Here is a 65,807-nt window from a genome sequence, read left to right as displayed (position 1 = left end):
ACAACATTTAATTAATTGGCACTGATAGAACTGTGTGATCTCTTTGGAGTTTTCCTTTGATGAATATGTAAGACATGGAATTCAGGAGATGAGTGAAGGCAGACTCGGCAGTTGTAACAGATACAGGTCCTTGATGTACCGTCTCTCAAGTAGCAGGTTGCTGTCTTCTGATTCCCCCTCCCCGTTTTACTTCCATCCAGTTAAATCCTTTTATCCAAGGCAGGAGTGTTTTGAGATCCACAGTAACAGCCTCAGCTTTAGCGCAGTGGGACAATTCAATCCTCCTAAGCTGTCAGCGATTCTTGAGCCAGATGTTTTTCAATGCGTAATATGAAGATGTAAAAAAGAGTCAATTGCTCTAACTGGAAGTGAACTTGAAGAACACGGTTTAGCTTTCAAATCGTAGCATTCCTGAAGATGTTGAATAAGTGCTTATTATTATTCTTAAAAGAAGAGGAAACATCTCACAAAAAATATGATGGATACATACATGTAAGATCATGTAGATTCAAAAGGCTAACTTTCTCTGCTGCGATGCAGACAGTTCTCAAAAAGAGTAAGTTTCTTCAAAGTAGAAATTGTTAGAGCCATTTCCATGCATTTGTTCTGCACATTCACATGAAGTGCTTGAGACCAGCAAAGTTGGCCATCTTGCCTTGTCTTGTGAAGCATCTGAGCCTTATTGAATTGCTACAATTACAGCATTTATTACATATTGAATTTATATCCTGACCTTCCTCCTGATGCAGCCCAGGGAGGCAAATTTTAAAAAAACAAAGCAAAAATGTTATAAAACAGTCAAATGTTAGAAAAAACTACAGGGATCTTGTGGATGTCATCAGCCACCCCAATGCCTGAGTAAACAGGAATGTTTTCATATCCCTCCTGAAAGTTAGTAAGGATGGAGGCAGGCACACCTCAACAGGGAGGGCATTCCCAGGGCCTTTTCAGTAGTGGTTCCACAGCCAAGAGATATGCCAAACTCATCAAATTTCAAGAAAACAAAGAGCGAGAAAAGAGAGCTATTCTTAACAAACCTCAGGCATTTCACGACAGTTCAGGAAAAGAAAACAAAATCTGCTAATAATGAATGGTATAAGGTGGATAGGGGGGAAAACTAGACGTGGGTCAGAGGGAGGAGAGAGACTGAGGTAATGGGAAATATGAACTTTTCCTACCTCAGGTTTCTGACATCTTCAAATGTTTCTTCAGATGAAGTGAGTGCAGCAGAATTCTATGTAATTACTGCTGTAGACGCCTCTTTAATTAGTTGGCCCAGCGGACAGCCTTTCATCCTTATTAAGAGGAATTTACAATTAAAAGGCATTGTGTTAACTGCAAAGCTGTACTCCGGGGAGCCATCGAGCCCTCTGTTTCACTGAAGAGGCCCATCTCATTTGGAAGAAGCGTTAAACAGGACCAAAGCATATTTTTATGCCAAGGCGAGAGCAGAAGCAGAAGGACTGTGCGCATGAGAGCAAAATCAGAGAATCAGAGAATCGTAGAATTGGAAGGGACCATGAGGGTCATTTAGTCCAACCCCCTGCAATGCAGGAAATTTCCACTACCCTGAGATTAAAAGTCTCATGCACTATTAACTGAGCTGTACTATGGCAGCACTGGAGCAAGAGGCAGAGTTATTGAGCACCTTAATGGCACACTCCTAAGGATATTTACAAATTAAGTCCCACTGGTTTTAAACATGGCATACTTTTGTATAGATATCTGGGCATAAATAAAAAGCATTCTCAAAATGTCCAGATATACCAGTTTTGCCCAAAAGCAAGAAAAATAAAGAAAAGGAAAAACGGAGTGAGCGAGCATTTAAGGGAGGACCTATCCAGCCACTCTGAATGTTACTGAACATGCGTGCACATGCAAGGGACAGATTATTATTTCTCTAGGCACACAGTTCAAAGGTCTAGTTTAATTGTCTTCGGCCTGGTCTTATTCAACATCTTTATCAACGACTTGGATGATGGACTCAAGGGCATCCTGATCAAATTTGCAGATGACACCAAACTGGGAGGGGTGGCTAACACCCCAGAGGACAGGATCACACTTCAAAACGACCTTGACAGATTAGAGAACTGGGCCAAAACAAACAAGATGAATTTTAACAGGGAGAAATGTAAAGTATTGCACTTGGGCAAAAAAAAATGAGAGGCACAAATACAAGATGGGTGACACCTGGCTTGAGAGCAGTACATGTGAAAAGAATCTAGGAGTCTTGGCTGACCACAAACTTGAGCCAACAGTGTGATGCAGCAGCTAAAAAAGCCAATGCAATTCTGGGCTGCATCAATAGGCGCATAGCATCTAGATCAAGGGAAGTAATAGTGCCACTGTATTCTGCTCTGGTCAGACCTCACCTGGAGTACTGTGTCCAGTTCTGGGCACCACAGTTCAAGAAGGACACTGACAAACTGGAACGTGTCCAGAGGAAGGCAACCAAGATGGTCAAGGGCCTGGAAACGATGCCTTATGAGGAACGGCTAAGGGAGCTGGGCATGTTTAGCCTGGAGAAGAGGAGGTTAAGGGGTGATATGATAGCCATGTTCAAATATATAAAAGGATGTCACATAGAGGAGGGAGAAAGGTTGTTTTCTGCTGCTCCAGAGAAGCGGACACGGAGCAATGGATCCAAACTACAAGAAAGAAGATTCCACCTAAACATTAGGAAGAACTTCCTGACATTAAGAGCTGTTCGACAGTGGAATTTGCTGCCAAGGAGTGTGGTGGAGTCTCCTTCTTTGGAGGTCTTTAAGCAGAGGCTTGACAACCATATGTCAGGAGTGCTCTGATGGTGTTTCCTGCTTGGCAGGGGGTTGGACTCGATGGCCCTTGTGGTCTCTTCCAACTCTATGATTCTATGATTCTATAATTACCCCACCCAAATCTGGCATGGCTCCTCCTCGTGCACCAAGGGCATCTGATGCAGGTGAGGGGCTGCAAGATGGATTGTGTTTTGGTTTTTTTCAATCTTGCCTTTCAACATTGAAAAAACCACCACCACCACCCTGCAAAAATGGTAGAGAGAGAAAAAGCAGAAATCACTGCACAAGCCTGCCAACAAAGTAAAATCAGCAAGCCCAGTTTGCCTATGCCTGCCCTAAACTATATAGGGTTTTATAGGTCATACGCAGTAATATTGAGCTGTGCTCAGAAACCTTGCTAGCCAGTTAATTATTTTAAAAAGAAAAACTGTTTGAATAATCTTCAAGGACAGCTCCAGATCCACGAGGGCATGGCTGTCACCAGGCACTTGCAGCAGATGCACCAGCTTAAACTGGTGAAAGGTGCTCCACATCGAAAAAGCCACTTACACCAACCAAATAAGAGCTAGATCAAGGGGCACCCCAAAGCTTCAAACTTGAATTGTCCAAGGGGAATGAAACCCAAAAACAAAGAGGAACGTCACCATCCAGATCCAGTGACACCACCCCTCCCTAACTGTACTTCCATTTTGTTGGGATGAACTCCGAGTTTATAGTTTGTCCACCTTCATCCAGTCCATTAACTACACCATGAGGTTGGCAGAATACACAGCCCCCGCGATGAGACAAACCTCTCTGGATGTCTTCCTGATGTTGCACAGCTCCGGGACGTCCACAAATTATCAGTCCCTGGGCACTCCAGCGACGCATAGCAGATGCCTATGTGTACGCACACTCAGCAGAGATTAGCAGAAACGAAGTCGAGATTGGTGTGCTCATTCTAAGCTTTTATTAAGCAGTATATACGGGACAAAGTGATCATGGCGTCCTCTCACTTCAGCTCCGAGAGAGAACAGAAAGTAAAAAGTACAAGAACACAACAGAGCGGAAGAGATAAGGCTAGCTTCCATTCTCAGGCTTTCCAAGCTTAGAAAGTAAACACAGACATGTGATGTAACAGTCACACATCAGCAACGGAGGAGGGAAATGCTAACAGAAGTCCCTGTTCCACACTTCCACTATATCAATGGAAATATAATTTATGACTGTTACAACACCTCACTCCAAACGACCTCATTTGGTGCTGTTGTTGTAGTACGTTTCATGGCACGGGGGACAAAAACAGCACTGCAGTATTTCACAGCACAAGTGTCAGAAAACAAAGAGTGAGAATTCCCCAACACTACTTTCAGGAGTTAATCCGGCAGGTAGGAAAAGAATTACAGTCGTACCTCAGAAGCTGAACAGAATCTATTCTGGAAGGCCATATGACTCCCGAAACATTCGGCTTCCAAAGCACAGCTTCTTATTGGCTGCAGGAAGCTCCTGCAGCCAATTGGAAGCTGCGGAAGCCCCGTTGGACACTCGGCTTCCAAAAGAACGTTCAAAAACCAGAACAATCACTTCCGGGTTTTGATTGTTTGGGAGCCGGAACATTTGACTCCCAAGGCATTTGGGAGCCAAGGTATCCTAAGGATACCGGGATGAGTCCAGAAGGATACCGTGGCTGATGGGTGTCAGATACCAATGAGAAATCCTGGGAAATTGCCAACACGACACTCCTTTGCCTTTTCCCCAGTATGCATTATTCATCAGGGCAGCCAAGACTGTTTTGGTGCCAATCAGGCTAAAAGTCACTCTGAGTTGGACTCATATACAATCAGTGCCATCTAAGAGTGGCTGGCATGGAGGAGCTAGTGTTATGAAAGGGAGAAAAACTTATTATTTTTTTTCACACTTTGCATAATTTTATAGACTTCTATCACGCCAACCTTTTCTCTAAACTAAGATGTGCCAAACTTTACCCCATTCATCGTTTTGGTTGCCTCTTTCTAAACCCTTTCCCAATTCTACAATATCCTCTTTGAGGCAAGATGACCAGAACTGTACACAGTGTTCCAAACACGGCGACAACATAGATTTGTATGACAACATAATGAGATTGGCAGTTTTATTTTCAATTCCATGGCTAATGATCCCTAGCATGGAATTTGCCTTTTTCACAGCTGCTGCACCCTGGTGGGTCAACATCATCATTGAGCTACCCACTATGACTCCAAGGTCTTGTTCCTGGTTGTTCATTGTCAGCTCCTGAGTCACCTCTGTTGCTGGCAACAGGCCAAAAGGAAAGACGTCCCACCAACGCAGGTATGGTTGCTAAATGGTATGGTTTTATTGTACATGGTGCATGCCTATGTCTAAGAAGGACTTTACTATGTTGCTATGGAAGCCAAATAAAATAAAGTTAGAGAATGACAGTGACATATTCTAGAACAGGGGTCAGCAAACTTTTTCAAGAGGGCCGGTCCACTGTTCCTCAGACCTTCTGGGGGACCGGACTATATTGGGGGGGGGGGAGTGAATGAATTCCTATGCCCCACAAATAACCCAGAGATGCATTTTAAATAAAAGGACACATTCTACTCATGTAAAAATACGCTGATTTAGAAGGCAATTGGGCTGGGGCAGGCCCCTGGGCCTTAGTTTGCCTACCCATGTTTTAGACTAGAGCATCTTGTGATGTTCAGTGCTGAGCTGCCTCTCCAATGTTTCCTCAATGAGACGAAAGCGATTTATGAGCCCTTTTTGGAATTTTAGTAATGGCTTCTTCAGTCCTGATTCTGTAAATACTGTGGACATGCTGTACTGTTAGGTCTTTGAAAAATATAGACAAATGTTTACTCTTATGTATAAAAATAGCATATCAGGGTGGTGGCCTTGAAGAACACTTATATTTCTTTTTAAATAAAGAGAGAGAGAGAGAACCCAATAATAAATGCAGTTCTGAATAGATGTGTACGAGTTTATAAAACTTTTAATAATGCTAGTTAAAATGCACAAATCTTAATTCATAAATACAAATGAACTAGTACAAAAATTAAAAAGGGGAAATTGATTCATTTAGAAACACATTGAATTCCAATGGCTGCCTCTTGTAGGATTAAATGGGTTGTTATCAGTGCAGTCAGAACGATTTCCAAAATACTAAATGCTAATCCAGTAATGCTGCCTAGAAGAGAATGCACATTCCTCTAGCTCATTGTGAGGAACTAAATAAATCTTTGGTACTGTAATAAAAAGCAGAAGAAAAACTCCAATAATTAGTGCGGGGAGGAAAATACACACAAACTAATGTTGAGAATTTTCACATTCATGCTTCAAAGTGTAATCAACTTTTCTTCTCTATCGAAAAATGTATTTAAGGCGCCATCATAGCCTGCAACTAGATACAGTTGAAGTAGTTAAGTTTACAATAAAAATTACTATGCATTTGATACTGACCTTCATGGGTGAAGAACACATGTGATATGATTGCAGGGGGGTAAGAAGGGAAGATCTGTTTTATAAAAAGTTTGCTAAAGGAGATTTGTTAAGGTTCCCATTTTAAGTGAGAGCACAGCAGAGGGGTTTAAGTTTTGGTGGGTTTTTTTAAAAGAAATATTATACTTATTATTATTTTTAATTCAAACTATATTAGGCACCTCTGGAACAAAGAGTAGCGATTTCATTCACACACCCCCAATAGATATTTGAAATAGCTAAAAACAAATGCCAATCAACAACTGACTGCTCCACACCTGATGGCAGCTTCCATACCATAATCAGCATAACTGCATCTGTTCCAGTGTGACTATGATCACAGAAATCAACAGTGATACATCATCACAAACAATGCTTCAACCCGAGCAATGTCCAGCTTCAAGCCTACCCGCGCTCTCAGGACAGATATGGGCCATCACCCAGTGAGAACCACCCCTTATTTTAAGCGGCTTGTATCTAAAGAGTTTAAAATTAGTCACATCAGAAGTGTATTTTCAGTCTATGGGCTCTGTTCAGTGATCATTAAAATATATTTACAGTATGCGCATTATCAGTGCATAAGGAGAGGACATTGGAAGCAACCCAGGTACTGTGCAAGCTCCATTCATTTCCATGGAGCTTGAGCAGGATTCCCCTTGGATTTCTCCCACTGCCTATTAGGACAGTGCAAATTACAACCTCTCTGGGGGACAAATCTGTGTGTATCTCTTAACATGATAGGAATGTCTCAAAGCAAAGTATTACAGAAAAACATGGTTCACAAAGCTATTAATTTCTCTAGGTACAGCAAGTCTAGAAAGAGCAGCATATCATGCTTGTGCATATTTGCATTTGAACTAGGTATAGTAAACTACTTAACCGTAAAGTCTTCTACCTTAAAAAGAAAGGAATACTAAGTAAAAGTGACTTTTTTTTTGTTAAGCAGTCATGAAAGGAAACATCACAATCAGCAACTGAGGCAGCAATACTCCTTGCTTTTGAATAGCACCAGCTCAAGAGGAATATAACAATCTAAAATAACCAGGCTTTGTGGTGCTTTTGCAAGTGTTTTTGTCCATCTTTTCACTGTGATGATCTCAAAAAAACCCCAAAAACCTAAAAATTACAACTTGAGTTCAGGACTGTCTCCTGTGTTAATGTCTCCTGCGTCCACCTTCAAAAGCATGATGCTCTTTGTGAGCTGAAAGGCAAGATGACACAATTATTAAATATGCAAGTATTAAATACATTTTGTTGATTAAAGTCATTTGGACAGCAGACTCTGCTTCATGCTACATGCACAATTTTTACTTACGTTTATAAAAAACTGCTTTAAAAGATGTTTGGGGCAAAAGTTCATAGATCTTTTCTAGAACTGTAGCTTCACTTGCTAACGATGCGTTTACATTCCAAACTTGAACAACATCTTCCCGATCACGGACACTGACGCTAACTCCTATTACTTCATCACCTGCCAAGAGAAAGCATCATCATCATCATCATCATCATCATCTAAAAACTATCTTTGTTACTGGAGCCAGTATGGACTCTTAACCCCAAATCAAAAACACACCATGAATAAAAAACAACAAATTAGTCCTAAAGGACATGTTGTGAGGTGGTGGAATTTTACTGTAAACATGCTTTTTGTTCAACTTTCCCATGTAACTGGTATAAATTCTACCTCAATAATTAAGACCTATAAATAGGTAACTTTAGTATTAAGCTTATCATAGAGATTTTTGAAATGTGCTGCTCTGTTTGTGCTTTTGGCTTGGTTTTGTTGGGTTTGACTGAACCACAGGGGTTTGGGAGATGGCAGATAATCCAACCCTGCATGGCTTTCCAAACCAATCAAATAATAACATTATTTTATTTTACTACCCATTGACACATATTACCGTAGATTCCGGCGTATAAGACGACTTTTTAACCCCAGAAAAGAGGTTTAAAAGTCGGGGGTCGTCTTATATGGGCAGCACGGAGCGGAGCCCGCCTGCTGCTACGGCGGCAGCTCCAAAGCAACAGCAGCCGGCGGCGGGCTCCGCTCCGGGCGGCTTTCTCCCGGTGCGGAGCTGCCCAGTGTATTAGGCGACTGGGCTTATAAGACGAACCCCCAAATTGCAGCTGCCAAATACGCCGGAATCTACGGTACTTATTCTATCACTGTAAAACAGGCATCACCAACCTGCGGCCCTCCAGATGTTTTGGAGATGCCTGCTGTAAAATAAGTGCACCTATAAAAGGCCATTTATTTATTTATGGCTGGAACTATATTGGGTATACAAAGCCGGGGAGGGAGACCAATGAGGCAAATTCAGATTTTAACTCAGAAAAGCACCTATCCTATTTCTAATGCTATTTGCTAGCATTATCCCAAGAAGTGCTACATAAGAAAATATGACACTACAGATAAAAGTGCAGACCAGTAAAAAGGTCACAAACCACATTATGGGGATAATGTAAACAGCTGAGCCCTGTATCTGATTTTTATATATTACATGCACACACAAAAAGACCAAACATGGTCAGGCAGTAGCTGAATGCCTGGCTCAATGCATGTTTTCTCAGAAGACAATCCTGTTAATTTCAATGGACTTTCACCCAGGTAAGTGTATACAGGATTACTGCCCTAACCACCAGTATAATTCTGTCTGCTCTAATTATTCAGGGAGGGGGGGGGACTATTTAGACATCCCAATCACTATATATAGTGGACATAACGTAAAATGGTACAACAATTGCATTGTTTTGTGTTTTTAGACAATTAGAGAGGTCCCAAAATCACTAAGACTAAATCTAAGCATGATTGGCAACACTGATATTCTATTATATGAAACTTAATAGAATTTGTATTTTGTTGTTGAAGGTAAGCCTGCTTTCCGAATAAAAGCATGGAAATCTAGAGATGCAAAGAACATCAGCATGATTCATGAATCTTGTGTGTAAAGCTGGAGCACCTAACATCTCTAGGACCCTGATTGCAGTGTGTGGTGCAGGCTTTCTGTTGGTGCATAATCAGGCACTAAGGGAGGCAGAATCTTTTGCCAAAGCACCAGTGCCTTCTTATGCTTTATTTGTCTTGACTTGGTCAAGAACTACTCCTTTCAAATCATTAACCAACACAGCAGGAGGATGCCTTTCCACTGTTAATGACCAAAAGTGATGGCAGCCAATGAAAGAGCAACCTCTTTCTTCTAGGTTCTCTCTTCTTCCTTTGAGTCACTTTGTGCAGGATCTGTGGCAGTCCTGTTCCCACTCTCTGTCCACAAATACTACAAAAAGCGAGCAATGCTGATATGTCAAAAGTAGGATGGCAAGTGAAGACATTTACATTCTTTTCCTGGCAAGGATCAAACAGTTGGATAATTCTCTTGGATTATGGAGGTTGCCTGAACGAAGTTGGAGAAAATCAATCCCTCTCCCTAGGCTTAATCAGGCAAAGGGACAATGCACTTTGATAGGATGAAAAGTGTCAGCAGGGGATTTTTATTTGTAAGTTGTGCTAGCAAAAATCAAGACAAAAGCAAATAACAGGAAGTACTTTCTCACCTCCTGCACAGCGGTCTGTAAACTGTTCCCCAATTGTAGCAAGCAACAGCTCTTTCCAAACTGCAGACTAGCAAAAAAACAAGAAAATGAAGAACCTGGTTACGTTGCAGCAAGTATTCCATTTGCAGTTTGAACAGCTATATTGTCCACAACAGCCACAACATTATTCTGGTGCATTTTATTACAATTTCACATAAATTATATCTATACGTTTAACTTGAACATATTCAACGGGTGATATCCAGCTAATTCATGCTCAAAGCAGAACCATAAAACCAGTGGACTTGCCCATTAATTTCATAGGGTCTACTTAAGAGTATGATTTAGTTGGATATCACACCAACTTCAATCAAGACTTCAATGATCATGCATCCAAATCTGTTCTGGAGCAAACCAGATACTATAGGCAGAAAAGAGGGCAAAAGTAAAAGTGAACTTGATATGCCACCTTTCACTTCCCTTAAGGAGTCTCAATGCGGCCAACAATCTCCTTTCCCTTCCTCCCCTACAAAAAACACTCTGTGAGGTGAGTGGGGCTGAGAGACTTCAAAGAAGTGTGACTAGCCCAAGGTCACCCAGCAGCTGCATGTGGAGGAGCGGGGAATCAAACCCGGTTCACCAGATTACGAGTCCACTGTTCTTAACCACTACACCACACTGGCAGACATAAAATGCCTTGAGCTGTCCATGATAAAAAATAAAAAATAAATAAAAGGCCATCTGATTATACAACTGAAGTTTAGTGTGAGTGATCCTTTACTGTTAAATAAGTAGACCACACGCACCTGCATCACCATAACCAACGGGGTACGACTATATACAATGTTAAGCACGTACCGTATTGTCTTTGGGGACCTTCATTTTCCACACACCTCCCTTGGCATTGCTTTCTTCTTCCCTGAGTTGTGAGGAAAAAACAAAGCTTGGCTGCACAGACTGGCAATTTTTTTACACCTAGGTACAGTGCAAAGGCACAGATTCCAACAGCCCAGAATCTTACCTATTTAAACATAAAACATAAAAATAAATGCAGGTTTTTAAGCTCTGAAGCAGGGGGAAATTTGTAGGGAATTCTCAGAATGTAGGAAAGGACCAAATAGGATGCCTAATGGTCAACAGGTCAGGCTTTAGTTCAAGCATAGGCAAACTCGGCCCTCCAGATGTTTTGAGACTACACTTCCCATCATCCCTGACCACTGGTCCTGTTAGCTAGGGATGATGGGAGTTGTAGTCCCCAAACATCTGGAGGGCTGAGTTTGCCTATGCCTGCTTTAGTTCTTCACCCCTTCCCAAGCCAACACAATAAATCAGTCAAAATAATAATAATGGAAAGCTTATTCATACTTTATTTAAGTTGCAGGACTTGAAGTACTTTGAGAAAAAAAGGAAACCTATTGTGCTACTGTTCTCCAGCACCTGCTGCCTGAAACAACTGCTTCACACTGCCTAACGGTAGGCAGACTCTGAGTAATCTGCTGGTGCATGAAAAGATTTTTCTCAACATAGCCTGATCATACCTAAACATGTATTTATCACTGATCATATCCAACAAGTTTGTCCCAATAGTGCAAAGACCATTTTCCTGTGTGATGAGACTTTTCTCCCCTCCCTGCCCAATCTGCTTCAAAGGGCTGGAGGAACCTCTAGAACAGATTGAAGGATGCATAGGGAGAGGACATCCTGGTGCACAGGTGAAAATCTTTGCACTAATAGAATAGCTTTGTTGAATACAATACTGCAATTTAGGTAACCGTACTTCAGAACCTAACAGTTATGATACAAGTATACATTCTAGTGCCGTTTAAAGCAAAATCTGGGTTGTGGATAGGCAGTTCTGCTGGTGAAAGTTTCAGAATAAGTGAAAACGGCAACGAAGGCACGCAAGTCTATGGTTTATTATATATAATAAATACACTCCTCAAACATTATTAATTATAATCTTGATTATTATACCACATTTCATGAATTAGAAGACAAAAACAAGGCCACTATCAAAATAATTAAAAGGAAATGACTTAGCTGTGACATTAGTGCTACCCATTTTCCCCTAAAAAAAAAGGGACTGTGAAACTTTTGATCAAGGGGACTTCAGAAGAAACAAGCACATTTTTTCAATTATGGACTTCAACCTATGGCCCCTCTTAGATGCAGCTTTCAAATACAAGTGCAGGTATGAAAGGAAACAGAACAGCTTTCATTTCCCTTTGGCATCCTTCTAGCATAGAAAAAAAGGGAACAAATCCCTATAAGCAAGTCTAAAATAATTTCGGAAGAGATAAAAACACTTGCCCAAACATACAGCTCACCTTGATCTTGGGTATAATGACTTTTTGCATCAGGTGCGGGCAGGACTTGTCAGCAAACTAGGTGAGACTCACCAAAGCAGCAATTTTATCAAGTGTTGCTCACTTTTGCAATCTGCCCATGTTTAAACCTATACTGTAGACTGGTGCAGCCCCTCGTAGCATTAACTTCCTGAGTCTGCAAGATTGGCATAATGGTTTGTTGCCTTTCCCCATTGATGGCCAGTACTTTTTTCAGAACTGCAGCTTAAGCAGCAAGTGTCTTTAAAAAAACACACATCTGTGTTTTTTTAAAAATGTGTTCATTTGTACAGACTGTTTTATGATTTACAGTATTTGTCTTGCTTTCCTCAGTAGACTCTTCTCATGGTTTTAAGGGAAATACATTGTGCATGTAACAAGAACACGTACCGCATTTTGGTCTTAGGCTTTAAAAAGAGCAGGTTGTCAGCATCAACATCCAAGTAAGCAGAAGTTTGATTCAAGTCAGCAAGATCCATAGGAGTGTTTTGTTTTTGTTATTTCTATAAATACATTCATTGGGACATGAGTGGCGCTGTGGGTTAAACCACAGAGCCTAAGGCTTGCCGATCGGAAGGTTGGCGGTTCAAATCCCCACGATGGGGTGAGCGCCCATTGTTCAGTCCCAGCTCCTGCCAACCTAGCAGTTCGAAAGCACCTCAAAGTGCTTCCCGCTCCAGCGGTAAACGGCATTTCTGTGCGCTGCTCTGGTTCGCCAGAAGTGGCTTAGTCATGCTGGCCACATGACCCGGAAGCTGTACACCAGCTCCCTCAGCCAATGAAGCGAGATGAGCGCCGCAACCCAGAGTCGGCCGCGACTGGACCTAATGGTCAGGGGTCCCTTTACCCTTTAACTTTATAAATACATTGGACATGGCTACTTCAGGCATGTCCAAGACCTTGAGCACACCCAGCAGGATATTGCACTTTGTGAGCATAAGATGTGCCCCACCACTGCCACCCACAAAACCCCACTTGTATCTCTGCATTTGTATCCATTTCAAAGGTGGTCTGCCACATGAAAAAGTGATCTACTGTTCAAGAAACATAAATCCAAAGCTTCATGCTGAGAGAGGGCAATTGATTGCATAGTTCCCTGAAGCCCAGCCTTGTCTATGCAGCACTTGCCACAAATAACCAAAATTTCAACATATTTTAAATTGATTTTGCAAAGCCTACTTTTAGGCAATTATATGCGAAAATCGTATTGCATAATATTAATGTTTTAAAAACACCATGGGCAAACAAAAACCATTTCAGTGTAATTTATCATGTTTACTAAACATAGTTGTTGTCGTTTTTTTTAAAAAAAATAACCTTCTGATCATCCCCCTCCCCCCGCCTCTCCACTTTTTTTCTATCCCTCCCCCCCATTTCTTCTAACTTACACGTAAATAAGCAAATAATGAATGCAGTTTGTGCCCAGAGCGCCATAATAATGTGAATATAAACATACCACAGCGGCCGTCTTTCTCCACGCATTAAATGATAACTACATCTCAGAGGCAGGTTTGTCACAGGAGGAATATTGTTATAAACACTCCAGAAGATCTAAAGAGAATTATTACACTTCGTAAATTCACACGTAACAGCATGGCATTTCCTTGCTTTGTTTAGCTCTGTGGTACAGCACATGCTCTGTCTGAAAGAGGTGCCAGGTTCAATCGCTGGCATCTCCAGATAAGGAAGACCACCCCCCGCAAGAGAGTCACTGCTAGTCCAAGGAACTGACTTGGTATAAGAGAGCTCTCCATGTTTGGAAATAGGAAACAGGGTTTGCTCTTGTTTTTTCCACATGCTCCCCTAACCTGAAGGATAGCTGCACCAAGACTTTTTGATTTCCTATATGCCCTTCACCAGAATATGCCAGGGTGGGTTACTATAAAATACAGTCCAAGACCATTACAGTGATTTAAAAAGCAATAACCAAGTGAAACAGTTTCAAGCAAAATGCAAGGTATTGGAACTAGACCCAGTTGTGTTTCCTAAGGAAGCTGGTTTTCTTCCACCGTGGTAGAAACTGAGCCACTAGCCTACAACTGATCTTCAATAATGCAACAGTTCTGTATTCAATGCCCTCTCAAATGAGCTTGTAAATCACCACTTAAACTTGCAGCTCATAACTTTCGGCAAAACAACTAACACATTTTAAAGTAAATTGTAGCTATAATGTTATCTTCATAAAGAAAACAAGGAACCCCCAACTTCTTAAACAACAAGGGAATTGAGTCAACAATAAGCATCTTAAACAATGATTTTAAACATGACGTTTTAAGCATGCTTTTTTAATTATTATTTTTGAAAGGACAATTATCCAATATACCTATAGCTAACTACAGTAGTTCTGCATTGAACATTCAAAGGGTTGTATCCAATGAAGCCATTGCACAAGCAGAATGAATTCTGTTTCAGCATTGAACCTTCACCTTCCCTTTCATGTGCCTCCACCCCCCCATCTGCTCTGTGGTCTTTTTGTTTTTCTGAGTGTACAAATTTTTGAGTGTGCATGGGGGGAGTGCATGGAGAAGAGAAATTCTGTTATGCCACTAGCTGCTACTAAGAAACTGGGTAAGGGGAATCCTGGGGTGCAAAATCTTCAAGACAACCATGTGCAGATATTCCTACCTGGCCTTAACTCCCCCAAACTAAAGACTATGGGTGGTATTCAACTAAGTTCTGCTCACGGTGGACTCAATGAAATTAAAGAATGTGAATAAGTGATGTCCAGTGATTTCAACAGATCTGTTCTGTTCTGTTAGGAGACTACTCTGGGAAGAATTTCATGCAAGACAATGTACAGCTGGTTGCATCTAACCAAATCACTGTGTGGGGGAGCAGCTTCCACTTGCGCAATGGAACTTCTCCCCCCACAAATATCTGCTCTAAGGGACCCCCCAATTCTCCAGAGCAAGTTGGGGGTGCACACTGGGGGGGGGGGAGCTACGATCCAAGGCATGAACAGACGTTGTTCCACTCATGCAATGACCTTGTTGGACACAACCTTGAATCAGATCATTACAATCCCTGTACACTGAGAACAAGAAGTACAGCACAACTTTCAAATGCAAGAGCAGGTTGCATTTCTGCTTCCAAGGCAGCACTGGAATTTCCCACAAGATAAGGGAGAATTATTCAGTGCCTTTTTTTGCTTGTGGGCTTTCTCATGTTGATGTTTGGTCTATACAGATTGGTGGCTCCATTTCTGTCTTCCTGAGTAGGCCTCAAAAGATGGGGAGCGGACATGGCAGCAGGAATGCAGCCTGGGATTCTGTGCATCTGGACTGCAACATAGTGACAAGGCCTTTACATCACACGGCCTCCAATTCCTTTTGTTTCATGCACTAAAATTAGTATTCACAGAACCCCCGCTTCCTGAAAATGAGCACTTTCTGTGTCTGCTTGACACTGTGATGAGACCAAGTTAGACTACACAATAATTTTCTTTGTTTTACTATAGCACTGAGGAATTCTTCTGTTCTCAGCTTCAAATTTTTGCCCGTTTATCATAAACTAGCAGAAACTGATGCTGGATTCCCTACAGTTCAGCAACTTATAGATCCATTCATGACAAAAAATATTTTTTAAAAGTAAATTAGTAAATGTGTGTTCTTGTTTTTTTTAAATAAACTATACTTTTAAATTTAACATACAAAGAATGATCATTTTATTAGGGGCAAACTCAGTAATACATAATAAGTTTTCTGTTCCTGCAATAACAATGACTTTAGACCTGTAAAGGGTGTTTGCAAAAGCATTTCCCCCCTAATTTCTACTGATCGTAATACAATGCCTTATCATAAACCAAACTGACTGATTTTTCAAATGTTTTGTTAGATTAGAAGTTACATCTCAGCTCTGGGGGAAAAAAACCTGTTTGGTCTATTGATAATATATGGGATTTTATATTGCAACATGAAATTCTCATATGCAGCATCTTTGTTACCTGTACAGTTTGTACTGTGTAGATTTTCTTTAAATTTGATGCACATTCAGCAGCTGTTGTCCCTGGAAGTGACCTTGAAAAAAAGAGAGAGAGGAAGAAACCATATAAATATTCGGTATAGTAAGTGAACTCATCAGATTTATGAAAAGAAACACATTGATATACAGTGCTACCTCTGGTTATGAACTTAATTTGTTCCGGAGGGCCGTTCTTAACCTGAAACCGTTCTTAACCTGAGGTACCACTTTAGCTAATGGTGCCTCCCGCTGCCGCCGTGCAATTTCTGCTCTCATCCTGAGGTAAAGTTCTTAACCCGAGGTACTACTTCCAGGTTAGTGAAGTCTGTAACCTAAAGTGTTTGTAACCCAAGATGTTTGTAACTGAGCTACCACTGTAATAATAATTATAATAACACAAAAGCATGCTTTTAAAATACATTTATATACAATGAGAACAGGTACCATAACTTACATCATGGAAGTTGACATGGTAAATGGTGAATCTGATCAATATATTTTGGTGGGGTTTTTTTAAAAATCAATATATTTGTGTGATCATCCAACTCTGCTTCACAACAAAGCTGTGTCTTTGAGAATTACCAATACCACGGGATTTGTGGGTGGAAGGGAAATGGAAGTCATTTTTTTAAAAAACCCTATTCTGTTTTGAAGTCAGGTTTGGGGAGGGTGGTTACATCTACTGTCAGAAGGTGATGATATAGTTTATTGTTTCCCTCTCTCCCTCCCCCCTTCCTTCCAATCCTCTTTTTCAATTTGGTTAATTCATTTTGAAATAGAATGCAGTTTTTATTTAATTTTATAGACATTTTGTCGTTGTAATTCTGCATAAGTTCTATTTGAATCCAGAAATTTCCCTCTTTTTTCTAAACTATAATCACAAGCATTGTTGTTGTTAAAAGAAAATAATAATAATAATAATAATAATAAAACAGGTTACAAACGCTTCAGATTACAAACTCTGCTAACTTGGAAGAGTTACCTCAAGTTGAGAACTTTGCCCCAGGATGAGAACGGAAATCCTGTGCTGGTGGCGCAGCAGCAGCAAGAGGCCCCACTAGCGAAAGCACGCCTCTAGTTAAGAACAGTTTCAGGTTAAGAACGGACCTCCGGAACAAATTAAGTTCATAACTAGAGGTACCACAGTATTTTGAACATATTCTGCATCTCACAAGGCTTAAAGAAGCATTATTCTCACAACACAGGGGTTTTAATAAATTATTCTATTCATTTCACATCTGTGCCACTAGATGGCCACATTCTATAAATCTAGCAAGACCCTCTCTATAGTGAGTAAAATCCAAGAATAAAAGCTCTTTTATTCTTTTATCTATTTTATTCTTTTATCATGGGACCCCGTTCTCATAATGAAACGGGCCATGCAGAGGTCTTAAATATACCTGCATACATTTCGTACAAATACAGTACAATATACTTCTGGTTAAGTTATCCATATAGACAGTGCTTTTCTTCTAAAAATGTTTGGGGGATACTCTCATTTTCCTACTCATATTGAAATACTGCCCCTCAATGAGGCCAAACTTAGATTCACAAAATGTTTACCCCTGCGTACTCCCCCCCCCCCAGAAAAAAGCACTGGATACAGATACCCTGGAATACTTTTTATAAGAGACTACAGTGGTGCCTCGCAAGACGAAATTAATTCGTTCCGCAAGTTTTTTCTTCTTGCGAGTTTTTCGTCTTGCGAAGCATGGTTCCCCATAGGAATGCATTGAAAATCAATCAATGCGTTCCTATGGAGACTGTCCGGGGACAGAGGGGAAGCGCCGCGCGCCTTCCCCTCTGTCCCCGGACCTGTTTAAAGCAAGGGGCGGAGGGGAGAAGATTGCTTCTCCCCGTTGCCTGCCCCGCAATCTCCGGGGACAGAAGGGAAGGCGTGTGCGCCTTCCCCTCTGTCCCCTCTTTTGAAGCAAGGGGAGGAGGGGAGAAGATCGCTTCTCCCCGTTGCCACCCCTTGGTTCAAAAGGGGTCCGGGGATCGCTTCTCCCCGTTGCCGCCCCTTGGTTCAAAAGGGGTCTGGGCGCGCGTGCCTTCCCCTCTGTCCCCTCTTTTGAAGCAAGGGGCGGAGGGGAGAAGATCGCTTCTCCCCGTTGCCGCCCCTTGGTTCAAAAGGCGTCCTTGGTTCAAAAGGGGTGTTTTTAGTTCCAAATACTATTTCTGTTGATTGGAGAAACACTCGGTACATTTGCAGATGGCAGAAATCTTAGCTATCTTAACTATTTTTAAAGTATGGGTAGAACAGAGATTATTCCAGTAATTTGCCTCACATAGCAATGAACCACATGTCATTTTACAACAGCTTGAGAAAACTGATTTCTCCTTTGGTATGCTGAAGAGAGATGCTGAATCATCTTATTACAAACTTAACTAGAAAATGCACATGCACTCAAGTTAGATTTCCCCCAAACTGATAGCTTCTAGTTAGCTACCTTAGACTATTAACTTCCATCTGCTGCACCTAATACAAAACAGATTCCAGAGAACCTACTAGTGATCTACTAATTATTACTATCACAGGCTTTTTTGGTAAACTTTCATAAGTTGTATTTTAAAGGGGGGAAATACCCAAATAGGCAAGAATTGTAAAAGACATATGATTCACTGCAGATTGCCTCAGACAATGCTACGAAACAGCATAGTTTCAGGATGCTTTTCAGGGGCAGTCCCACCAAACGCACATTACGGGGATCCACTTTAGAGGTTACTAAAGCCGGGTCAGTCATCTCCAGGAAAGAACACAGGTGGTGTAATAGTCAAACCTGTTGAATGGTTTAAATTTTAGGTTTCATTGTTGTTTCACAAGATTTGTATGTCTTTAAGGGCCAGAGAAAATAACATGACTGTCAGGGAACTGCCATTGGAGCTAGAGGCGGAGGCAAGGCTCCAAAGCGATGCTGGAGAAGGGCCCAGTAGGGAGAGAGGCAGCTCATCGGCTGGGGAAGGAAATCAGCATAACACCAGGGATAAAGGGGGGCAGATGGGGGAATCGGCGAGGGGGGTCCAGGACTCCTCGCCGGAGACCAGCGGGGAGAGCACGGGTCCTCCGCTGTCCACACCCACCCTGCGCAGAAGACTTCCACGCAGGGAGAGTAGGCGGAGACTTGGCGTCAAAGAACTTCTTTGCTGGAAGAGGTTCAAGAAACGCCCACTGACGGATTCTGCTAGCGACTGAAACAGCCACGAAGTGAAGGGCTGTCCAGACAGAAAAGGTTTAACCAGGCAACCCAGCCAGGAGTGGCGGCAACTTAAGCACGAGCAACCCCCATAACCATTACAATGACCTAGTTTTACAGCTGTGAAGCAGTATAGCAGGTGCTGTTATGTTAATTAAGCTGTTCGGTATAGTAGGTCACACTTACTGATATAATGTAATTTAGTGTAAAAGGATTTTTTGTTTTTGTTATTTGTTGTTAAACTAAGCAAAAGTTACTTTTGCGTTTCTTGAATGTGTGGTCTCTCCAGAACGCCTTCTGCAGCCCAACTAATCTGTGTCAACAAAACAAAACCTAGACAAAGGACTCCTGGATGATCACGTAGCAGCAGTGATTAGAAGCAGAGACAGATTGACTACAACTCTGCATCCTAAAAGTGGCTGGGCCATGCCCCAGTAGTAAAGCATACTCTTTGCATGCAGAAGGATCCCACATTTAATCCCTGGCACCTCTAGAAAATGCTGGAGAGACCCTTGTCTGAAATCATGGAGAGCTGCCAGTCAGTGTAAACAATAGAGAGCAAGATAGGTATAAAAGGTAAAGGACCCCTGGGCGGATAAGTCCAGTCAAACTTGACTATGGGGTGCGGCGCTCATTTCACTTTCAGGCCGAAGGAGCCAGTGTTTGTCCGCAGACAGCTTTCCAGGTCATGTGGCCAGCATGACTAGACTGCTTCTGGTGCAACGGAAGCCAGAGCACACAGAAATGCCGTTTATCTTTCCGCCACAGCGGTACCTATTTATCAGCTTGCACTGGTGTGCTTTCGAACTGTTTGGTTGGCAGGAGCTGGGACAGCGCAACGGGAGCTCACTCCATCACGGGGATTTGAACCGCCAACCTTCTGATCGGCAAGCTCAGTGGTTTAGACCACACCCGCATCCCTAGCAGTGCTAGATAAACTAATGACATGGCTTGGTGTAAGGCAACTTCCTATGAGGAGTGCAGCCCTGTCCAACACAGGCTGCATACTAAATCCTGGATTACCCACCCTCACTAAATAGAAACAAGCAGATGGGTGCAAAAGAGGGTCTGCCTGGCAGCCTTGGTGTATGAATTTGCTTCTGTAAGTGAAGCTCCTCTTCTGTTTATAGAACTAGTACCTTAATACATACACATATGTTGGTGTGAAACAGACCCAAGTGCTGAATCCATGAAGCAAAATGATCCTCATTTTGAATCTGCAACATAGTGTAGACAAAATGTAGCTCTCCTGCTATATCAGATGGTGAAATATATTTCCAAAGGCTGCCATTGTCTACATCTGGTTATGTCAATGAAAGATTTATCATTAACTTTATAGAGGATTGGCATACAGGCCAGCACTGGGCCCAGGTTGACATTCCCACCTAAATGTTAAACTATTTTCTCTAGCAAACTAAAATACGGTTTGGAAGAAGGGAGGGAGAGACTTGGCACAACAACGTAAGTTTGGCAATATCAAAATGCCCATGAAAGAGTTCCAAGGGGACAATTTAATACTGATGTGAAAACATTCTGTAAGCACTCCAAGGGTAACCTTGGCCTGCCAGGCTGAGAATGGTATTTCAGTGCAAATTAAGTGACTGTAATCAGACAACAGTGCATGCCTGAAACAAATTTTGTTGAGCGGTTCCTACACAGTCTCTTTCAGAAGACACTCAACGCAGTTATGGTGATGACAACAAGTTGTTTTTGGCCAGTAATTTACTCCACAAGGCTTTCATTACTTTCAATTCCTTGAAATTAAGAGGGCAAATGTCAGATGGCCACTGACAGTCACCCTATTCCATAATGAAATAAGAACTAACCTATTCCAGTGAAACTGGAACTAACAACAGCAGAGGATAATATACAACTGATGCCTAAACAACATGTCTATTAAGGGTGTGTCCCTTAACAGCTGCAATTTATACACTTCTGAAATAGTTAGTTGATCTCTGGTTTTAAAATATTCTTATTTTTATTGTATAGTTTTAAGTATGACTGTTGTAAACCACTCCGATATCATTTATGAATAAGCAGTATATAAATATTTGTACAAATTAAATTTCCTGTCACTGAATGAACATGAGAAACCTTTACTTAACATGTTAAAATAAACCTTTTTTGGTTAAATAACATTTGGCTACAGTGCTTTTAACTCACTCATAGTGGGCTGTAGTCAACTTTTATGCAGAGTGCACACACTGAAATTAGTGACCACAACTAACTTAGGTCAATTAATTTCAATAAATCTACTCCAAGTAAAAGATAGTTAACTACAACCCTGTCTTTTTAACCATGCATAACACATACAGCACCATAACCCCCCCACACACACACCCCAGAGAAATGTAAGAGAAGTATGCTAGGTGAAACAAATATTTTCTAAGTTTTTAGTCTACATCATGAATATTTGTCAGGCTCTTTAAAAACGTACATGTACTTTACATTTAATACAAAATTATAATCATAAAATGTGCAAAAAGTGTACGGTTGTATTAAACAAATACAAAGTAAAATCTAACGTTTCACAATTAGCAGAATGTGGTGCAATAGCACGGAGAGATAAAAATCAGATTGCGAAATTCTGGTTCAAGTTACTACTAACATTTCTAGCAGTAACAAAGGTGCCGGGACTCCTGGAAACCACAACCTCTAAATCTGGTGATCCAATATGTGCTAATCCCAGATGTGCATCAGGTTTTGCATGCCTTATGACCTCCCTCTCCCCCCCCCCTTCTGCAGAGGGGAGTGACAGAACAAACTTCAAATGACTGTGCTGCAAATGTCAGGTGTGCCTGTAGGTGGTGATGTGTACAAACGAAGCTTTCTGAGTTACCTCTTCCCTTTTCTTTCTCTCTTTCTGGAACAGAGGCTCCTTGATCACTATAACAATACCATACAGAACGGTACTATGTAGAGCGATGCAGATTCTCATTAGGTTTATTTCTATGATTATGGATGAAATTCAGTGTAGCACTAAGTGGGGAATGTGTGCATGGAAGGAAGTCCACTCACACAATGAGACTTATCCCTTCTTTCCTCCACCCCACAACCCCTAAACTGTTCTGGGTCTTACTCCTTCACTGCTAGCAGCTGGTGGTCAGGGTGTGGTTTAAAAGGCTAGTTAGTATAAGGCCTCCATCTCGAGCTTTCCACTCGCTGGGAATAACACAGGTCTCTAGCTCCTAGTTTTTTCTGCCTTACCTGAACTATCTGCCCTTGGACTGTTGCCTGACTTTCTCCCTAGGTCACATTTGAACCTAGACTGATTCTTGATGCTTGATCCTGGTTTGTTTGGACCAGGGGTTGGCAAACTAAGTACCGGAGGCCAGATCAGGCCCAATTGCCTTCAGGATCCAGCCCGCAGACTGTCCATGGATCGGCATGGGGATTCTGTTCGTTCGGGCTGCACCATTTCCCTCTCCCTGCACCATTCCATTCCCCCCACCCTTCCTCACACACACCTTGTCGGCGCCTCCTCCCTCCCTCCTCCTGGCTTCTCCCCACCCTGCCTAGAGGAGGAAGTGGGCTGGGCTGAGCTGGCTGAGTGCCATTTTAAACAGCCCCTCTCTGGAGCCAGCCCTTTCACACCGCTCATCTTCACTCTGCCGCCGCCACCCTGGTGCTCCTGTGGGCCAGAGAGCGGTGCGGATGAGCTCGCTCTGCCTACCCACAAGCAGCAGCAACAGCAACAGCCCCTGGGAAGGTAAGTGGAGCTGGAGAGGAGGACTACTTGCCCTCCCCTCCCCTCTTCTTCCAGCTCCCCCCCCCCCAGCGCCGCTTCTCCAGCCCACCACAAGGTCTGAGGGACAGTGGACCGGCCCACGGCTAATTTTTTTTGCCAACCCCTGGTTTGGACTGTGCTGTATCTGCAATGCTGCCCTTGCTTATGAATACTTTAGTGAGAGGCTTAGAACTCCTGTAAGTGAGGCCCTAGCATCTGAGGGCACACCTGGACTGTGAACACCTCCTGAATCTATGAGGTGGGTGATCACAAGAGTGGGGGCTTTTTCTGTGGCGGCTCCACACTATTAACACCCCCCCCCCCAGTAGAGTGGCAGCATATGATTACAAAGGCTTTTCAGAAGGCCTTAAATAATCATTTGTTTTGTTTGGCCTACCCTAGCACTGACTGCAATCTACAGTACGGTTAAGGAGCAGGAGTTCCGAGTCTGTTTCAATTTTGTCAGTTACTCTTAGCGTATACAATAATTTCTTATACTTAGTAATTTTATTGTTGTAAGTTGCTTTGGATGGGTTTTGTCTGGAAAAGTGGCATACAAATATTTGTCCACAGGTTTTAGCTGAGATTCCTGCATTGCAGGGGGTTGGACTAGATGACCCTTGGTGTCCCTTCCGACTCTTAAGGAGTCTATGATTCAAGCTGCCAAACATAGCAGCTTGCAAGATTCACCACTTGGCAATCAGGTGGGGTAACTTTGTTGGAAGAACAGGTTCTTCTCTTCCACACAATCTAAATGCCATGAATAGCTAACATGTGACTGGGTAAATAAACTGGTAACTTTTGTAGAATAGCCCGTAAGGTTGAAGGTTGTCACTTTGGCTACCAAGCTAACAACCTTCAATCCACAGAGCTGTTGTGTCAATTGCAGGCTGTGCAGTCGTAATCTGCCAAGTAGGAAGATGCCAAATGTGCTTTGACCCAATGGGGATTCTTCCTACCTCCTGGACCATAGGTCACAGTAATCTAGCCAAACTACCTACCAGGTGAAGCTGGAACATGGGCAGAAGAGAGCGACCAAGATACGAATCAATGACGTCTGCTCTTTCATACTTAGCCTACCAATTACGGTACTCTAATTTCCAATCAGGGGACACAGGTGGCGCTGTGGGTTAAAGCCTCAGCGCCTAGGACTTGCTGATCGAAAGGTCGGCGGTTCGAATCCCTGCTGTGGGGTGCGCTCCCGCTGCTCGGTCCCAGCGCCTGCCAACCTAGCAGTTCGAAAGCACCCCCGGGTGCAAGTAGATAAATAGGGACCGCTTACCAGCGGGAAGGTAAACGGCATTTCCGTGTGCGGCTCTGGCTCGCCAGAGCAGCGATGTCACGCTGGCCACGTGACCCGGAAGTGTCTCCGGACAGCGCTGGCCCCTGGCCTCTTAAGTGAGATGGGCGCACAACCCCAGAGTCTGTCAAGACTGGCCGTACGGGCAGGGGTACCTTTACCTTTAATTTCCAATCATCTAAATAATAATAAACCTCAGCAAGTGCCCAGCTGCCTTGTTCTGTCCTCAAGACTATGGCTTCTAATAATAGGTTGGGGTCGGGTAGGGTCACTGATGTAACCGCAGAAGAAAAGTCTTTTACAAATGTTTCCTTACTGAAAACAAGGCTGTGATGGGAAACGTGCAGTGGGCTGACTTCCTGCTAAAGTAGCCCTCAAATTAGGAGGCACATCTTGAGTGGGGGATTATTTCCTTGTGTGGCACATTACATAATTTGTAGTATGTACAGAAATTTCAGAGTATTCCATTTATGTGAGTCTCACTCACTATGGTGGCATTTCTGCAAGCTGATCTTGGGTTTGTTACCTTTCAGTAATGTCTTACTGTTGGCATCCAAGTAATTAAACAACCTTGGAAGGATTTGTATCATCAAAGACCCGATATTTTATTTTTTCAAAAAACATGAGATACAGACAACTGAAATGAAAGGTGGTAAATATCTAAATGGCTCCCTGAGTGTAATTATGCATGAAACCAACACATAATATAATAGCAATCATAGAAACTCAAGAGTATGAAGGGTTGTTTTTTTAATGAACAAAACAGCTTTTGCTAACGGCTTTGGGCAGTAATTGCCAACATAGTGCCATTCAGAATGATCAACTGTCAGGGGTGCGAGCTGTAGTACAATAAACATCTGGCAGTCACTATGTTGGCCAGGCATAGTTAAACTCCAGCCCTCCAGAAGTTTGGGACTACAATTCCCATCATCCCTGACCACTGGTCCTGTTAGCTAGGGATGATGGGAATTGTAGTCCCAAACATCTGGAGGGCCAGAGTTTGCCTATGCCTGATGTTGGCTATACCCCTGACTTAGGAAGTAAATTACAATCTGGACAGAGATTTGATTGTCTATTCCTGTCCTCTACTTCTGCACGCTTATCTCTCCTTCACAATTCCTGCCCTTAAGAAACTAGAACAAAACTCATTGATACCCCCACCATGGTATATAACCAAATATATATCACCTAAATAATATGTATCTAATCACTGATTTAACTTTTTGGGTACTTCATGTAACTGGTGAAAACTGGATGCTATGGATTAGTCCCGGGAGGAGGGGGGACATTTTTTAAAAAAAATGCAACAATAGGAAAGCACCTAACATCATATTTGGGCCACATCTGGTGAATCCCAACTTGGGAGAAAGGTGGGATATAAATGCATTAAATAATAAAAATGTTGGCTTATAGTGACCCTAGAGATTTCTCGTCACCTTTTGTTGCTTTGTTTGCTTACCCAAGGCCTTTTGAATGGTTTTGCTGAACTAGTCCGGGCCTGCAGACACACTGTGTTTTGGGCACCTTGCTTGCTTCTACAATCAATATATGGATTATACCAGAGGGGTTTGTAAGGTGAGGTAGCTTAGATCGTTCTTTATCCTTCAGCAAGATGCCCTGCCATGTGTTGAAATACCTAATGCAAGATGGCTATAATTTAAAGGCAGCAGGAGCAATCTTGACCTACAAGCTATGAGAAAATTTAAAAAGTATAATTTCCTGATGAGTTTAAGCGGACAATGAGATGGCAGAGATGTGATTTTAGCAGCAAAAATGCGGACCCAGATGAGGAGTGCAGAATGCTACTTCCTTACCTCCTTGCATTTTCTTTCCCAAGTACTTTTGCTGAGCTCCAAAACATCAAGTGACTTTGGTTGTGAGAGGTAAAGGGGCGGCACATCTCACCAATGTGTTCCTTTTGCTGTTAAAATCAGATGCACTTCCCACTATCTTCACGATATCAGAGTTCTATTTTTAAGTACACAAAACTACCATGGTCACATTGTAGCTTGTCCCTTAGTATTTCATTTCAGCAAACCCTTCATTGGTTGTAAAAAGTGCTAACCAAATGCAATTGGTCATAAGAACATTTCAGGATTTATGTAGCTTGCCAGAGAAAGCTGTTTATACCTCAAGGACATGTTTCTTTCTCAAGTTACAAAAGCAGATTGGTACAGGAAAACAAGCCAACCACCTATGACAAGCTCCGAATGGACAGCGTGCGTGTGTGCCATTTGACAAGTACTGGGATATCATGGAGTTATAAAAAGCATAGCTAAAGAAGCAACCAATTGTAGTCTGATGCAGTATAAGAAAGCAAGCATGTCAGTCTGATTTTGTAATGACTGGAGGAGTGGATCTGGAATGAGAGACACTGGGAACAAGTCTTATATGGCTTTGAATCTTGTGGAAAATAAACACCGGATAGAGATTTTAAGAAAGGATTATGCTTTCTTAGCAAAACAGAGAGGGGAACCAAGGTTTGTTTGTTTTTTATAATGAGTGGAGGGAAGGATGGATTCTCAGACAGATCTATTTTAAAGCAGGGAATGAAAAACAAGGTAGGAAGAGATCATGTTGCAAATTATGGACAGTTAAGAGCAGATCAAAGTTTCAACCATAGAAGGATATTTCAAGAATATGGGTTGATATAAAATGAAATAGCAAAGGGAAGATACAGTAGTTAATCCTTTGTAAAAATTGCCAATGCTCACCCAGAAGTTTCACCTGTTGATTGTCTGCCCATTGTAGGACTTTAAAGGAAAGGTGGAAAGGGGCAACCAAGCACGGATTGTAAGGTTTGTGCTGAAATAATGTTTGCCATTGATACATGTTCACTAAGTGTCTTTGTGTGTGTGAAACCTAAGAGTAAATAATCTGCCTTTAATCCAGAATAACTACCACTCACTAGTTCCTTAACTTTCATTATAATCCACTTCACCAACACCATAGTTTCTTACAGGCATGCACAGAAAGATAATGCCAAATAGGATGGTTAATGGTTATTAAAGAGTCATCGGTTTGTACTGTGGCCTGGAATACACACCTTTAAAGGGCGAAAAAATAGTCATTTCAAAATTGTGAATATTACCTATATTACCACTATGCTTTCCCCCCAAGATGACTTCTAAAGTGACTCTGTGATGTGGCACAGAAGAACCTTGCAGCACAATCCTACTTGTTTGTTCAGTGGGAATTACTCCCAGGTAAAAGTGTATAGGATAGCAGCCCCACTGTTCTTTAATGCGTGTGGATGTGCCCCCCTGTGGGGTTGGGTCTGAGGGGAAGACTAGAAAGAATGAGTGGGAAAAACAGCAGTAAGCAGTCTCAAAAGTAAGTAGGGAAAGACAGAAACTGTTTAGCTGGTAAAAGAGGCCTTGGGGTGGCACGGCCCCTCTCTGATATTGGGTAAAGGATTATGGCTAAGTCTTGGCCTCAATTTACGCCTTGTAGTTTTTTTAAAATAAAGCATGTGGACTGCATTGTCCACTGATGCAAAAGAAGTAGCAGTACCCCTTTTAACTTCTTGTCACTGGTGGGGAAAACGGGGTGCACACGACAATAGGTTTCTCATCAAGGCCTGTTTTATGGTACGTGCAATTAAAAAACCTTATTGTTAAATTTATATCTCACCCTTCCTCCCAAAGGAGGCCAGGGCAAAACAAATACTTTGTTTTGTTTTGCTTTAGCTTAGGGAATCCATACCCCTAGGGGATGTATTTCCAGACAGCAGCTGGTCTGAAAACTATCCAGAGAAGGTTGGTTAAATCAATAAACAAACCACCTTAAGCGCTGGGTGCATTAAAAAGAAGTTCCGAAACTGGCAACAAAGGGCAGCGGAGCAGAAATGCCACCCAATGGGATAAAAACACAAGAGCTAGGATGCCCCAAGTTGTTCTAGGTACCTAAGAGGCGAGCCTTTCCCAAGGCAACCCACCGAGTAATGTTGCCCCTTTCCCACCCGACCTTGTGCGTCTCAAACCTTGGGGGGGGGGGGGAAGCTGCACTTGTTGGCTTTTCTGCCCGCAAGCTTGATGCGCGCATGCATTGTGTGTGGATACCAGCGAGTCAGGAAAAGTGAGCCTCTATCACTTCCCTCTAAGAGCCCCTATCACTTCAACACGCTTAACAGGGATGATCCCCCGCTATGGAAAAAGAGGTCTCAAGAGTTCAAAACCTCGCGTTGAGAGCCCTGGAAATAGCGAGGAGGAGAAAGCGAGCCTGAGGGCGCCCAGGGCTGGTTGCCGGGGGGGGGGGGAGTGTGTGGGAGAGCCAAGGAAGGGCAGAAACAGCAGCTCTGGGTGGGTTAAGCGAAGTGAAGCAATCGGTGGGGCTTGGAGTACAGACCCCCCTTTTTTTTCGTTGGCCTCGGCGGAGAAGGGAATTAATTCGCCGTGGGAAGCGAGCTGAGCAGGAGAGGAGGCGGCGGCGGCGAACAAAGGCCGGTCCTACGCCGCCCACCCCACCGCTGCCCCCTCGAGCGCGCCTTTTCCCACCCTACCGGCGCGGGAGAGGCGAGCTCCAGGCCCCGCGCTCTCGCCGCGAGCTCCTTCTCCTCCTCCTCCTGCCGCTCGCCTTCCCCACCCGGTGTGCCGGCGGCCCCGCACTTACTTGTCGAGCCAGAAGGTCCACGGCGAGTGCAGCGGGATCCCCTCGCCGGCGTCGGGCTCCAGGCCGCTCAGCTGCTGCTGCGGGTCGAGGTCGGCCTCGTCGTCCGCCTGGTGCTGCTGCTGCTGTGGCGCCGCCACCGCCGCCGCTGCCGGGCTCGGGGGCTCGGGCGGGCCCGGCTGCCTCTCGGGGGGGCTGAGCGCCATTGCCCTGCGCTTCCTTCGGCCCAGGCTGAGTCAGCGCCGCCTCGCTCGGCGAAAGCCCGCCTTGTTGCGTACACAGCCGGCGGGCAGCAGGGGGCCCTGCCCGCCCGCTGCAAATCTGGCGCGCCGAGCGGGCAGGCCTCGCTCGCTCTGTCGCTGGCTGGGGGGATCTCGCTTATTTATAGCGCCTTTGGCTGAGCGGCGGCCCCCTGCCCCGAGCGGCTTGCAGTCTCCTCTCCCACCCATGTCTCCTCCATTCAATCTCGTCACAGTGGAGGGAGGCGCAGCTGGTCCTTTGAGCAGATCCCGGGGTGGATTTTTGTCACCCTCTCTCTCTCTTCGCTGCCCGCTATTTAACTGGCCATAAGTGAGTTTAAAACCAAGCCGTTACAATAAATTGAATCTGGATGGGTGTTGGTTTTGTTCGAGAACCTGGGCTTCAGATTCCGCCTCGGCCCAAACTCAGCTGCCTTCATTGGGTTTGCCCTATTTACACCAGCTTTGTTAGATGGGCAGAGGCGCAGAAAAATATAGTGTATACTTTGAGCATCCAGAATCGGCTGAGGTGGAATTTGAAGCCTCTTTGGACACATCTTAACACTTTCCACTGGCTCTTTTACCAGTCTATGAATGATATGCCTGTTCAAACATGTAAGCTCTTTCACAGGCAGAATCATTGGACGTGATTCTGCTTCCCCACATGCACATTCAAGTTCTACACATAATGTATAAAGAATTCGTGGTTTGTTTTAATAGGTGTCATGTTCTGCTTCTTTTGTGCATGAATTGCACTTCCAGATTGTGAAGTGGCTTCATTAGTTAGCAACAAGCACAAATGGTTGGACAGCGCACTATGAGCTGTGGGGGGGAATCCTCACAAGTTTGTTGGGGTTTTTTGCATACGTACACACACACACACACACACACACAGTCATTTTGGATTAACTGGCTACTTTTTAGCACTATTCAGTTGGAGCATGATCCCTTTCTGCATTATTATTTTTAATGGTAACATGGATTGAAAAAATAAGCCTCTTCCCCCAAGTTATATGATTCCATTTTGAAGATAGAAGCTACACATGAATGCTTCCTGTGATCCTTTCTGTGTGATGCATGGACTTCTGAACACAAGAAGTTTGAACTTCTACTACAGTAGTCTATGGTTGTTCTGTAAACGTCCCTGACCATCAGGTATATACTGACATAATCACACAGCCAGTGTGAAGCAATGACCAGAGTTCACTTTGAAGTATGGGCTTGTTACTTTTGCTCAGCCTAACCTCTCAGGACTATCATGGCTGAAATGCTAGTGTGTTCCACAGAGGAAGAGTAGATTCATAAATGTGATTATTACTTTTGGCATAGGGCCATTGTAATATCGGACACTTTGTGCATACTGTATGTTCTTCAGATTTTGCAGCAATTATTCTGGAGGAGATACAGCAAGACTTTAAAGATCTGGCAATCTCTAGTACCTACTTAATGTATGAATAGTCACTAATAACTGCATATAGTATTTATCTAGAACTTTTAACTTCACTAACGGTACAGTACCTAGCAATGATGTGTCTCAGTTTTCCAGACAAAATGTTCAGCCTTATCTTTTTTGTGTTTGTTCTATTAGTGACTGCTGTGTTACCAGCTTTGCTGCTGTTTGAGTCCCTTCAGAGAGTGTCTTGAAGATAGCTACTCACGTCTATTCATTAAGATGGACACTGCTGATTGGAATGGGGTGGGGGCAGGTTTGAGACAGCTATGAAGGCAAATCCAGACTGAGCTCATTCCTTCTTTCAGTGGCAGGGCCCTCTCTGTTGGCTGCCTGGCTGTGTTGTTGGGCCAGTCAAAAGCTGAATTTGTTGCTCTAGCATGTAGGAAGAGGCATGCCTCTCTTTCTTCCAGGTGTAAGAGTTCACTTTTACTACACCTGATTGAATAATCCCTTTAGCTTTATCCATGAAAATACTTTGCACATAGTTTGTGAATTTTGGCCTTACATGTGTACTGCCAACAGGATCCCACGTGTTCTAACTCTTGTGCGCCTGAGAATGCACATTTCAGTGAGGCCACAATGTGCCTGAAACTCTCTTGGGTAATGGAACAAAGAATAATGTAAGATGCTGAAAGGATATTGAGTGGTCTGAACGATTTTCTGCACACTGCTTCTCCAAATAGTCATCAGCAAAACTATGTTTCCTTATGCAATATCTGGGAATCGATGCAAAAGGTCACAAACTGCGTATAAAAGAGACAAAGCATTTTACGAAAGAGGAAACAAACAAAATAATAATCTCATCATTTAAATGGAGAATTTTAATTGCTTCCCAATTGAATAAAATATTGAGCAGCAGTGGCATTACGCGTGCCTGTTTTTTAAAAAAATTAGTCATTTTCAAATAGAAGGCAGAAGATTGTGGTCACAAGGAACAATCTTGATTTCTGCATTTTGCTGTGCTGCCTGTGAGACTCTTGTTCTTTGACAATGATAGCTGTCTGGCATGCAAAGGTATAATTTTTATATTGTGCTCTGTCAAAATAACTAGATTGGTTTTGTATTCCCAGAAAGGGCAAAAGGAAAGAATTGACTTGAATGGCAAAAAAGAAAAGAAGGGCTGTCCTAAAGTGGTCTGCTTGTTGTTGTTTTAGCCTTCCCCTCCAATATGTGGCTCTTTTAGGGTACTATTCTATTCTCTCCTATTAACCTACACTAGACCGTAGTGCATAGGGGAGATTATAAGCTTGTTTTGGATAGTGGTCCTATTTGTGGCATTTTCTTTTGCTATGAGGTTGGACTGGCCGGAATTAGTTGTACAGTAATAAGAAATACTGTCATTTGTGATGTCTGTTGTACTTTCAATGTACAGAACACTTGATGCCATCATTGTATATGTACCCACTGAGAAAGGTCTGGGACATACAGTGCTGGTTGTTTGGCTAACATTAGCAATGGCTGAAGTGGATCACAGGGTATTCACCAACAGAGCTTCTTTCTGCATGGAGAGCTTCATGGCTACCTTGTGGGAGATATTAGCTGTTGAGAGAGGAGGACTTGTTTAACCAATACAGTCAGTGGGTGAAGTTACACCCCCTTTTTTTTTTTACTCTGGACTGAATGGCCTTACAACCCTACACAATCCTTAGACCAGAGCTTTCCAATCTTTTCATGCCAGTGACACACTTTTTAAACACACATCATTTCATGACACAGTAATTCAGTTTTACTAGCAAACCAGAAGTTAAACTAACCTCTTTCACACGAGGCACCTACACACTGCAGCTGACACACTAATGTGTCACAACACACAGTTTGGAAAGCTTTGCTTTAGATGATAGAACATATTATTTCACTTACTTCAGAATACAGTGGTACCTCAGGTTACATACACTTCAGGTTACATACGCTTCAGGTTACAGACTCCGCTAACCCAGAAATAGTGCTTCAGGTTCAGAACTTTGCTTCAGGATGAGAACAGAAATCGTGCTCTGGCGGCGTGGCAGCAACAGGAGGCCCCATTAGCTAAAGTGGTGCTTCAGGTTAAGAACAGTTTCAGGTTAAGAATGGACCTCTGGAACGAATTAAATACTTAACCTGAGGTACCACTGTATGGTAACCCAGCCCTGCTGTTTCGGGGGCCTTTCTGTTCATTCTGTTGAGACTGGGGACCTCTGCTACAAAGCCCTGCCCATATGGCATCAATGGATACAGCTGACCCAATACAAAATTTTCCATGTTTTGGGGAGGGCAGGAACCTGAAACATTAATTACTGCCAGAAACGGTGCATGGCTCATTGACTGCACCGGCAGTGTAGTGGAAATACATTCGTACATATGGACTTGTGGAAGCAAGCAATCAGTCAAAAGCAAAGCCAGAACAAAAGAAGAGCATAAGAGTAATATTGCAAACCAATATGCCTTATGCTGAAGATGACAGCCATTATTATGATGAAGACGAAAAAGTACATGAGTGTGTACGTACGTATATATTGTATGTGTGTGTGCATGAGCATGTGTGTGTGCATGCCAGAGTGTTTGTTTTGGTGAGGGCCTTCCCATCTAGGAAAAATTACATACCTGAGTTTTTCCAGTACTAGTTGTCATGGAAACAGAATGAGTTTTACTGTAGGGTGCTTGCTGTGCTATGAAATAGGTTCTTTGTGCATTCTAATTGTAGGAGTTCATTAATAATAACGTCTCTTACATAACCTTAGCCCTGCTAATATCCCCAACCTATTATTACAAAAGGTGAACAGAGTTATGTAATGTGCAGGGTGCATTGGACTCTCAAGAGCGAGCCAATCTGAAGCCCTTTCTAGCTCCAATAACTATGTAATGGAGTTTTATGTACCTCAAAGCAATTATTTAGCAGTACTGTACAGTGAGGCTTCCAAATCCATAGCGACTTTTTCAATGGCAACCAAATGCCTATAGCAGTGAATTGACTTAGATCCCCTTCCCACGAAGCTTAATATTTCAGAACCCTGGCTTAGAACTTTGGAGACTTTGATTTAGATATTAATGAGTAACCCACATGGCCACTTGCAAAATCCATTTAGTTCCAAAAAAGTCTATTCCAGGCTGTGTACTGGACCTAGACATCAGGTATTCAGAGGTAAATAGATAACTACGCTGTATCCGAAGTGAGCTGTTAAACATGACCTATTAAGCATCTAACCTCTGGGTTTCTTCCTTTATTTTTATTACCATATTCACTCAATTCTAAAATGTGTGTCCATTTTAGTAGACTAAAGGTGTTTAGTCTGAGAAAGAGGTTAGATTAGAAACCAAACTGGTATAAAACTGAGGCATATCTATTATGGCATTGTGGAGAAAGATAAAGTTTAGGAGCTCAGATAACTCTTTGGGTTTTTTTAACCAAGTCAAGCTATTTCTCCATTTTCTGCTTCAGCTAGTCAGGGATAAGGCTCTTTCGGTAGATCCTAGTTCTTAATACCTTACTTCTGGTTCCTAGTTCCTTACTGAATAGTTTCTGCTTTCTTATATAAGATCCATCCTACACACATTAGGAATGCTTATGTTCAATGAAATCAATTACTTGGGCTGCAATCATACTCGGGAGCTTGAACACTGAGGCTTATTTCTGTTTCAACATGAATAGGATTTACTCTACATGGCATCCAGAATAAGACAGAAATGGATTTAGATGCAGCGTGTATATATAAAAAAAACCTTAAGATTTCAGCAGCTCTGGGGCCCCAAATAATGTTCAGGCCACTCCAATCCATGGCACCACAACACTGTGCAGCATGAACTGCTCTGGTATGCCTAACCCAAAGCTTAATCTAGGAACAAACCTAGGCACAAGATCTCCCTTGGTGAGCCACTAAGCAAAGCAAATTCAGAACACTATACTGTATAAATTGATTTTATAATCTGGCCATTAGAGGGAGCTTCAATGGTTTTTTATGAATGGAACCAAACAACTTTCCTGGTTTGCTTGTGCTTCCATCAAGGCTGCATACTTATTGAAGCAACCATATGCAGCACCATTGTAGATAAATCAGATTTCAGAATAGTAAACTACCTCTGGCACTGGCATTTACTTTACGAAACCTCATTCCCCCAAAAATCAGCAGGCTCAAAAGAACCAGTACTTTATTTCGATGGATGCCTATCTCAAGTGTGCAAGCTGTATTCTCCCATAAGTTCTATAGTATATGAGCAATGTTAAACCTTATGCAAAAATTCAAAGGGGATAAATATTTATTATAATCAGTGTTTGTGAACTAGTCTTTCTGTCCACATTCTGCTCCAATAATAATAATAATAATAATAATAATAATTTATTTATACCCCGCCCATCTGGCTGGGCTTCCCTAGGCTACTCTGGGAGGCTTCCCAAAAATATTAAAATACTGCAATACATCAAACATTAAAAGCTACCCTAAACAGGGCTGCCTTCAGATGTCTTCTAAAAGTCTGGTGGTTGTTGTTCTCTTTGACACCTGGTGGGAGGGCGTTCCACAGGGACTACCGAGAAGGACCTCTGCCTGGTTCCCCGTAACTTGGCCTCTCGCAGTGAGGGAACCGCCAGAAGGCCCTCGGTGCTAGACCTCAGTGTCTGGGTATAACGATGGGGGTGGAGACGCTCCTTCAGATATACTGGACCAAGGCTGTTTAGGGCTTTAAAGGTCAGCACCAACACTTGGAATTGTGCTCGGAAATGTACTGGAAGCCAATGTAGTTCTTTCAAGACCGGTGTTATATGGTCTCAGCGGCCGCTCCCAGTCACCAGTCTAGCTGCCGCATTCTGGATTAGTTGTAGTTTCCGGGTCACCTTCAAAGGTAGACCCACGTAGAGCGCATTGCAGTAGTTCAAGCGGGAGATAACCAGAGCATGCACCACTCTGGCGAGACAGTCCGCAGGCAGATAGGGTCTCAGCCTATGTACCAGACGGAGCTGGTAAACAGCTGCCCTGGACACAGATTTGACCTGTGCCTCCATGGACAGCTCTGAGTCCAAAATGACTCCCAGGCTGTGCACCTGGTCCTTCAGGGGCACAGTTACCCCATTCAGGACCAGGGAACCCTCCACACCTGCCCGCCTCCTGTCCCCCCAAAACAGTACTTCTGTCTTGTCAGGATTCAACCTCAATCTGATAGCCGCCATCCATCCTCCAACCGCCTCCAGACACTCACACAGGACCTTCACTGCCTTCACTGGTTCTGATTTAAAAGAGAGGTCGAGAGGTTTGGCCTGCCTTTTTATTTATTTATAAAATCCGATCCCAATTCTTCAAGTGTTTCTTCATTACTCCTGCTTATGACCATATTCCCAAGAGAAATTTAGAAAATACCTGGGGAGGCAGACTTACCTTTGTGACACTGACAACAATCAATCTACTCCCTCCTCTTCTCACACCTATTTGCATAATTACAAGCCCTATTGCCAGCCATGCAATACAGTTAGATCAAATGGTTGCCTGGCAACCGATTGGCCCTCAGTGCTAATTAGCCTCATGTAGTTGAGGCCCTTGACTATTTGTGCTGCACTGAGGTGCCCACCCTTCACCCCTGACATTCAAAGGGGACAATTAACAGCACTGGGAACATAAAAAGCTCCCTTATTCCAGGCTACACAACACCTCCATCTAACCCCAGGGTACATGGGGAACCTTCTTGAGAGCTGCATTCCCTTCTGTAGAGACATGCAAAATAAAGTTTATACACATCTAAATCCAATATTGTGGACTGTCATTTCACTACCTGAAAACTCTCCACACAATACAGTATCTTTTATTTTAGCTGTATGTCTAAGGGAGCTAACCCATGTCCCTTTGGATGTTGTTAGAATCCAACTTCCATGACCCCTGTAACTATATTAAAAATGGTAAAGGTAAAGGACCCCTGACAGTTAAGTCCAGTTGCAGATGACTCTGGGGTTGCAACATTCATCTCGCTTTACAGACCAAGGGAGCCGGCATTCGTCTGCAGTTTTTCTGAGTCATGTGGCCAACATGACTAAGCCACTTCTGGCGAAACCAAAGCAGCGCACGGAAACGCCGTTTAGCTTCCTGCCGGAACGGTACCTATTTATCTACTTGCCCTTTTTGGCTTGCTTTTGAACTGCTAGGTTGGCAGGAGCTGGGACCAAGCAACGGGAGCTCACCCCCTCACGGGGATTTGAACCACCAACCTTCCGATTGGCAAGCCCAAGAGGCTCAGTGGTTTAGACCACAGCGCCATGTAACTATATTGGGCACCTAATTAATTGCTGGGGTGTCAGGGGAGGGATAGTACCTTTGGTGGGGGCCAGTTCATGCTCCTTCTGGGGTAGTTTGCCCACTACCCAGCTCTCCCCAGTGGCTCCTAGAAGCTGTCAGCATGTGACAGCAGGAAACTGCTTCAATTGGCCTGCTAAACAGGCAAGGGTAACCAATGAGTCTCAAACCCTTGGTGAGTTAGGGACACCCTCTCCTCTGCATGTGAAGACAGACTCTGTTGGATCACACAGATGAGACCAATAGTTGATCCAATGGTCAAGTAGGCGGTTTCTGCGTGTGCTGTAGAGGGAGGTGAGCGGCAGATGGGGCTTGGCAACCTAGGTAGGTAGCCCATCTAGAAGGAAAGCTGATCCTAAATCTCTGCTGCCTTGTGGGGTATCTTCAGGAAAATAAAAAGCTGAGGACTAAACTCCACACAAATCCAGAGGAGTTCCTAAGACGGCTGGATGGCGCCCTGTACGTCTCCTTCCAGCAAATCCTGCAGCCAAGCTGGTGCCAAACATATTGCTCTGCTTTCCTTTGGAGCACATCAGCAAGGTCGAGAGGAAGGTCCTGTCTTCTGGACAGCCCAGGACCTCTATACACACTGACTGCCAAGGCTTTCACCCTTGCAAGGTCACTGCTGACAACACAGCACTTTGACTTCACCCCCAGAGGCACACTCCATTATCTCGAGACAGACAGATGCCAACAGCAATTAACTGCAAGCCACAAAATGCTTGCCTCTCACGGAAGGGGATTTTTTTTTAACTGGAGAGGAATAATAGATTTAGAGCAAAGAAGTAACAGAGCTTCTAAATGCTGCAAGCTACTTATAAATGGACTAAGGAGCTTATTCAGTCATTGTATCTCCACAAGCTCATTAGCTTGTTGCTGTAGTAGTCCGTGCTGTGGTTTAAGGCAGTTAAACCACAAATATATAAGGAAATAGTTAAACCTGCTCAAATATATAAGGAAATAGTTGTAGGAATCAGGTAGCTGGGATGAAAAAAACAAAATGGGATTCTAGGGAGATTTGGGTAATCCTTTAAGAAATTGGATGAAGAGTAAAGTCTTATGAAATCCAAACCAAAGCTGGCATAACCATAGAGATGCAATTCATGGGCAACTTGTACGCTGCTGCTTAAAAGTCAAACCAGGTGGGTTCCTGATTCACATGAAAACTCACTCGTATGAAGCAGTACCCATGTGATTCAGCAATATTAAAGTACACCAGGGAAATGTCCTTGGAAGCGTTTTCTTATTACTCAAATCACACAGGGCCCATAAGTAGTTTGTCATACAGACAGTAGCCTTATCTTCCGTGAATTTATCTGATTCCCTTTCAGAGCCATCCAGGTTGATGGCAAATTGCAATCACCACATTCTCTGGTAAGGAATTCCATAGTTAAACTACACACTGTGTGAATAAATACTTCCTTCTGTCCATCCTGAATCTCCCAGCATTCAGCTTCATTGGATAACCCCAGGTTCTAGGATTATGAGAGGGGGAGAAACAGAACTTCCTGCCGACTTTCTCCGCCTGCATAACTTTTTAAATCGTTAAACACATTTTTTCTAAACTAAAATGTCCCAAGTGTTGTAACCTTTCCTCCTAGGGGAGTTGTTCCAGCACTGTAATTCTGGTTGCTCTTTTATGCACCTTTTCCATCTCTACATCTTTTTCAAGTGGTAGTGATCGGAAGTTCACAAACTTTCAAGTATGGCTCTACAACAGGTTTTATATAAAAGCATTATATTGCTTGCGGATCTATTTTCCATCTCTTTTCTAATAAAAGCATGTGCAGGTAGAATAAAGGGCCATATAGAAACGTTTTGATAAAAATAAATAAGTAGGGCTCTCAAACAACTGAACCACCATTTTAATACAGTTGTACTTCGGGTTAGCAGAGTCGGGTTACAGATTCTGCTAACCCGGAAGTACGGTAGTACCTCGGGTTAAGAACTTTGCCCCAGGATGAGAATGGAAATTGTGTGGCGCCACAGCGGCGGCGGGAGGCCCCATTAGCTAAAGTGGTACCTCAGGTTAAGAACGGTTTCAGGTTAAGAACAGACCTCCGGAACGAATTAAGTTCGTAACCAGAGGTACCACTTTATAAAGCACTTTTCTATCCACCAAAACAGCAGGTCACTCCCTTTTTCTTCCGTATCTGCCTTTACTTTGTTGCTACTATGGAGGACGGGAACAATTCATGCAACTCAAGGTGAGACCTTGGGTGGTTTGGAAAGTCGTGTGTGTGTGTGTGTGTGTGTGTGTGTGTGTGCAAAGAGTTTATGTAGCTCCCAAGCCACAGAGTGAGACCCTTTGTGTGAGAGACAGAGAAGAGAGTGGGCTGCCCTAGAAGGGGGACGATGTACGAACTGCTACTAAGGCTATTTGATTGTTCAGATTTAGTTATTTATAAAAGTATTTGCATACTGCTTTGCATGTGTCCTTGGTTTGTTTAAGCAGTTTACAACAATAAAACCATACAGTAGAAACATAAGCAAGTTAAAAGCAAAAAGGTTAAAAACAGACATCAGCAAACCATTGAGGAAGGATAGGCCTAGCAGGACAGAAAGGTTTTCAGCAGGTGTTCGGATGGTCGGATGTCCTTTTTTTTCTTTTAACCAAGGCATTTGGTTAAATTGGACATGCCAAGGAACAGCAGAGGGTTGAAAGGATCGGTGCGGGGCATGCTTCGCAACACTTTCCACATGCTCCCTTTCAATTTCTGATGTGGGATTTGGACAGGGCAACCTGTATGTCAGTCATGTGACATCACAATTAGGTGTCGTCCACCCCACCCCCGGGTCTAATGGATTGGGGAAGGTTGGCAATGTGTAGGGGGCTCCGGGCTGGGGGTTTTTCCACCGGGAGGTGGAGCTGTAGGCAGGGTTGGTGAGCAACATGAGCAGGGTGGAGTTCCTAGTTATTCTATCCAACTCTGGAGACATGGTAAGGAAGAGCCACCAGCCCACCATTTATTTACGCTTTCTGTAAGAAATTGTCTTAAGAACACCCTGTTCTCATTGATCAATCAGATGCCTCTGGAAAGCTCACAAGCAGGATGTGATCACAATACCACCCTCTCAATGCTGTTCCCCAATGCAAAGGCGTAATACCTTTGATCCTGTGAGTAGTAGCAGCCACTGATAGCTATATACACCGTGAATTTGTTTAATCCCCTTTTAAAGCTTCAAGGTGACATCAGCAGAGTAACATTCAACAGCAAACACCCAGTCCATCAGTCACTCTTCACAGCTTCAGGGGTGAACTTCCGCTGGCTTACATCTACAAAAATCACCCAACTTCAGCCATGCAACATCTACCTGCTTCTTTTTTATTTTTTTTATTGCATTTCACAAAACTAACATTTTCTTTTTCTTTACAGAAGAACAAAGAACAATTAAGTCCAACCCAGAAAGTTGCTGTAGAAATGCATATATAAAATGGGTAAGTACAACCATAATTCAATTTATACATATATGCTAATCAGGAAATACATGTTTCTTTTTTAGGTGCAGGTAAGAAGTCTTGTAAGTTGTCAGATATAAGATATAAGATATCTTGTAAGATATAAAGTCTGACCAAATCGCATGTACATGTTCCACAGGTTCTTTGCCTCTGATTACAACAAATGTTGAAAGTTAACTTTTTCAGCAAGAGACCAAAAAATTTTTCACCATAATGCAGGCGGCAATTCATGTTAAGTCTTCCATTTTTGTGCTATAAGGTAGTATTGCAGCTGCCAGCCACAAAGTTAATAACTGTATTGAAGAAAACTTTCAGATTGTTGTCCCACACATTTTTTAATGCAAGTTGTGGGGTTGCCTGAATTTCAGACTTTAAAATTTGTGCAATTTCTGTAAATACCTCTTTCTTGTAGCCAGGATAGGCCTGACTCTCCTGTATTTATTTTACAGAATGTAAATGGGGTTTCCCCGCCCCCCATGAAAGGATTGTACTACACAAGGCTGAATCCTGGACTTGAGGGTGAAAACTGTGGCATTAGAGGCAAGCATAAAGGAGAATGACAGCGTTGCCACCTTTTCCATACTTTTTCCATACCTGTAGCATATTCAATGTGTATAGGCTATGCATTGTATCTAAAGTTGTTTTGGAGAGCCTAATAAAAGGAAGCACCCATATTTTTGTGTCTGGTATCATTTCACCTTCCACGTCAACCCATTTCTTATTGGATCCGACGATAATACAACTTAGCGCGTCATTTGTTTAAGCTTGATTTCTTCCATCAGACCTATGTTATAACAAGTTATCAGCAACTTCTTAAGATTAGTTCTAAGACCCAGTATTTTATTTTTTATTTTCCTAATGCTAATTTGAATATTGGTAGGGCTTCCTGAGGGTTAGGTAACATATACATCATGTCATCAGCATAAAAATTTAATAAATGCTATTCAACCTTTCCCCGGTAACCCTTGATACATGAGTAATGAAACTGCTAATGGTTCCAGAGAAACAGCAAAGAGCAATGTGGACAGGGGACAACCTTGCTTTGCTCACCTGCCAATATGAACAGAGTTCAAATTCACAGCATTTGTGCTAACAGTGGCCTGGTAAGAGGCACAGAGGACTCTGATAGTAGTCATGAATGTTTTGCCCATCTGATAGTGTTCTAAGACTTTAAAAAGTACCCCCATTCTAAAACGTCAAAGGCCTTGTAAATGTCCAGTGACACCAATGCCAGAGGGCTGGGATTCTTCTTCTTAATTACTGTCATATATTATATTGACTAACCTGCATGTGTGATCTGCATTGTGTCTGCCTGGGGTAAATCTGGTTTGGTCTGAATTGACAATTGTATGGATCACCCTGCTGGAAGCCAAGACTGATGTAAAAAAAGTTGGTTGAACAGGGTGATCCATCTGTAAGATTCCACTTCCTTAGGATCTCTACCTGGTTTAGGTAAAACAATTGTTTTCAATGGGGACCAAATGTTTGGGAGCGCTCCACCCCTCCAAACAACATTAAACAGCAAAGTTAAATATGGTGCTACTGCAGCGCTATACAAAAAGTGCTACCAAAGCCATCTGGTCCATCAACTTCCAAATGTGAATTCCACCAGCATCCATCCACCTACATCTGCCAGCTTCTGCTACCAAACATCAGCCACCTTCCGGCTACTTGTCCATATCTGCTTGGTCTGTCATTGGACATCAGCCAGCTTCTGCCATGGATATCAGCCACCTTCAGGCCACAAACTCGCCACCCACTCTGCAAATCCACTGGCTTTTGCAAGCAAGCTTGCCTTCTCATCTGCTCCACAGTATCCTGATGCCAGATGATCACCTCCTTCCACCTGCCAACTTGGTTCCATCACATGGTAGCATCCATGTGGTCTGCATGGGAGAAAAAGGTGAAGCAGTTATTTCAGTGTGGCTCATCAAAGAACTCGGGGGCGGGGTCTAACTCACTCCACTGAATGACAGACAGCACACCCAAGGAAAAGAGGTTTCCACTGTGTACAAAATCATGGAAATGTTCAGTTTGATACCGTCACAACCATTGCCCATTGTGTTTGTTGGTGAGAACAAAAGGAAAATAGGAAGGGGACCAGGGAGGGAAAGGAGGAACAACTACGCTTGCTCACAAACGCCCCTTTGTGGGGTACGTTGCTTGCTAGAGTGGTGGCAGACCCACGTGGATGAAATTGAATATGTTGATCCATTTCGTTTTAGTAAAAAACATGGATCAAAAATCTAAAGGTACATTACAGGATCTGTCTGACAGGGTTGAAAGTTGAAAAGAAGGTTAAATATCTGGGGGTTTGGTTGATGAATAAAAATGCAATGTTATGTCAAAATGACTGAAAATATGAAATGTGGTTATAGTAGACTTACAGAGATGGAGAAGAATGAACTTATACCTGATGAGTAGAATCTCAGTAGTGAAAATGAATGTACTACTGTGGCATCTGAATATAGACTGCATTTTTAATCAAGACTTATATTGGCTTATATCTTGATCAGGTTCCTAAATTAAATGGGCTTAGATTTTCAAAGGTTTCATGCCAGGCAGAAAAAACCTTGGCAAGAGGTTTTCTCCTAAGACAAGAGGGCCCCATTGATTTATAGTAGAAAAACAATTCTCAAAGTCATAAAAAAAGGGGAAATTACATATGCTGCCCCAAGGCTGAAAAAACACTATTAAGAATGGGTAAATAGTAAAATAATACCAATGTGCCTCCCAGTAAAATGAGCCATATCTTCTTCCTAAGGTTGAAAGGCCAAGAGCAGTGAAAAAGACAACTGACTTGGCTGGAGAAGAAGCTTCTTTTTACTTTATTTTTAGGCTGGAAAGGGGGGTGAAAGGAGGGGTGTACACAGAAGAGGTTTCTTTTTAAAAGCTGTTTTTTACTGAGTTCCTTCCTTTTTACTTTGAGAAGCTTTATTCTTTTAAAAGGCTACCTATGATAATGTATGAAATATAATAGCTTAAATATATTGGCTTAAATGTAATTATGCAAAGGATTTAAGAAATGCTAGATTCATAGAGTCATATTGCAATAGGAGACCAGAGGGGCAAATGAGCCTAGCCCCCCCTTGCCAGACAGGAGACGCCATCGAACACTTCTGATATATAGTTGTCAGGCATTTGTTTAGAAACCTTAAATGAAGGAAATCTTTCAATGTTGATGTGAACTCAAGATCCTTGACATCTGTTGAACATAAAAATGTAAGATTAAACATTTGTTTTAGAAGGCAATAGGGCAAGAGGTGAGCTGGTAATTAAGATTCCATGTAAGATATATTATTACTTATATGTCATATATATAGCTCTTTGTCTCCCTTATAAGGATAGAAGGAAATGGGTGTATCTTTTTGTGATTAGTTATAGCAATCAGCCAATAGGAAATCCAACCAGGCTGATTGAACAGAGGCAGCCCAAGGAGGAGCAAAGGGGGCTGGATTAAGGGAATATAAGTGCTGGCCATAATGGCAGGAGGCAGGCCAGAGCTTGGTAACCATATACCACTGAGCCTCTCATTTATTTGTCTGACAAATAAATTATTATTTTAATTTCTCTGTTGCTGCGTTGAATATTTCATTCCAGCTAAGCGTTAACCACAAGCAGGGTGCTACATTTTATGGTGCCGTGACTCGGATAAGTGGTCTGCTGGAACGCAGCCCCTTCGCCCTATTGGACAGGGTACAAGAGAGAGGATCTCTAAACTGCTTCCCAGCGCGCACTGGTAAATTTTTCCAGGGGGAACGCAGAAGTCTCGTCTGTCTGATACCCTGCCCACTGACGGCGACGGACCGGGGGGGACCAGAGAAATAAACAGGCAACCAGCTAAGGGTAAGTGCACTAAGGGGTTTTGGCCCTCCAATTAATTGGGAGGAAGAGAAGTCCTGATCAAACTTCTGCGTCTCAGTAAAGGGGAACTGAGTACGCTAGGTGGCTGGGTACATCAGATGGTGATCTGGTGTAGGGCAAAGGGAAGATTGGGAGGTAGAGTGTGGTTGAAGTATCTAGCGCATTGCATGTGTGAGAAAGTACAATGTGTAGCTGACCTAAGTGTGGAGTGAGTACTACTTCGTTTCCCAGTAAGGCGTGTGTGTGAGTGACTGAGTGGATACTTCACAGGGCCATACAATGGGAGTTGGGGGTTCAAAGGGGGAAATACACCTCTTGAATGTATGTTAAATAATTTTAAGAAAGCCTTCTCAGGGGCATATGGAGTCAAAATGACGCCAGAGCGCTTGAGAACGTTATGTGAATTAGGGTAGCCAAAACAAAGTACTGGATGGCCATCCCAGGGAACCTTTGATATAAATTTAGTAAGCAAACTTTGGTCTAACATCACCAAAGAAACTGGAGGGTGCCCAGAACAATTTTCATATATAGATTCCTGGCTGAGCACATTAAAAAAAAAAAAAATCCTCCATGGATAAGGGAATGCAAAGTCCAACGATGCAAATTATTGGCTGTAAAAGCCGAAGCTAGGAAAGGAATCTTGCCAAATAAACTCAAACCCATTTTGAGGGACCAGAGGAAGAGGTGCTTCCACCTCCACCCTATGCTCCACAACGAAGGGAGCCTAATCCAAACACTCCACCAGTTGTAACCCCAAGGCAAGAAACTGGAATGAATAATGGGAGTGGAGTCACAGAGCTTGATTCCTTGATAGATTATGATAAATATCTTCAGGAGGCATTGGAGTCCTATAATGAAGCCCAAGCAGAAGTGGTTATTCCACCTGTGAGTCCCAGTAGAACTCCATCTACAGTCTCTTTTAGTGGAACAACTGATTGCCTACCCCAAACCCCTGTACATCCAAGTCCTAGAGAATTATTACAGAAGTTACAGGGAGACCTTAATCGGTCAGCAAGCAATACAGCCAGGCGTATAAAGCTGCTAAAAGAACGCCTTGGGACAAATACCATCCCCTATGATTTGAGGCCCCTAGAGCAAAGTGAAGAAAAAGGTCACGTAGTAGCCCCTCTTAGAAGAGTATTTGATGCACTTGAGGAGCCTGTGCTGGTTAATGGGCAACCTGGACCACGGCCACCTCGAACTTCGACCCTGCAATGTATTCCATTCACAACTACAGATCTGATGAATTGGAAAACACCCCATCTTTCGCAGAAAAACCTCAGGCTATGATGGACTTGGTGACCTCAATAGTAATAGTCCTATTTGGACAGATTGTCGCCAGCTCCTGAATACTCTTTTCACCACTGAGGAAAGGAGAGACATAATTGAAAAGGCACAGATATATTTGCGTGAGCAGGCCAGAGTGGGAAATATTTATAATATTGACCATCATCTCCAGGACAACTTTCCCTTGGAAGATCCTAATTGGGATCCAAACAATGCAATTCACCTGGCCAGGCTTACTACCTACCGCCAGACGCTTGTGCAAGGCATCTGCAGGGCATGCCAGAAGCCCACTAATATGTCTAAAGCAGGGGTGTCAAACTCAAATTCATCGGGGGGCCGCATCAACAGTTTGGTCACCCTCAAAGGGTCGGTTGTATCTGTAGGACTATGTGTCCACTCTTTATTTGTATGGTGCATGTATGGGGACATATTTATACTACTGCTGGCATTATATCACTCCGTTTCTCCTCTCTTCTACAATGGGAATAACCATGGCCTACCTCCTAGGATTGTTGTGAGATCACATTAAGTGTGTGCAGTCGGGTACTGCTGCTGCAAGGCTGAAAACAAGAAACCAGCTCCCTAAAATACAAGCTGGCAATAGCCCATTATGTGGGTCAGAGGCGGCTCTGGTGCAAGTTCAGCTTTTCTGCGGAGCTCAGAGAGGCATTTGCCACCCTAACCCACCACGCTCCGTTGGCCCCAGTGTCTGTTGCGTGTGCCCCCGGGGGGGGATGATTGCCACGAGGCTTCCGGCAGGTGCTTCACCCAGGAGGGAGAGGGCCCAGCCTGCCTCCATCTCTTACGGCCCTGCACCCCAGGGACCAGGCCGGGCTGTGTCAAGCCTGCAAAGGAAAAGCACAGGCTGCTTTAATATCCCCATGTGCTTGCTGACCCATAACACTGTTTCGTGTTCGGTGCGCACCCACAAAAAGACTTAAGTTGTCACCTTTTGAGCTCCTGTATGGGAGGCCGCCCTCCTTTGTTCAGGATATTCCAACTGACCTCAAACAAATAGGAGACCATGTGACACAGGGACAAGTGCAATCTCTCCCGTGTTTTTGTCTCTCTCCCGTGTTTGTTTGTTTTTTTATCTTAACAGGTGGGCCCTCAAGCACACGCCGTGCAGCATTGCCAAGCCGATTCATCAGCTCCAGACTGGCATAGCATATGGGTGAAAGAGTGGAAACGTGATCCACTTGCACCTAAGTGGCGTGGACCTTACACCGTCCTGCTCTCTATTCTAACAGCGGTGAAGGTAGCTGAGGTGACCCCCTGGATTCATCACTCTCGTTTAAAGAAGTCTGAAGGCAGTTGGACATGCAAAGGTGACCCCTCTAATCCTTTAAAACTGACTCTCTCCAAAAACCCCTGTATCTAGCCCTACCGGGAGCGGGTTAGGTCACGGGCAACATTTGACGACCGGCCTGCTGCAGCCACAACCTGGAAGCTGGCTGACCTGCGCACGCCTGAAGCTTGAGGAGCGTCTAAACCAGCAATTGTGAACGGGAAGATTCTCTTATACAATTGATTGACTGCCCCCTTGTGGAACAATTATAAGTGATATTACTCATTGGGGATCCTCGGGATATATGTTTCGGTCTTGGTGGTTCCCCATTTCTGTCACTGGGGGAATTATATTGGGACTAATAATTATTTGCTATCACAATAAGGTAATCTTTTGTGGAAGGAATGCATATGCTAGACATCAACATGATTTTATTATTAATCCTGATCCCTTGGGAAGGGGAAGGGTCCATGAATCTGACCAAATTTGCTAAATATGGATTCCGCCATGACCACAATATGTGGGTAGGCTTAGCTGAGATGATAGCCAATGTTGCAAATAGGACTAATTGCCTTGTTTGCTCTCTTGGGCCAGATGATTCAGAGGGAGGTATGCCCTTATTACCAATACCATTAAGTGCCATTGGTATGGTAAGCGAAATGCCACACCAAACAGAAGTACAGAATTTCCCCGGTTGGAACTCAACTAAACCAATACGAGTTATACCTGTGCAAGGGGAAATCTGTGTGCATAAATCATCAGATGCAGCTGACCCTACCATGATAGGCTCTTCTCATTGCCACTATACTTGGGATTATATTAAGAATAGTCAAACCTGGGCAAACGGTACTACGTATCGAACTCGGAATACCTTGCCCTGTGCACCTCCTTTTATTTATGCATGGAAAGTGGTATGGAACATAACTGTGACAGAAAAAGGCAATCTAACATACTGCACTGTGAACTCTCTACCTCTTTTGATATTTTCGCCTTCTGTACTCCACGTACCAAAAACCTCAGACCCGATGGTTGTGGTGGATATGTGGAGAATGGGCATACAAGAAACTCCCTTCCAAATGGAGTGGGACTTGTTTCCTGGGATGGGTATTACCACCAATGTGGATTATGCCCACTAGTTCAGCTAAGCGAACACGAAGGAATGCTGATATTTCTCGTATAGCAGGAGGAAGTACCCAAAGTTGGAGCGGTACTGATGATTGGCCGCCAGAGCGCATTATAGCCTATTATGATCCTGCCTCCTGGAATCCTGGTGAGCTCATACAAGGGGCACGGGATCCTATTTATAATCTAAACAGAATAATTCGATTGCAAGCAGTAGTGGAACTTGTAACCAATGCAACGGCCCAGAGTTTGAGACTTATTGCACAACAGTTGGATGAAAGTAGAGCCGCCATTATGCAGCTGAAAATGGGAATGGATTATGTACTTGCCAGGCAGGGAGGCCTATGTGGAGTCTTGAACTTGACAGGGAATGCCTGTTGCTTTAACATTTCTGATAATGGTGAGGCAATCCGTGTGTTGGCTACAAAGATGGAGAATATAGCACATGTCCAAGTATAAACATGGGAAGGATGGGATATGGGATGGCTCACCAATTGGTTACCTAATGTTGCGGGACTCAAAGGGATATTATTGTCTTGCTTGTTTTTCTTGACGGTAGTAATAATGGTTTTATGTATGGTGCCATGTATCATCTCATGTTTTAGAAGTACAATTAGCAAGATGATTTCGAATGAAACTCTACCTCATATCATGGCCCTATACAGAGCTTTACCTCAGGAATATGATGAAGATCAAGCTATCAAGGACGCTTGGTAAGCAAGGTCCTTGAGCTTGAAAGGGGGGAATGTGGCATCTGAATATAGACTGCATTTTTAATCAAGACTTATATTGGCTTATATCTTGATCAGGTTCCTAAATTAAATGGGCTTAGATTTTCAAAGGTTTCATGCCAGGCAGAAAAAACCTTGGCAAGAGGTTTTCTCCTAAGACAAGAGGGCCCCATTGATTTATAGTAGAAAAACAATTCTCAAAGTCATAAAAAAGGGGAAATTACATATGCTGCCCCAAGGCTGAAAAAACACTATTAAGAATGGGTAAATAGTAAAATAATACCAATGTGCCTCCCAGTAAAATGAGCCATATCTTCTTCCTAAGGTTGAAAGGCCAAGAGCAGTGAAAAAGACAACTGACTTGGCTGGAGAAGAAGCTTCTTTTTACTTTATTTTTAGGCTGGAAAGGGGGGTGAAAGGAGGGGTGTACACAGAAGAGGTTTCTTTTTAAAAGCTGTTTTTTACTGAGTTCCTTCCTTTTTACTTTGAGAAGCTTTATTCTTTTAAAAGGCTACCTATGATAATGTATGAAATATAATAGCTTAAATATATTGGCTTAAATGTAATTATGCAAAGGATTTAAGAAATGCTAGATTCATAGAGTCATATTGCAATAGGAGACCAGAGGGGCAAATGAGCCTAGCCCCCCCTTGCCAGACAGGAGACGCCATCGAACACTTCTGATATATAGTTGTCAGGCATTTGTTTAGAAACCTTAAATGAAGGAAATCTTTCAATGTTGATGTGAACTCAAGATCCTTGACATCTGTTGAACATAAAAATGTAAGATTAAACATTTGTTTTAGAAGGCAATAGGGCAAGAGGTGAGCTGGTAATTAAGATTCCATGTAAGATATATTATTACTTATATGTCATATATATAGCTCTTTGTCTCCCTTATAAGGATAGAAGGAAATGGGTGTATCTTTTTGTGATTAGTTATAGCAATCAGCCAATAGGAAATCCAACCAGGCTGATTGAACAGAGGCAGCCCAAGGAGGAGCAAAGGGGGCTGGATTAAGGGAATATAAGTGCTGGCCATAATGGCAGGAGGCAGGCCAGAGCTTGGTAACCATATACCACTGAGCCTCTCATTTATTTGTCTGACAAATAAATTATTATTTTAATTTCTCTGTTGCTGCGTTGAATATTTCATTCCAGCTAAGCGTTAACCACAAGCAGGGTGCTACACTACCAACAATGCTGTTTGTTTCAGACTGTGCTGCTGATCGGTTCGGTTACCTGTTTTAAACAACAGCAGAGACATAACGGTGCAATGGCAACTTGCATTAGGATAGATTTTATTCACCCCTGCAGGTGCAAGGTATCATCTGATTATTAATTTATGAATTCTTAAGATTAATAAGATAATTTTTATCAGTTTTTATAATTCTGCTTTCCTGGTTTTTATAACTCTGTTTTTATGATGCAGTTTTATTTTATTTTTTTTGTTGCTTGTCTGCATACTTCTTAGAGGTTTCTAAATATTAAGTAGGTTGGAAAGGTTTTCAAATGAACAAAATAAATAAATTGTCCTCACCTTGCTGAAACTCTACAGTTCTCTTCATTGCTTTCTTTTTTACACCCCAACCAAGGATGAAAAACTTAACTTTATTTTCATGCAGAATTATTCCTGCAGCTTGAGAGAGGCCTAAAACATGACTCAGCATTCCCAGAAGCCTGCATTTCCTTCCTCTCCCCCAGGGTTCTACTGGGCTTTTACTTAAAGGGACAGTAACATATCAACTAACAATGATAACAAAGCTTTGAGCAGACAATAAATTTACAAAAGATTAAAGCAGGCTTAGATTACCTTCTACAGATGGTGTCTGGAACACCTAGTAGTTCTCAAATATTCTTGGAAGGCAAACAGAGAGTGAGTGGGATATCTCAACCATGGACCTGGTTTTTTCCACTGGAAAAAAAGCATTTCCCTTCATATCCACTGAACTTCCATTCCTTTATGACATCATAGGTCATTAGCAGCCAATGGTAACAGCTGGTGGGGGCCATCACCACTTAGACCTATTTTATATCTATACATCGATCTATAGCTATAGCTATATGTGTGTCGGTTTTTGGGGGGGTTTCTAAAAAAACAACTTTGCTGGTGATAGGAACTTTACTTTTTTGAAATATGGCAACCCTAATTTTATTCATTGCACTTACTCCCCACTTTTTATCCAAGGAGCTTCAGGGGCCACACATGGCGTTTCCCCTTTCCTCATTTAATCCCCACAAAAACCCTGTGAAGTAGGTTAGGCTGAGAGGCAGTGACTGGCTCAAGATCACCCACAAGCGTTTCTTAGATTTCTAAATGTGTCCCAAGGCCCAAAAGGTTTGGGACTCTGGGCTAGAGGGTTCAAATCCCCACTCAACCTCACTAGGTGACCTTGGGGTTGTCTGTCTTTCAGACCAACCTACCACACAGGGTTGTTGTGAGGATTAATGGAGGCCAGAGTAGATACGTAATAATATAAAGTCATCTCCATTGGTCATCTAGGACAAATGCTGTCCTAGGAACACTGCAAGCCCTCCTGGATCTGATTTGCTCAGGATGCCACTGCTAAAGGGGCACTTTTCCCCCTATGAACCTGCAACGTTGTTGTTGTTTCAAATGATGGGTTTGTGTTGTGATATTTATGGGCCCACAATGATGAAGGGCATGCTAGATAATTCATTTCTAACTCTCTCTTAGGATAATGGTGGAATCTGAAGCCAAGGCTTAAAGTCATTGCTTTCTTGTGTAATAAACGAAAATCTGCCCTTATTCCCTTATGGGGGACACAAGAGCCCTTATAGAGTCCTTTGTTGGTTCTCCACCAGTCGGAGGAAAAAACAGAGGCCAACCAGAGAATATTGAGAAGCAAAGCAGCTTGTAAGCCTGATCTTTATTGAACTGTTGCAACAGAGTGCCCCCTTCACACGCAGGAGGAGGAGGACCCAGAACCAAGGTGTGTCCGACCTTATATAGACATTTTAAATTGGAGTCCAAGACCACCCCCAGAAACATACCTACATCACAGAAGGGGTGTAGCTCAAGACCACCACCCCAGATACATCATACCTACATCACAGAAAGAGCAGGCTAAAGCAGAAATCTGAGTGGGTTGTTTACCTCATAATCTGAGTGGGTGGTTTACCTCCTGTCTGGCAAGTTACCTGTTAAAGTTTACTGGATTGATACCCTGGGGAGCCTGGCCAGTCTTTTGTAATGATACGTACTTAGTTCCTGTGCCAAGTCACAGGCTCACCCTATTCATACACAGACATACCCTTAAGACAGGATTTGTGAAGGAGAAGACAATGGGGAGGCTCCTCCATTTGACCTTGCAGAGAAAACACCTGGTCAGCCTGGGAGTCAAAATGGCTCCATGGCTGCTCTCCTGTGCAGCTTCAGGCATGTGGCCTATATATCTATGTATGTGTTTGCTTGGTACATTTATGAACCTTTATTATATACATAAGACCTTAATTTATTTATTTCACTTGAAAAACCTTCTTTTCTTATTTAAAGGACAGCATATACTTTAGTAAATCTCCAGAGATATGTCTCCTGTGTCCCAGTGAAGTTCCTGTAAATTGTGGCAGTAAGAATTGCAGCAAGGTTGAAAGAGGAAAAAGGTAACGTAGAAGAATCTCCCCATTTTAATTATATCCCTGAATCCATTTTGTGCAGTTAGAGCTTTGCAGTTTGAAATCTGTGCACGAGCTTTCCTACCAAAACAAACAAGCTGTTTTGAAGTGGGTGTGCAAGCCTGTGCTCTCTTGCAGTTCCTAGTACAACTGAAAGGAATGGGATATATGGAGAACGAAACACTAGGAGATCGGCCAAGCATAGTAATGACACTAAGGACTCAGCTACATTAGTAAAGAAAAAGCAATTTGAATGCGCTATAAACATGCAACACCAGATGGCACCAGAGAGCAGGAAATTTTAAAAAGCTGTTTTCAATGGATATTTTTTCTTTCTTTCATTATAATGATCTAATTTCTGACTTAGTCATAGCGTATGTTTTTCCTGTGTCTAGATCCACCCTAAGTCCTAGAGCACGGAAGAAAACAAAAATATCAGCACAGATAACCGAAAGCAGACATTGACAGACCACTAATACACAGCAATTACTCAGAAGACAAAAATAAAAGACACGGAAAGTGTTGGGATACTGCCAGGGAGACAAAGGCCATCACTGCCTCCACGTCGTCTCCGGATGTCCATCGATCTCCCGTAGATACAGTATCAGCAATTAGCGGCATGAGCTCCAGAAATAGATTGCCGCATTCCTGGGCTGATGCACACTCTATCAGCAGAATTCACACAGCAAAAGAGCATATTTACAAGTTTATTCAGTGTTGGTCAGAACAAAGAAAAACATGACCGCCTGCTAGCGTGTTCAGGCACCTAGAGAGAAACGAAAGCAATAGCAAACATAAACATCCTGTGAACAGGAAATATGCAGACTCTGACTCAAACAGCCTGCTCCCTCTTAAGGTGGAACGGAAATATCCTAACAGAAAGATGGTTTCACGTATTCAATAAGAAGGTTGGGGTGGGCTAGTCTGAAGAGCCAAAGAGCAACAACAGTGTGTTGTAAGTGTGTACTTGTGATGGGAAGGATTGTTGTAATTGTCTGGTTAAGTGGTCATCACCTAGTAATTGGGCATGTATAAAAGCCTCCCTCTGACTTTTTAGGGGCTGATCCTATGTACATTTGTACTAATAAAGGCCTAATTTTTCACTTAAAGCCAGCTGGCATTCTGTTTGGGAGCCCCAGCTGGGACAAACACCTAGGGTCTCGCTGACTTTCCTGTGTCCACCTGACATACCCTCTGCAACTTAAGCATATGAATGAAGTGTAGCTTCAAAAACGATTGCCTTAATTCACACTGACAAAACTCCCACTGTGTGATGACAGGAACGCAGGCTGGTTTCAGAACCGAGCTACCTACACTTTCTCACAAATAATGACACTGAACTTCTACCTCATGTCAAGATAGCCACTTGCCAAGCTAAAGTGCTTCAGGGGGAGATAGAGGTGAGGCATAACATTTGCTTGCAAGCCATGATACGATTAACAATTGCCATTTTAGTACTTTACTAGTGGACTGTAAAAGAAATGAGCGATGGAGATGGCTCCTGGCCAGTCTGCGTGATCATGCAGTGGTGGTTCAGCTGTAGACCTTCTTGGAAGAAACTGACTATCTTGACCTATTCCAGTTAGGGTTCAGGACTTCTCTAGGGACACAACTGGTGTCAGGAGTGCGTGCAGGAGCCAGGCCCTGTGACCACTAGGACTTTGCAGCTCTCTAGCACATTTTGGGTGTGCGTGCATGGGGATCTGTAGAGGGGCACGAGGAATCTTTGAGAAACTGCTTTCCCTCCTGATTCTGCTGATGGAGGAAACCACTGCGGGATCAAAGAGCCTACTGGCTGCGTTGCATCCAACCCTCTACACCAAATGTCTGGAAACCTCCATCCAACACATTTCAGCCTGCACAGCATTTGGCAGCGGCAGCAATCAAAGGCTCACATTGAACAACGTGAATGCATGCTTACTGGATGATACATCCTCCCTCATGGCTCCGGCTTCGGCTGTGTCGCGTTGTCACAGGGGAGCTGTTCCAAAAAAGCAGGGTCTCCAAAGAGCAGCCTGTTGCCTGTGGCACACAGGCATCCGACTTACAAAAGGCAGGGATGAAACTGAATACAGTATCGGCTTATTCTCTCTCCCCCCGCCCCCAATTCCTTTGAGCCAGCCTTTTTAGGATCCTACATGGGTAAATAAAAAAAACCTCTAAGCAAATGGAATCGATGGAGAGGTATTCATAGGCGTGCTACTCACGTCTGGCTGTTTCCAGTCAAAATAATCTCCCACTCAATTATGGAGAAGAATAGAGATGCCAACCCTGCCTTACTCACAGTCAGATGGAGAAAAAGAAGAGGAGATGTTCTTGTAGCAGAGAAGGTTTGCGGGCAGAGTGGAACTTACTCAGCAACTATTTTAAGAGCGTAACTGGGAACAAAGCCACCCATTAGGAAAACAGGATCCCGGACGAAATGGAATCCTTTGACAGGGGTGCTCACTAGATTGAGCAGCTATAGGTCATATATCAGTCACCAGTTCATAAAACAGCTACCCACTGGCATAGAGAGAAATACAGTAGTAACTGGTGCCCATTGAGAATGGAAGGGCAGAAGGCAAGGAGGCCAACAGTAGGTGGAGCCAGAGCCAATGGCAAGCAGAATCGACACATTCTAGCTTTGCCCCCATCCTTGCTCCTGCTGTGTTCTTCAAGGGCAACACAGAGACTTGAGCAGGAACCAGGCAGCCGGGTCCATCCCTTAGGCTAGTTAGGCTTGGGGATTGGAGGGTCAGCAGTTTGAATCCACATGATGGGGTGAACTCCCGTTGCTCAATCCCAGCTCCTGCCAACCTAGCAGTTCGAAAGCACACTAGCCTCCACTGGGTAAAGAGCTCACAAAAAGTTATTGCAGAATTACATCTGCACACAGAGCAACTGGCTTGGTTTCCCGGGTATTGAAGTGATGTCAAGCAGTGGAATTCGGGTGACAAACAAGGACCATCCTTTTAGAGCACAAGTCCTGAAAGTGGCTCTCATTTGCAACTAGCTCCTCAGCATAACAGACTGAAGAACCACCTGGTTTCATTATCCTGACATGGCTTGCTTTTTGGATTTCAGAACACTTGTGGCCCTGGTCGTATTACCTACCCATGCTTGACTTTCTCAGACCTGAACCCTGAATTATGTCTTTTCAAACCTAGAATGGTCCTCCAAAACAGTTGCCTATTTGTTCATGGATCTTTGCCTTGGCTAACTGTGAATTGACCTCTTGGTATCTACTAATCTTGTGGCATGTGGCATGTTTTGCCACTGGCAAGAATCGGACATTGTGCTAAGGTGATCATTCCATCAGGGCAATGATGGTCCTCCCTCCCCCCAAATGCTATTCTGGGAGATCTCCTGGGCCCCCTGAAGAAGAAGAAGAAGAGTTTGGATTTGATATCCCGCCTTTCACTCCCTTTAAGGAGTCTCAAAGCGTCTAACATTCTCCTTTCCCTTCCTCCCCCACAACAAACACTCTGTGAGGTGAGTGGGGCTGAGAGACTTCAGAGAAGTGTGACTAGCCCAAGGTCACCCAGCAGCTGCATGTGGAGGAGCGGAGACGCGAACCCGGTTCCCCAGATTACGAGACTACCGCTCTTAACCACTACACCACACTGGCTCTCTGAGCCATTTGGGGGGTGGGAAGCACTGTTGCACAAATGAAAGCCCTTGTGCAGGGTTCCAGCTGACAGGACTCATTATTTGAATTGTGCCCCCTATGTCCACTCCTACTGAGTACAGTGCTTTAACAATTACCAACTGACATCTGAGCAGCCTTCTTGCAAAGTCACCACAGCTGACAAAAGTGTGGCTCATGATAGGGCATTTGTAGTTTCCTCGTGATTTGGCTCCATTATATACTGAACCAGAACCACCACCTTAGCTGCTTTTCCCTCAGACAACCTTTGTGGGAGCTGTTGCCTGGCAACCACCAGCAAGGAAAGACTTGCCTCCGTTGTGGGCTGCGTGAGTTCTAGCTTCTCAGCCCCCTTTCCTTGGGTTCCGCTGCTTAGAAGGTGGAGGCAAGTCAACATAAATGAAGACCAACAATATAGACAGCAAATGCCACTTGGATAATCCTGTCACATGTTTGTTTCCGATACCAGACACACACACACACACAGAGAGAGAGAGAGAGAGAGAGAGAGAGAGAGAGAGAGAGAGAGAGAGAGAAGTTGATTTGAGACCCTCTTGGGACTATAAAGTGAGGTGCAAGTATTCTAAATAAATAAATAGCATCCTAGCCCATAGCATACCTAATTTTCTCAGCCTTCCTAGCTCCATCCATCACATCAGTAACACAACCCAGCACTTAAAGGCTCCTCTGTGGAACTGTAGTTCAGTCAGTGTGAGGCTATTTTGCATTTTGATACATATATTTAATTCTGGGCCCAATATCTGAGTCTTCTTGGCAAACAGCATGGTCTCACTTTGTGACACATTTGGATTTCTTAACAGGCAATAGGAATAACACTGCTTGCACAGACCTTGTTCAAAGGATCTGCAGCATTGCTTTGCCATCAAAATTTCTTATCTGGGAGCTTGTTGTCTCTGTTTTCCAGATAGGGAACTTAAGGCTAAGCAATGGATCTTTACTGCTGGCAAACCGGGGCTTTCTTGACTGCATGCAGTTTGAACTTGTAGCAGGAACCCCCCACCCCAATCATTCAGTTTGTACAAACTTCACACACACACACTCACACGCTACATACGCCACACTTGTGTTATAAATTCATAGAAAAATCAACCATACATCAGATTTGCACTGTTCCACTTTTATTTTACTCCATGAAGGAAAGACTACAAAATGGGGAAGGTTTGATACAGGGCACCATAATCCCTTCATCATCCCAGCACATCCACAGGAGCCCTGCCCAGTCGCTATGCCAACCCGGATGGTCCTAGACAGAAGACAATCAAGATCACAAAGAACTTCCATATGGGAGTGGATTCAGCATGGACTGGAACAAAGGACAATGATCAGATCTGCGACTACCTTTTGTCTTCAGAAAATGACTCATGGGGGGGGGGGGAGAAGGGAACCAGCCAGGTGACAGGACACTCAGGTTACCACCACAACTCCTCCCTCAACCCTTCCTTTCTGTAATGTATGCATGATGTTTCTGGGGGTGGGCTTGACCTAGAGGATGGGAATTTCAAAAGTTTTTATAAAGTCTTGCACACCATTTTTCTGTGTCTTTCCTCTCTCCTGCAAGTGAGGGGAACACCCTGTTGCAACAGTTCAATAAAGGCCAAGCCTACAGGCTGCTGATTTGCTCCAATTTACTCTGGTTGGTGTCTTTACTTTTTGTCCAAGGGAGCCCTCGGATTTTTCCGGTAACAAACTAAGGCCTCCCAGTTACAGCCTTAACAACACACAATCCAATGGGACCACAATAGTTTCTCCTACACTGTTTATATCACTGCTGTTAGCTACCTTCTCAAATATATTGCTGCTGACTTCAGAGGGAGCCTTTGGGTGAAGAATTATTAAGCCTAGAGGGATGGTGTCCATGTACTCTCTATAAAAATGTGTGAAATGTATCAAAAGCTGCACAAACACTAACCAACCCATTGGCAATGTACTGCATGCAGATGAGAAACCTAGCAAGTCAGACCAGCTTGTATGTGCTAGTGGTAAGCAAAACCCCCAAATTCAATTATCTCTTATTTTGCTACCAGGGCAATGTCAAAAGCTGCAAAGGGAACAAAGCCACGGGTCAATGAAACCTATTTAGGATACATGACAAATTAGCCTAAATTGCCCTGGATGAGTCTTCAGGCTGCAGTCTGAGTCAGTTATGTAAAATATAACCGTTTCATGGCGTCATATCACATTTGCAGTGGTGTAAAGTGAAGGAGACTTTGGCCTTCTGGCATACAAAAAAACAGTGTTGGAACTGAGGAACAGGCAGAATGATCTACTGAATTGTGCACAGCTTTTAGTACCTTTTTATTTTCATAACAATAATTTTTATCTATTTAAAATTGTTTTATCTCATGTTCCGGACTGAGTAAATATGAACTGTTCATTTACTATTCAATAAGTCCTCTCCCAAATACCCATTTCATAAGCTGGTTTGGAGAAATAATAGACTCTGATTTGGAGAAAACACACACAGAGAAAATATTATATATCTCATAACCCTTCACTACAAAAGTCTCTAAGCGGCTTACAAAGATACAATATAAAAATAAACCAGTTAGAAATATAAAATCAAATTTCAATCAAAATGCCTGCTGCAATAAAAATCTTCAATAGGTACTGGACGCTCAGCAGGGAGCTGTCTGACCTCAGCTGGAAGGAAGTCCCACAAAACTTGTTTGTTATTTGTTTGCCATTTTTGTGCCTAACGGTATCTAGTGCTGTCAGGGCTGAATTATTGGGCAGAGGTCCAAAGAGAGCCAGCAGAATTAGCAGCAGGGCTGGCTTACTACATTTTAAAAGTAATGTACATTGCCATTTAAAGCAGGCTTCACTAACCTGGTGACTTCCAGCTGTTTTGGACTACAATTCCCATCAGCCCTGGCCAGCATGGGAGCTGCAGTCCAAAATATCTTGAGGGAACCAGGTTGGGCAAGACTGATGATCTAAAGACCCTGCCCCCTGTAAGCAGACAGTCTCAGATGACCAAAGTACATCACTGATGGCAACCAAGGAGCCTTAACAAAATCCCATTAAAACAGTGGTTCTCAACCTGTGGGTCCCCAGATGTTGTTGGACTACAACTCCCATCACCCCTGAGCTCTGGCCTTGCTAGCTAGGGGGGGATGGGAGTTGTGGTTCAACGACATCTGGGGATCCACAGGTTGAGAAAGGCTGCATTAAAACATCAGCCACTGTATAATGGTTTGAATCTGTCAAGCAGCTGAAATGGTCATCGGAGGGTCTCCAGAATCAGTCTTAACACCACTCACTACAGCAGCAGGTGGCTCTTTGGCTATCTTAATCCCAGACCATTCTGGAACATAGGAAGCAAGCGACTGCTGCTCAAAGTGCATCCGTATTGTGTACACTGGCTGGCAACTGCTATCTGAGGAATCTTTCTGAGCCTTGGACCTTTCGTGTCCCAGAGCATCGTGTGCTCTCTCATGGAGGTAAAAACCAGCGCTTTCCATTGTACCTGAAAACTAACACTGTAGCTCACTGAATATATGTGCAATATGGTCATACTGGTAAATGCCTGTCAACGATCAAAACCAGCCAGCTCTTCTTAGTGAAATAAATGTGCAGTCCTACAGAAATAACCTGCAACTGTTAAAATCTGGCCCTGTAAATTACTTTGCATATAGCCCCATTCCATATTATGCTGAGAGGCCTATAATCTGCCACCAGCTGTGTGCCACTGCCTTCAATTGCGCTGACTGCTGACTGGTCAAAATGGCAAGGCATTAATCTGGGGATTAGTGAGCATTAGGTGAGGGGTCATTTCCCCCTCTTTTAGCTGCAAAAGGAAACATTTTTACCTCTGTCCCTGAGAACATGGGTCATGAATCCTGCCTTTTAAACAGGGGCCAAGAGGAGCAAGCCAAGGCATGAGAATATGGGGCTCCGGCAATTCCGTTTTCACACGCTAAAGCAGGGATTTACGGTGACCATCAGGAATTTGAGATCCTGGCTGAATGTCAGGCTCATCATGTCAAAAGCTGCTGCGTACATGGATATCGGGCTCTGGCTGCTGAGATTTCTGAAGCCTCTGCCCTTCTCTAAAGAGGCAGAGAAGGCTGGAGGGGATCCCAAACAACCCGTTTATCTCAGCTTATCATCTCTTCTAGAGGGGCTAATTATGCCTAGGGGTTGAGAGGGAGAGAAACAGGGATGATTAAACCTTGAAAAGAGAGAGACAAGATAAACAAGGAGTGACAAACAGAGACAGGCAGCCAGCTGTTCTTGCTTCCCTGGGTGTTTGCCTTCTCTACCTACCTCCAGGGGAGTTTCCGACTTCTGATGTTGGAGCCTGCCTTCACAGGGCTGTTTTTGACATCATGATGGATGGAACACATACCCAGGTGCTAAATTTGCCAACCAGGTAGAGCGTGCATGTTTAGGCCATTCTCTTTCGTAGATTTTTTTAAAATAAATTTTATTTTCAATGCAAAATTACAACAAAAATTACATTGAATCCAAAATGAAACTATACAAAGAAGAAATCTCTTTTGTAGATTTTGATTGCTGGCAATAGGGAGGAATGTTGAGATGAAGGTAAGAGATATTTTGGCAGAGAATGTGGGAAATGGGGTCCATGAAGTATTTGTTCACGTCAAAGCCACTGCATACACACCATCCTTTTAGGACACATTTAAAGTGTCTCCTCCCCTCTCCTTAAGAAAAGAATCATGGGAACTGTAGTTTAAGAGTGCTGGGAATTGTAGTCTCCAGGATTCTTGTGGGCAGGGAAACACCTTTAAACGCACAGTGGGTACACAGCCAACCCCTCCCAAGGGTTCTAGGTAACGCCAAGATTGCAGGTTCGATCCCCGTATAGGATAGTCGCATATTCCTGCATTGTAAGGGGTTGGACTATAGGACCCCAAGGGTCGCTTCCAACTCTTAAAATTCTATGATTTTATGAATTCTGATGGGCGAGAACTTCCTATCATCGTGGGGCCCAGCCCTGGTGTTCAATGGTCAGACAGCCAGTCTAGAACTCAGGTGTCTTTTAATTTTAATTTTGCGTGCTTCTCTACCGCAGGTCTTGGGGCTCGCCTAGCGGTGTTTCCAGTCATCTGGGCCAATTCGCTCCGGATCTGTCAGGATGCTCACGGACGGCGGATGACTGTGGCAGCAGCAGCAACAACAACAGGACTGCTGAATGGCCATTGTTCCCCCATCTGCTGCTGAGAACCCCCCCTCTCGCCCCGCCGGCAAGCAGGCGCCGATGCCTCTGAGCGCTTTCGCTGGTCCTTAGAGGGAGAGGCAGAGGAGAGGCAGCTGCCATCGCCTGCGGCTTGCCTCTGCCTCCGCACTCCCCTCCACCTCTCCTTCCCCGCCCCTCCATCTCTCTGCCTTCCTCTTTGCGCAGGCTCAGCCTGCCCCCCTACTACCCCACCCCACCCCTGAACCTGATCTCCGGCAGCAGCAGCAGCAGCAGCCTCCCCGCCGGAAGCGCGGCCCCAGCCAATACCGGCCCTCGATCGCGAGCCGCGGCCCCCTGCGCGCGTCGTGGCGGCGCGCTCGCCCTTCCCCTCGGCGCTGCCGCTGGCTCGGAAGACGGCGGCGGCGGCGGCGATGGCGCGGAGGAGAAAGTGGCCGAGGGAAGCCCGGCCTCCGCTGCGAAAGCCGTGCGGTAGGAGTCGGTAGAGAGCGAGCGAGCGAGAGACGAGGAAGCAGACAATAGGAGGAGGGCGGCGGGCAACAAAAGGCGCGATGCTGGCAGGGCGGCGGCAGCGCGCCCCAGGCCGGGGAAAGGGGACCCTCGTCGGTGCCAGCCTTTCCTCCTGCTTCTCCTGCTGCTGCTTCCTGCCGGGGTCGCCTGCTGCATCCCTCCCGGGAGCCTTTTAAAGTTGGATGGCGACGGCGATGGCCGCCCCCTAACGAGCCAGGAGCCGATTGCGATGCTGGCGGAGACGGAGGCGGCGTCGGCTCGGCGGAGCTGAGCGCAGCGGCGCGCGGGAATGGGCTGCGCCCGGCGGCGCCCGCACAGCTCGAGGTGGCCGCTGCTGGGGGGCGAGGCGCGGGGGAAGGAGCGGGGAGGAGGAGGACGATGCCGCCCTCGCGGAGAGGAGCAGATCGGGCGGCGGTAGGCGAAGAAGGCAGCTGGTCTCGGAGGCGGGAGAGCCCGGCGGGGCGAGGCGGCGGCGCCGCTAGCTGCTGTTGAGGAGAAGCCCCGTCTGCTCGCTCCTTCCGCAGCGTTTGTGCCTCAGGGTCGGCGGGGAGGTGGGCGATCCTCAGCCTCGCTCCATGGCGAACGCCAGCGAGTTTGCAAGCAGCAGCAGCAGCCCGCACTTGCCCGGCCCCGGCGGCCTACTCAGCGCCTCGGGCCTCAAGCTGACCACGCTGGGCTTGATCCTGTGCCTCAGCCTGGCGGGCAACGGGCTCTTCGCGTGGCTCATCCTCAAGGAGCGGCCCCTGCACCGCGCGCCCTACTACCTGCTGCTGGACCTGTGCCTGGCCGACGGGCTGCGCTCGCTGGCCTGCTTCCCCTTCGTCATGCTGTCGGTGCACAGCGGCGCGGGCGCCTGGCCTCACGGCGCGCTCAGCTGCAAGGTGCTGGCCTTCCTGGCCGTGCTCTTCTGCTTCCACGCCGCCTTCCTGCTCTTCTGCGTGGGCGTGACGCGCTACATGGCCATCGCGCACCACCGCTTCTACGCCAAGCGCATGACGGGCTGGACCTGCCTGGCGGTGGTGTGCATGGTGTGGACCCTCTCCATGGCCATGGCCTTCCCGCCCGTCTTCGACGTGGGCACCTACAAGTTCATCCGCGAGGAGGAGCAGTGCATCTTCGAGCACCGCTACGTCAAGGCCAACGACACGCTGGGCTTCATGCTCATGCTCGCCACCGTCGTCGCCGCCACCCACCTGGTGTACGTCAAGCTCCTCTTCTTCATCCATAGCCACCGCAAGATGAAGCCCGCTCAGTTGGTGCCGGCCATTAGCCAGAACTGGACTTTCCACGGGCCCGGGGCCACCGGCCAGGCGGCCGCAAACTGGACCGCTGGCTTTGGCCGGGGTCCCACTCCTCCCACCTTGGTGGGCATCCGGCAGAACACCACCCATAGCCAGATCAAGAGGCTGCTGGTCTTGGAGGAGTTCAAAACGGAGAAGAGGATCTGCAAGATGTTCTACATGATCACCCTTCTCTTCCTGCTTCTCTGGTCGCCCTACATTGTGGCCTGTTACCTGCGGGTCTTCATCAAGGCTAGCGCCATCCCCCAAGTCTACTTGACCACTTCGGTCTGGATGACCTTTGCCCAGGCAGGGGTCAACCCCATCCTGTGCTTCATTTTCAACAAGGAGCTCAGAGTCTGTTTCAGAGCTCATTTCCTCTGCTGCCAAAGCATACAAAATACTCAAGGCACCATTCTGTGTGATCTGAAGAATTTTGGGATGTAGTTTTATCTCTCCAATTGAAAATAGTACTCTCTATGCGCTTTTTTTTTTGGTATATGCACTTGAGAAATTGTTATCTAAGGAGACACCTTGACTTTCCCCCACACCCTTAGGTTTTAAGATATTTATTTATTTATGTGTTAGGGAGATTTGGGGGGGGAGGGGAGGGGAGGAAATTGGGGAAGTAACACAGGGCTCCAACTTTCTTGGCTGCTTCTAACATTTCTACAAATGATTCTGACATGGATAAAAAGGCCATAATTTTGTGTTGTTTTTTTTAAGACCCTACTGGTTTTGATAAAGGCTAAGCGATTTTATTCATGTAAGATTTGATAAAAGGCCAAGATGAAATTTTATACTAAAGTGTTATTTTTGATGACCTCAAAATATTGTATTACAGTGTTTGTTTTTAAAGGGTGACCAAGAAGGAGAAACTGTACTGTGTTTAGAAGTCATTTCTTGCTGGGGAGCTTTTGGATTAATTTTTATTTCAGTACTTAAAGCAGTGAATTTCTAACTTTGCCTGAAATAGGGAAACGTGAGATGCTACCCTAACCTACATCTTAACCTTACTCAAGTTATGGGGTCATTTCCTATTGACCTGAAGAGAATTAGGTTCACTTGCTTTGATGTAGACTAACTTACATTTTCTTGTTGCACTGTTCCTTTCATAGTATTTCAGAACCCCTTTGGTGGGGCGGGGGGAGAGGAAATGATAATTTTAAAAAGCAAATTGATTACATATCAACTTTAAAAAAACTGTCAATATCAGGTTTTTAAAATCACACTGACTTTCATACTTTATTGGCTTTTTAAAATGTTATCTACAAATACTGGACAATACTTGTACATCTTGACTGTTTTAATAAAAACACTGTTCAATTCTCGTACATCAAATGTTTATGCTTTGCTTTCTACTCTTGTTTTGGCATGGCTTGCCTACAGCCTATGCTACAGGAAGAAAATAATAATTATATATGGGTGTATTTCTGTGGTTCCTGGCCGGGTTGTCCCAGGACTATAGGACAGGTTGGATCAATTCCTCTGATTTGGGAGACAACATGGAAGAGGGAGATCTGGTGTGGTGCCTCCCTCTCAGATGTGCCAGCTCAACTGAATCTCTGACTTAACTGAGGTTGGCGTTGTGGCACTAGTATGTCCAGTGAGGGAAAATTTCAGGGCCATTCTGCACAGCAGTTTGGCTCCAAAGCCCTTCTGGATCTTCAGCATCCCCAAGTGTGTGTTTGTGTGTGTGTGTGGGGGGGGGATTTGAGCATTACCCTGCATGTGTAAATTTATATGTCCATTGTTTCCAGTGGGAAGAAAAACCTGGGAAATGGGCAGGTGTTTTTTAATAAGGCGGCAGAAGCAGATCCCCTACCCTCGACTTTGCACTGTGATTTGTTCTTAGACCCTGGTTTCGCGGGTAGCGCTGTGGTCTAAACCACTGAGCCGATCGGAAGGTTGGCGGTTCGAATCCCTGCGACGGGGTGAGCTCCCATTGCTCAGTCCCGGCTCCTGCCAACTTAGCAGTTTGAAAGCACCTCAAAGTGCAAGTAGATAAATAGGTACCACTCTGGCAGGAAGGTAAACAACGTTTCCATGTGCTGCCTTGGTTTCACCAGAAGCGGCTTAGTCATTCTGGCCACGTGACCCAGAAAAACGGCTCCCTTGGCCAATAAAGCGAGATGAGTGCTGCAACCCCAGAGTCTTTTGTGACTGGACTTAATTGTCAGGGGGTCCTTATCCCAGTTCTATGCATCCTAAAAAGGACTGCACATTTCTAAATAATAATAATAGTAATAATAATAATAATTTTAAGATCATGCTAATTTATAGGCCTAAATAGAACTACTCTTCCCCTCCCCCACATCTGTTAAAACAAATGTCTATTTCTAAATGGCTCCTCATCTGTTAATGTCAGAAGAGTCTCTAGATAATTTGTGTATCACTAATTTTAGTAGACAAAGCAGTTCCTGCACATAATTGCTTATCTGCCTTGCGCGGTAATACCAGATATCATTTTTAAATTATTAATGTTCTAGGGTTTTTTTTTAAAAAAAACCTGCAGATTATGTGGTAAACAGTTTCTAAAAATATCACTAAGCTAACTGTTAACTACTGTAACTACTTTTGCTGAGCTTACTTTTTGGAAATACAGGAACAGTGTGCACCATCAGATTCGTTTTTTAAAAAACGAGTGAGCTTTAGTGGTATAGCAGAAGTTAACATTTTAATGTAGTTCAGTAAGAAGGTGAGCAAAGAAGAACTGAATGCTATCTCAGCAGCCATCATATTAATTGCAGAGAGAGAACTTGACATGAAGGTGTGGAAAGTTCACTCTCTTCAGGGCAACCCATCCGAGAGGGAAAGATGCTTTGGTCAGATTTTGACAGTTGTGGGAAAGGGGAACTTTGGGAGGTGTGGATTTCTAGGCAGCTTGTGGGGCCCTAGTCATCTGATCCTGTGGGGAGAGAGGGGAAGTAAAGTACACTAGTGGCCAAAATTGTGGAAAGCTGCATATCAACCTAATCAAG

At 44.0% G+C, this 65,807-nt stretch overlaps 2 protein-coding genes and 1 long non-coding RNA gene across 6 annotated transcripts; 2 read left to right on the top strand and 1 right to left on the bottom strand.

The window, feature by feature from the left end:
• Positions 1 to 5,733: 5,733 nt before the first annotated feature.
• Positions 5,734 to 29,265, bottom strand: EIF4E3 (eukaryotic translation initiation factor 4E family member 3). The gene is made up of 7 exons (XM_081903331.1): positions 28,905 to 29,265; positions 16,056 to 16,128; positions 13,569 to 13,663; positions 10,626 to 10,686; positions 9,789 to 9,855; positions 7,552 to 7,707; positions 5,734 to 7,437 (listed from the first exon to the last, which is right to left on the bottom strand). Exons 1-7 carry the CDS (start codon positions 29,105 to 29,107, stop codon positions 7,391 to 7,393), a joined length of 702 nt encoding a protein of 233 aa, XP_081759457.1. The 5' UTR covers positions 29,108 to 29,265; the 3' UTR covers positions 5,734 to 7,390.
• Positions 29,266 to 39,632: 10,367 nt separating this feature from the next.
• On the top strand, positions 39,633 to 52,743 carry LOC309365333. Of its 4 annotated transcripts, none has more exons than XR_014166018.1 (5): positions 39,633 to 39,725; positions 40,219 to 40,280; positions 49,810 to 49,917; positions 52,111 to 52,217; positions 52,368 to 52,591. It is a non-coding gene; the product is annotated as an uncharacterized lncRNA (long non-coding RNA). The 4 variants fall into 4 exon arrangements; XR_014166017.1 differs by lacking the exon at positions 52,368 to 52,591 and adding an exon at positions 52,625 to 52,743 and having other exon boundaries at positions 39,634 to 39,725; XR_014166019.1 differs by having other exon boundaries at positions 52,111 to 52,591.
• An 8,590-nt stretch (positions 52,744 to 61,333) lies between these two features.
• On the top strand, positions 61,334 to 64,160 carry GPR27 (G protein-coupled receptor 27). Its single transcript, XM_081900077.1, has one exon. It carries the CDS (start codon positions 62,122 to 62,124, stop codon positions 63,271 to 63,273), a length of 1,152 nt encoding a protein of 383 aa, XP_081756203.1. The 5' UTR covers positions 61,334 to 62,121; the 3' UTR covers positions 63,274 to 64,160.
• The last annotated feature ends 1,647 nt before the right edge of the window (positions 64,161 to 65,807 follow it).

Source organism: Podarcis melisellensis (assembly GCF_964234715.1).
Source record: "Podarcis melisellensis genome assembly, chromosome: 2".
Taxonomy (NCBI): Eukaryota; Metazoa; Chordata; class Lepidosauria; order Squamata; family Lacertidae; genus Podarcis; species Podarcis melisellensis.
This window is presented reverse-complemented; position numbering and strand designations above follow the sequence as displayed.

Coding starts and splice junctions, on each gene's coding strand:
- GPR27 (XM_081900077.1), top strand. CDS start 62,122: ATGGCGAACGCCAGCGAGTTTGCAAGCAGCAGCAGCAGCCCGCACTTG.
- EIF4E3 (XM_081903331.1), bottom strand. CDS start 29,107: ATGGCGCTCAGCCCCCCCGAGAGGCAGCCGGGCCCGCCCGAGCCCCCG. Junction 16,129..28,904: donor TGGACCTTCTGGCTCGACAA/GTAAGTGCGGGG, acceptor CTTTTTTTCAAG/GTCACTTCCAGGGACAACAG. Junction 13,664..16,055: donor ACACAGTACAAACTGTACAG/GTAACAAAGATG, acceptor AATTCTCTTTAG/ATCTTCTGGAGTGTTTATAA.